The following is a 72089-nucleotide window of genomic DNA, read 5'->3' as shown; positions in this document are numbered from 1 at the left end:
CAGACAAGCTTTTTATTGTACCTTGTCCAATAGTGTGAGGAAGGTGTCAGAAGAGCTACCCCAGATATGGGAGCAATATTTTAGTTTTGGATATATTTGGGCTTTATGGAGAGTTGCTGCGGAGAAAAAAATGTTCAGCTTATTAAATAAGGCACTAGATGGGTTTGAATTCAACCACTAATATAAAAGATCAGCTACACCGATCATCTAATATAGATCTTGAATGAGAGTTCTGTAAGTGAGTACAGAAGAGCTGAAAGCCACGGAAAAGATTTGCTCATCAACTAGAATTCCGAGCTGCCACGAGAATAAAAGGTTTTGAGGCGAGTGTAGCCAAGTGCTTCTTGGAGGTAACGATAGCAACGGAGAAGATGTGGGAGTTCCAACTCAGGTCACAGGAGATGATGAGGCCAAGAACATAAATAGGCAAAGGAGCATTAAGCTGAAGCAGTCAAAAGTAAGAGGAGGTAGTTGTTGGCTTAACTGGCAAAAGACATAAAGAAATGCTGTCAGCCGTGGTTCTGTTGGTAGCACTCTCGCCTCTGAGACAGAAGCTTGTCAGTTCAAGCACAAAATCTAGGCTGACATTCTAGAGCAGTACTGAGGGAGTGCTGCACTGTTGGATGTGCCGTGCCGTCTTTCAGATGAAACGTTAAACTGAGGCCCCGTCTGCGCTCTCAGGTGGACATAAGATCCCACGGCACTGTTTCGAAGAATAATAGTGGAGTTCTCCCTGGTGCCCTGGCAAATTTTATCCCTCAATCAACATCACTAAAAAAAGATCATCTGGTCATTATCACATTGCTGTTTGTGACAGCTTGTTGTGCCACATTTCCTACATTACAACAGTGACTACACTTCAAAAGAAGTACTTCATTGGCTGTAAAGTGCTTTGGGACGTCCTGCCTCATTTTCCTCCTCCAACTCCAGGGTTATAGGGATAGTGCGGGAGGGTGGAGTTGAGGTTGAAGATCAGCCATGATCTTATTGAATGGCAGAGCAGGCTCGAAGGGCAAAGGCCTACTCCTCTTATTTCTTCTGTTCTTATGGAACCACTATAACTGCATCTCTCACTGCTGGTTTCAACATTCCAACTCTGATTTTGAACCCCTTTAGACCGTGCTTACAACTCTCACATTTTAGGTTTTCACTGAACATCTTAGAAGTTTTGAGACAGCCCATTCTTACAGATGAGGTACAGGGAATGGGAGGAGACGCGTGTGGAGTATAAACACCAGCACAGACTAGCTGGGCCGAATGGCCTGTTTCTGTGTTATATATTTTATGTAATTTTTTGTATTTTTATGTAATATTTACAAGAGACAGCAGAACAAGAGGCATGATTTAAGCAAATATGGCGCACGGGATCAAAAAGAAAGGAAAGGGGATGAACAACGACCCTTTAATAAACTAAAATGTCATAAATTATTTCACTGGTGCAGATACAAGGATCAGAAGAGTGAAGTAATCAGTTGGAGCAGAGATTGGGAGTGAAGAATATCCCGGTTATCTGACTTAAAAGGGTAAATGTTGCTTGGTCTCCTGCCCTCACAGTCCTGTGATTTTCCAGTATTTGCTGACTGTGTCAAGAGTGTCGGCTTGTTGCAAGATTTAACCTATGGAAGATGCACGAGGTATCCATGGGAGCTTAGCTGGGCTACAGACATAGAAACATAGAAACATAAAAGATAGGAGCAGGAGTAGGCCATTCGGCCCCTCGAACCTGCTCTGCCATTTAATGAGATCATGGCTGATCATTCAAATTCAGTACCCTGTCCCTGCTTTCTCCCCATATCCCTTGGTCCCTTTAGCCTTAAGAAATATATCTAACTCCTTCTTGAATATATTTAATGAATTGGCCTCAACTGCCTTTTGTGGTAGAGAATTCCACAGGTTCACCACTCTCTGGGTGAAGAAATTCCTCCTCATCTCTGTCCTAAATGGCTTACCCCTTAGCTTTAGACTGTGACCCCTGGTTCTGGACTTCCCCGCCATCGGGAGCATCCTTCCTGCATCTAGTCTGTCTAGTCCTGTTAGAATTTTATAAGTTTCAATGAGATCCCCTCTCATTCTTCTAAACTCTAGTGAATATAAGCCCAATCGACCCAATCTCTCCTCATACTTCATTCCTGCCATCCCAGGTATCAGTCTGGTGCATCTTCGCTGCACTCCCTCCATGGCAAGAACATCCTTCCTCAGATAAGGCGACCAAAACTGCACACAATACTCGAGGTGTGGTCTCACCAAGGCCCTGTACAACTGCAGCAAGACATCCTTGTTCCTGTACTCGAATCCTCTCGCTATGAAGGCCAACATACCATTTGCCTTCTTAACCACCTGCTGCACCTGCATGCTTACCTTCAGTGACTGGTGCACAAGGACACCCAGGTCTTGTTGCACTTCCCCTTCTCCCAAGCTATTGCCATTCAGATAATAATCTGTCTTCCTGTTTTTGCCACCAAAGTGGATAACCTCGCATTTATCCACATTGGGCAGATGCATGGCAGATGCAGTATAATCACCCAACCTGTCCAAATCATACTGGAGTTTCTCGGCATCCTCCTCACAGCACACACGCCCACCCAGCTTTGTGTCGTCTGCAAACTTGGCGATATTACATCTAGCTTCCTTGCCTAGATCATCATTAATATATATTGTGAATAGCTGGGGTCCTAGCACCGATCCCTGCGGTACCCCACTAGTCACTGCCTGCCACTCGGAAAAAGACCCGTTTATTCCAATTCTTTGCTTCCTGTCTGCCAGCCAGTTCTCTATCCAAGTCAATACCTTACCCCCAATCCAATGTGCTTTAACTTTACACGCTAATCTCTTTTGCGGGACCTTATCGAAAGCCTTCTGAAAGTCCAAATACACCACATCCACTGGTTCTCCCTTATCTATTCTATCAGTTACATCCTCAAAAATTCCAGTAGATTAGTCAAACACGATTTAACTTTTCTAAATCCATGTTGACTTTGTCCAATCCCGTCACTGTTTTCCAAGTGCTCTGCTATTACAACTTTTATAATGGACTCTAGCATTTTCCCCTCTACCGATGTCAGGCTTACTGGTCTATAATTCCCCGTTTTCTCTCTACCACCTTTTTTGAATAGTGGGGTAACATTAGCTACCCTCCAACCCATGGGAACTGTTCCGGAGTCTATAGAATTTTGGAAGATGACCAGCAATGCATCTACTATTTCTAGGGCCACTTCCTTAAGTACCCTAGGATGTAGATTATCAGGCCCTGGGGATTTATTGGCCTTCAATCCCATCAATTTCCTTAACACCATTTCCCTACAAATACTGATTTCATCCAGTTCCTCCCTCTCATTAGACCCTGATGTAAGAAAAAGGAGACCTACCATCAAGTAACTTTAAAGTAAGCTTTAAGTAACTTATAAACACACTATATACACAAGAGAGGTCTTTACCATGCCTCTGGTAGAAGCCTCTTACAATACTGAACAGACCAGTATTTATACCAGTCCAACAGGAAGTGACATATGACAGGAAGTGAGGTATGTACACAGTTCATAGTTCATAGTTCACAGGAAGTGATGACATAACTTCCCGGAAGTTATCATTTTTATCACATTCTTCCCCCCTGCTGGATTAGGAGGCTGTGGTCTACCTTTTGGACCGCAGCCGCCGAACAAGGAAGAGTCGCACCCGTTTGGATTCCCGTCGTAGAGGGTCGCTGGTCCGCTTACATGCGGTTGGCCATTGGTCAGAGTCTGTGTGGCCTGGATTGCCCTGTGAAGGGTCGGGGAGATCATGGCTTTGAGTACGAGCCCCAATAGGTTCAAAGTCGGACTGCCTCTGTTCAGAGGGAGGTGCAGAGCTGGTCTGTGGCAGATCAGTACTTTCATGCGCGGTACTGGGAGGGTCGCAACCTTGAGCACGGGGTTCTACCGGCACCAAGCTAGTTGGTGTCCGATCAGGATCCTGGAGAGGGGTACCCGATAGGTCCCAAGAGTTTCCTGGTGAAATGCCATCACCCGATGTCCCACTAGGTCCTGGTGGGCAGGGAGCCAGATCCCGTAATGATACGGTAGATTCTCGGCCGTCAGAATATCGTATGTTTGCATAGGTGGGGTTGGCATCGGTTAGTTCGACCTCGTCTACAAGAGGGTCATTTTTAGACGTCCGAACGTATCTTCAGAGTAATACAGGTCCAGGAGTAGTTAGCCATGACGGGAGTGATGTCCCATGAGATGAGCGACGCTGGAATCCAAAAAACCGCTCATGAGGTGTAGTATTTGTGGCTGTAGAAAGCAGGGACCGTATAGAGTGCAATGCATCCGGAAGCACTGTTTCCCATTGCTGGTCTGGTAGGCCCTGAGATCTTAAAGCGAGACGTACGGAATTCCAGATGATACCGTTATACCTCTCTACCTGCCCATTTCCGATGGGATGGTATGGTGTTGTTTTGCTTGTAGCAATTCCCCGTTCTGAGAGGTAGTCCTTGAGTTCCCTTGACATAAAGGATGGACCCCGATCTGAGTGAATATAAGCCGGCATGCCACAGAGAGAAAATACCTGCTCAAGGCAGCAGATTACTGTGGACGCCAGCATATTGGAGCAGGGGAAGGCAAACGGAAAACGTGAATATTCGTCGATCATGGTGAGCAAATATGTGTTCCGAGTTGAAGAGGGCACTGGGCCCTTAAAATCGATGCTAAGTCGTTGCATCGGTTGGGTTGCATGTATGAGTATACCATCTGAGGGGCGGAAGAACTGAGGTTTTAATTCCGCACAAAGCCGGCATTCTGAGCATATTTTCTTTACATCTCCAGTGGAAAAAGGGAGATTCCGTGATCGTACGAAATGTAGCATGCGCGTAACGCCAGGATGACACAAACCATTGTGGACATCCATGAGAGTGGAGGATGACATAATGGAGCAGAATGCCCGTGTGAGGGTGTCCGGGGCCACATTCTCCTTGCCAGGCCGATAGAGAATGGTATAACCAAAAGAGGCCAGTTCCATCCTCCAAAGTTGTATTTTATTATTCTTAATTTTGGTTCGTTTTCGATTATCGAGCATGAAGGTGACTGATCGTTGGTCCGTGATCAATGTAAAGTGCTGGCGAGCTAGAAAATGGTTCCACTTCCGTACTGCCTCTGATGGCTGTGGCTTCTTTCTCAACCGGAGGATAATGTAGCTCGGCACCTTGTAAGGTCCTGGACATAAATGCTACAGGACGACCTTCCTGATTCAGAGTAGCCGAGATCGCCACCTCCGAGGCATCACATTCAACCACGAAAGGGAGATTCTCATCAATGGAGTGAAGAGCCGCTTTCTCCAACTGTTTTTTGAGAAGGTTAAAGGCTGCAACAGCCGCTGTTCCCATTGGAAATGATCTAGCATGCAGCAAGGGTTGGATTTTGTCCGAAAAATGAGGAATCCATTTAGCATAGTATGCAAACAGACCGAGAGCCCGACGTAAAGAAGCCGGATTCTTAGGTGACGGGAGCTCTTGGAGCGGGCGAAGTCTTTCTGGGTCTAGCTTAATGATACCATTGCCTACGCAGTAGCCAAGGATGTTGATGGTCGGTTGCGACTCAACAGATTTGGATTCATTCAGGGTCAAATTACGGCGATGGAGGGCATCCCGAAATTTTTGGAGGTTGGAGTCGTGTTCCTGTTGATCGTGACCTGCAATGGTAATGTTATCAAGATAGGGAAAAGTGTCCCTTAGGTTTTCCTGCTTAACCAGGCCATCCATTGCCCGTTGAAAGACAGCCACTCCATTAGTAACCCCGAATGGGAGGCGACGAAATTGGTACAACCGCCCATTAGCCTCAAAGGCTGTGTACTGCTTATCTGAGACCTTCAAGGGTAACTGATGATAGGCACTTTTTAAATCGTAAGTTGAGAACACTTTGTATTCAGCCAGTTTATTAACCATATCATCAATGCGTGGCAATGGGTAGGCGTCCAAGTCGGTATATTGATTGATGGTTTGCGAATAATCGATGCATAGTCACTGTTTGTGAGGTTTTAGAGGGTTCTTGACAATGACGACTTGAGCCCGCCAGGGCGACGAACATGGTTCAATGATATCCTCTGCTAGAAGTCGAGAGATTTCAGCCGCAATAAAAGATTGGTCTTCCTGATTAAAGCGCCGCGATTTCATTATTATCGGTTGGCATTGAGGCGGAATACTGGCAAATAATGAGGGTTCATCAAGTGAAGCTGCTGATAATGCACAAAATGGTAATTTAGACGGTATATTAGAAATAGTAAGTCCGGGTTTGGATCCACCAAACTCAATGGTGAGTTTCTTATGCTGTTTTTGGAAGTCCAGCCCTAAGAGGAGATCACTACATAAGTCCTTGAGCACCGAAAGTCGGGTGGAGGGATACATACGACCATGAAGTGTCATATCAACAACACAAAAGCCGGAGATTCTGGTATTAAGTGATGACTGGGCCATCGCAATTGCCTGGTTCGATGGGAAGACATGTAGTTTCAATTTCGCAACAATCTGTTCCTTAATGAAACTATCAGTACTTCCTGAGTCAATTAAGGCATCTAAGGTATGCCCTTTAATTGAAATTTTTGTGGCTGCATGAGACAGGTTCTGTGGGCAAGCAGCTGTAATTGGTGTCGTTGCACAGAGAGTGGCTAAAACTCTCGGTGTGCTTCTTCGGGAGAGAGCTCGAGAGGAAGCTTGATAGGTCCTAGCTGGAGCATCTTGATAGGCCCTAATTGGGGCAGTTCGGTAGGCCTTAGCTGGATTGGCCCTCGTAGAGGCCCTTGATAGGCAAACTTTAGCAAAGTGTCCTTTTTTCCCGCAATAACTGCAGATTGCATTGCGAGCAAGGCAGGTTTTCCTAGGGTGAAAAGCATCTCCACAAAAGAAGCATTCCTTCCTAGATTGCCAAGAGGCTGCTAAAGTGGGGTCATCCTCCTCTTCTTCATCAGAATTATCAGAATTAGATTCCCCCATGATAGGGTTCACCTGAGACCGCTTGAATTGTCTGGTTGCAGCTACAGCAGCAGATCGAGATCTGGGCAGCTGATAGAGGTCTGCATTTCTCTTTGCCAAATCCAGTGAACAAGCTAGGTCAAAAGCTTTTTGTAGCTCAAGTGTTTTACTTTCTAGTAGACGCTGGCGTATAAATGGAGAGGCAATCCCGCAGATGAAAGCATCACGAATCATTTCTTGGCGGTACAGCTCAGCTGAGGCTGCCTGAAAGTTACAATCTACGCTAAGCCTGCGAAGTTCTTGCAGGAATTCGTCAATTGATTCCCCTGGCCCTTGTCGGGCTGTGGCCAGTAGATGTCTAGCATAGACCTCATTTGGGGTCTTCGCATACAGTTTCTTAAGTGCCCGAATCACCTCTTCGTAATTATCCCATTCATCAACATATTCGAACACTTTTGGGGTCACATAATTGACAAGTATCTTCAATTTAGCAGGAGCATCCGCTTTACATTCATCCAGAAAATTCTCAAAAGTACGATACCAATGCTTCCATACCCTGCCAGCTGCTGGTGTATTCGGGTCCAAGTCCAGACGAATAGGTCTAAGGATTTTCTCCATGATGGGTGGTTCCCTGGATCCTTAACTTCCGAGTTTGTCTGAAGGTCTAGTATTTGTCAGTGTAAATATTAAGTTAATTAAATTGATGTAAGAAAAAGGAGACTTACCATCAAGTAACTTTAAAGTAAGCTTTAAGTAACTTATAAACACACTATATACACAAGAGAGGTCTTTACCATGCCTCTGGTAGAAGCCTCTTACAATACTGAACAGACCAGTATTTATACCAGTCCAACAGGAAGTGACATATGACAGGAAGTGAGGTATGTACACAGTTCATAGTTCATAGTTCATAGTTCACAGGAAGTGATGACATAACTTCCCAGAAGTTATCATTTTTATCACAGACCCTATGTTCCCTGACATCTCTGGGAGGTTATTTGTGTCCTCCTTTGTGAAGACAGAACCAAAGTATGTATTTATTTGGTCTGCCATTTCTTTGTTCCCCATTATAAATTCCCCTGATTCTGATTGCAAGGGACCTATGCTTGACTTCACCAATCTTTTTCTCTTCACATATCTATAGAAGCTTTTACAGTCAGTTTTTATGTTCCCTGCAAGCTTACTCTCATACTCTATTTCCCCCCTCTTAATTAATCCCTTTGTCCTCCTTTGCTGAATCTTAAACTGCTCCCAATCCTCAGGTTTGCTGCTTTTTCTGGCCAATTTAAATGTCCTCTCCTTGGATCTTATGCTATCCCTAATTTCCCTTGTTAGCCATGGTTGAGTCGCCTTCTTTGTTTTATTTTTATGCCAAACAGGGATGAACAAATTTTGTAGTTCATCCCTGCGATCTTTAAATGTATGTCATTGCCTATCCACTGTCAACCCTTTAAGCAATGTTCCCTAATCCATCCTAGCCAACTCGCACCTCATACCATCGTAGTTTCCTTTATTTAAATTCAGGATCCTAGTCTCTGAGTCAAATACTTCACTCTCCATCTTAATGAAGAATTCGATCATATTATGATCGCTTCGCCCCAAGGGGCCTCGCACAACAAAATTGCTAATTAATCCTTTCTCATTACATAATACCCAGTCTAAGATGGCCCGATATCTAGTTGGTTCCTCGACATATTGGTCCAGGAAACCATCCCGTATACACTCCAGGAATTCCTCCTCCACAGTATTGTTACTAATTTGGTTAGCCCAATCTATATGTAGATTAAAGTCACCCATGATAACCGCTGTGCCCTTGTTGCACGCATCTCTAATTTCCTGTTTAATGCCATCCCCAACCTCAGCATTACTGTTTGGAGGTCTGTATACAACTCCCACTAACGTTTTCTGCCCATTGGTATTTCTCAGTTCTACTCATACAGATTCCACATCATCAGAGCTAATATCCTTCCTTACTATTGTGTTAATCTCCTTTTTAACCAGCAATGCTACCCCACCTCCTTTTCCTTTTTGCCTGTCTTTCCTGAATATTGAATACCCCTGGATGTTGAATTCCCAGTCTTGGTCACCCTGGAGCCATGTCTCCGTAATCCCAATTATAACATAGGGGTCGTCTGATTTGTGTTGTTGTAAGTGCTCTGCTATTATAAAATCTCCATTTTATGATCTGCGGACAAGTTTTATGTCAATCTGAAGGCTTCGTGGTTATTTGAGTGAGTAGATTTTTTAAATATTTGACTTGCATAAGCATGAGGCTTTAGAGTTGTGACACCTCTGAAGCCACACTTTTTCAGGAGTGATGCTATGGACACACGCTAAATGTAAAATGTATATATGGATTATTGAAGGTCAACTAACACTGGAACAGAAGAATACTCTATGCAGTGTAGAAACACACTCACATATTGCAACACACCCAAGTAATACATTAAAAGAGGGTCCATTGTTTGATCTGGGAGTTATTTTGGCAAGGCTTGCCTCCTAGTCAAAAACAGCTTACTGTGAAATTCCAGTTAAACACTGTAGCGTTGGCGTTTGGGAAAGTTTGGGATGCAGGACACATTTTCCAGTTTCACAATAATCTCATTTCAATTTGCTTTTATAATTTTCTATTTAGTGGCGAGCACAATATATAATGTGTCATATCCTTATTGCACACTCCATGCATAAAAAGCATGGAATAGGAAAGACCATTCAGCCTATCTAATGTTCTTCCTCCAGAAAACCATGCACAACTTATACTGTCCCTAACTCTCTCTGATTTAGTTAATCTCCTCAAGGATATCAACAGCTAAGATAATATAATGTAATGTAATATAACATAATCTAATACAATATAATGTAATTTAAATAATATAATTATATAATATGATTAATATAATATAACAATGTAATATAATGCAACATAATATAATGTAATGTCATTCAAATAATATATTAGGCCGTAATTTGCGGCCCCTACGGGTGCGTACGAGGTGTGTACACGCCCGTAAGGACCGCGTAAGTTCCAGGTTTAGGCATGCGCTGTGCATGCACTAAAACCCAGAACTTGTGAACTGTCAAAAATCATCCGCATCCCCAGGAAAAGGGCATTCTGCCCAGCAAATGCCCGTGAAATTCTTACGCCTGGCATAAGAGTTTAAAAAAACAGAAAAATAACATTTCATCAATAATTTATACATTTAAAAACCTGTGAAATAAGGTAAGTTTATTTTTAGCCCCTTTAAAACATTTACATTTATTTTTCAAAAAATTAAATTTTTGTTTTAAGTATTTAATTAAATGGCATTTTAATCAATTTTCAATGTGATTTTTAAAAAATTTATTTGAAATGTAGAGGTATTTTTTGGATTTCCCATTCACAGTTATGGGGTTTCCGTACATACGGAATCCCTGATAAGCATGAATGGGGATTCCCTGCTTTAATTCATTGGAGCGGCCCATGTGATCCCAGGGGCGCTTGAGATCCGCCTCTGGTACGTGGACCTCTACCCGCAGGTACCCGGGAAGGCCCAGGACCGCGAGTCTCCATACCTTCCGAACCACTAGGTAGGTACGGATTTTATTTGCGCATTTCCCTGCGGGAAGACTCCGATCGCAAATTCAGGGCCAATATAATTAATATACAAGACACAAGTCAGGAGCGTGCTGGAATACTCTCCACGTGCCTGGATAAGTGATGCTCCAACAACACAAAGAAGCTCAACACCATCCAGGACAAAGCAACCAGTTTGATTGACACCCCATTCACCACTTTTTAAATGTTCACTCCCTCCACCAGCGGTGTACTGTGGCTGCAATGTGTACCATCGACAAGCAACTCGCCAAGGCTTCTTCAACAGCACCTCCCATACCCGCGACCTCTACCACCTAGAAGGACAAGGGCAGCAGGCACATGGGAACACCACCACCTCCACGTTCCCCTCCAAGTCACACACCATCCAAAAGAGCTGAATTCTACAGGTGAGGTGAGAGTGACTGCCTTTACATCAAGGCAGCATTTGACCGAATGTGGCATCAAGGAGCCTTTGTAAAATTGAAGTCAATGGGAATCAGGGGGAAAACTCTCTACTAGCTGGAGTCATACCTAGCTCAAAGGAAGATGGTTGTGGTTGTTGGAGGCCAACCATCTCAGGCCCAGGACATCACTGGAGGCGTTCCTTAGGGCAGTGTCCTAGACCCAACTACCTTCAGCTATTTTAACAAATGACCTTCCCTCCATCATAAGGTCAGAAGTGGGGATGTTCGCTGATGATTGCACAGTGTTCAGTTCCATTTGCAACTCCTCAGATAATAAAGCTATCCGTGCCCGCATGCAAGACCTGGACAAGATTCAGGCTTGGGCCGAAAAGTGGCAAGCAATCTTCCCTCTAATTTTTATATTAAATGTGCGGTCCCTTTAACTGGCTACGCAGCCCATTCAAAGTTTTGTGCATGCATGGTTTCTTCAATGTAAAAGCCGCTGAGCGGCCTGCGCAAGACCTCCAGACCGCTGCGCGCCGCATGGGTTAGCGGGAACGTTGGTGGCAAGTAACTTCCGCGCCACGTAAGTGCCAGGCAATGTCTATCTCCAACAAGAGAGAGTCTAGCCATCTTCCCATGACATTCAACAGCATTATTATCATCGAATCCCCCAACATCAACATCCTGGGGGTTACCATTGACCAGAAACTTAACTAGGCCAGCTGTATATATACTGTGGCTACAAGAGCAAGTCAGAGGCTGGGTATTCTGCAGCAAGTGACTCACCTTCTGACTCCCAAAGCCTTTCCATCATCTACAAGGCACAAGTCAGGAGTGTGATGGAATACTCTCCACTTGCCAGGATGAGTGCACCTCCAACAACACTCAAGAAACTCAACAAGATCCAGGACAAAGCAGCCCGCTTGATTGGCACCCCATCCACTACCTTAAACATTCACTCCCTCCACCACCGGTGCACCGTGGCTGCAGTGTGTACCATCTACAAGATGCACTGCAGCAACTCGCCAAGGCTCCTTCAACAGCACCTCCCAAAACTGCGACCTCTACCACCTAGAAGGACAAGGGCAGCAGGCACATGGGAACACCACCATCACCTCCAAACTTTCCTCCAAGTCACCATCCTGACTTAGAAGTATATCACCATTCCTTCATCGCCGCTGGGTCAAAATCCTGGAACTCCCTCTCTAACAGCAGTGTGGGAGTACCTTCACCACACGGACTGCAGCAGTTCAAGAAGGCAGCTCACCACCGCCTTCTCAAGGGCAACTAGGGATGGGCAATAAATGCTGGCCTTGCCAGTGACGCTTACTTCCCATGAATGAATGAAAAAAGATAACACACAGAGGTCATGCCTGTAGTGTATGTACCCGTCTACCTTTAAGAGAACTATTGTATGTAACCGTTCACCTTTAAGAGAACTATTTTAGGTGTGGCACTACTTTGTTTGGCTTCTGTATACTGTAATACCGACGGTGACCACACCAGTATATAAGTGTTGTGTCAGGATTTATTGGGCAGATTCGCCCTGACCTTCGAATAGTAAAGTCCTGTTTTAAGTTACTCTGGTAGTCTGTGTATTAATTAACTAAACAACCCACAGACTTTACAGTGGCGACGAGTCCGATCGTACCCTGCGGCAACAATACTTCCGAAGCAGTTAACGAGCGTCGAGAAGAGGCAACCGTCCTCGTCATTCTGCTGGGAGAAAACTCGAGTCTGCAGAGCTGGAAAGGAGGAAGAATTCAGAGACAAAGACTTCCATCAGCAACAGGCACTGACTGTCCCTTCTGCCACGGTGAGGAGTGAGCCGATCAGCACGAGAAGCAAGGCGGCCACGGTGACTGAGAGTAAGGGAAAGTAAAAAGAATAACCGGAGGATAAGGGCGGTGCACTCGACCACAGTCGAGGGGGAAAGGAGCCGGACAGAAGTCGGGTCCAGAGGCGCTGAGACTGGGGCAGCGTGGAGCAAGGAAGCCGCGGTACAGACAGGCTGGGGACGCAACGGCGTCGTGAGACAGCTAGACCGTGACCGGCGAAAAAGGCCGGGCAGCGACCGAAGCCACGAAGCGCTGCGACCGGGAGCGTAGGCGCGGGAAGATATAAAAACTCAGCCGCAGCCGGGGAGGGAAGCACCGGACTGCGAGAGGGCTGGGAGGCGCGATTGGGAGCCGAGCGAGCGGGAGAGGCAGAGCCGACCAAGGGAGACTGAGCGAGAGCCAGTCCAGCGGCTGAAACTGTTCGCCGTCAACGGGGTGTACCCAGCGCCGGTAGAGCCGAGCGAGCGGGAGAGAGACAGAGCCCGAGCAAGGGAGACTGAGCGAGAGCCAGTCCAGCGGCTGAAACTGTTCTCCGTCAACGGGGTGTACCCAGCGCCGGTAGAGCCGAGCGAGCGGGAGAGAGACAGAGCCCGAGCAAGGGGAACTGAGCGAGAGCCAGCCCAGCGGCTGAAACTGTTCGCCGTCAACGGGGTGTACCCAGCGCCGGTTGCCCTGCCGAGAAAAGGGAAAGCACTGAAGCCGACGCGCAGGCTGTGAACCTGAAAGCCAGCGGCCGTCGCCCGTGGGGAAAGTGTACCCCTCCCGCCAGGGAAGAAACGCGGGAAGCCGCCATTAGGCGGGGAAGAAGACAGAAGCGGGAAACCGCCATTGAAGTGGGCGGGGAGAGAAGATAAGCGCGGGAAACCGCCATTTTCGCGGGAACCGCCATCTTGAAAAAAAAAAATTTAAAGAAATAATTCATGGTGTTTATCAGGAAGAGAGGAAGATGCCTAAGCGTGGTAACATCAACGATTTTAATTCCGAGGTAGAAGACTGGGCCACGTATGTGGAACGCATTGCGATCTATTGTGAGGCCAATAAAATAGAAGAAGATGACAAAGCTATAACCTTGCTAAACTCGATGGGCGCGAAGACATACGGGCTCTTGAAGCATCTACTATCACCAGCTAAACCGGCGGATCAGACTTTCGATGATATTGTGGCTGTTCTGAAGGATCACTTGAACCCCACACCGTTGATGTTGGCGGAACGATTCAAATTCTATGCGAGAACGCAACGGAAAGACGAAAGCAACGCAGAATATTTGGTCGAACTGCGTAGACTAGCGAAATACTGCCAGTTTGGAGGGAATCTGACAGAGGCATTGCGAGACAAGTTCGTGTGCGGATTGGCAAAGGAAGGAACGCAAAAGCGACTACTCGAAGAGAACGACCTTACACTTGACAGGGCTGTCCTTATTGCAGCATCGCACGAAGCCGCAGCGAAGGGAACTGCGGAAATGCAGCTAAAGACAGTGGCACTCAGTGTGGATCAAATTACCTCGACAACAACAAAATGTTATCGTTGTGGGAAGACAACACACGACCAGAACCAATGCTGGTTTAAGAACCAGGAATGTAGGAAATGTGGCAAACTGGGTCACATAGCTAAGGTATGCCGGTCAGGGAAGAAGACCAACAACCAAAGGACCAACAACCAAAGGAAGCCATCACAGGAAAAGTACAACAAGGTACACAAGGTGGCTGAGAAGAGTTCAGACGAACAGAATTCGGACTCAGACCCAAACGGCCAGGAGCTGGGTAGTGTGAGTAAGGAAGCTGACCTACAAACTATCTGGGTCATGCTAAAAATAGCTGGAGTCCAAGTGAAAATGGAGTTGGACACTGGATCAGCTCTATCAGTCATAAATCGAAGGGATTACCACCAGCTATTCTCAGATATACCCTTAAGAGATACCAAGTTCGTATTGCAGACATACACGGGGCATAAAGTATACCCCATGGGAAAGATAAGAGTCAAGGTGAGAGATAGGGGTAAAGAACACCCAAGAATGAACTTATACGTACTACCTGAGGGAGGACCACCACTTCTAGGACGGGAGTGGATCAAGAAAATAGACATGGAATGGCACTATCTAAAAGCCATAACGAGTGAGGACTCGGTGCAGACAATCAGCTCAGATTCTGAATCGGATGACGATAAGACCAACCCAAATGTGAAAGACAAGGCTAAAATGGACTTGCCGACTAAGGTTGGAAAAACGAAGGCATGCAGAAAGGCTTATGCTCCAGAGAAGAACAAAGTTTCAGAACAGATCTCCACCGAACAACGACAACATAGTTTGACAGAGAATTCTGAGTCTGTTCAGTTTAAGGACATATCCATGACGGAAGAACACCGAGCTCGGACTCAACTTTATTTCAAATTACGACAACAATTAGAACAATTGAGTTACCGTCTCGTACAAGAGATGAAAACAATGAAAAAGTTCTATGACACCGAATGGGAGAATCTGGAAAGACAACAGAAGCAGCTAGCTCAAGCAGAGAGCGACCACAGAGCCATCATGACCAATCACCGATCACATCTCCCTTATAATGTTCAGGAGTTAGAATATTTGCAGAAAGAAGCAAATGAAGAGGAATCTTCAGGAAGCCAGGATTTTATTCCAGTTCTTCTCTACGACTCCTTACAAGCAGAGTTTGAGAAGTTGAAGGAACAGTATGAACAGGCCCAGGCTACAATCCTGGAGGGCGTTAACTCGGCAACCTCCGAAAAGCTAGTTTCAGTGGAAGCATATGAGCAACTAAAGGTTGAACATGAGCAAGAAGTCCAAAGGCTGCAGGAAATTCTTGATGAGCTCAAGGCCAGGACAGACTCATCGGTAGAAGTTCCATCCATAGATGAGAAATTAGAGGTGAAAGACATGGCAGAACATGAAAGACAAGATGTCCAAGAACTCATAAAAATATTGAAGGAAACCCAAGACAAATATGAGGCGGCAATGTCCGAGGTTCAACAACTTGAAGAACAGATTCAACTGGGAATTCTTTCAGTGGAAGAAAAGGCAACTGTAAGAAACACAGAGACTGTAAGAATGGCCCCTGAACATGAGCTAGAGAGCATCAAGGCGCAACTTCTCCGAGCGCTTAAAGCCAAAGTACAAGAGGAAAAAAAGGTGAAAGCATTGGAGGAAAAGGTAGATGAAATGGAGAAGACTCTGATCCACAGGGTCCCCGTGGAAGAGTTAACGGTCAGCCAACTCCTTCATATGCTGAGAGACAAGACTCTGCAATGGGAACCATTTGAACACGAGCTTCAATCTTCAAAGGGAAGGGGTTCGGAGCTCTCAAAAGTATGGGGAATAGTTGAGGTTGCAACACAGATTTTACGGGGCTGCCGAAAGTACGCTGAATCACGTCAATGTGAACTACAGAATGTTGAAACAGCTGCTCCAGTAGAAGGATTGAATAGCCCGATCAATCAATCCCCGATGGAAGGGGAAGTATTGGAATCACAAATGAGGTCATTAGTGAAGGATTGGCAGGAAACCCAGGAAGAGCGGGATGAATATGAACGCATGAAGAAGTCTCTTCAGGAAAGATGTCTAGGGAGGGAACAACAGTCGGCTAACGTCCAGTTGGGTAAGGAAGAAGTAGCAGGCCCTCTCGCTAGACTAGCTCAGGACGACACCGAATATTACCATGACCTGTTGAGTGACACGGAATATTACGATGACTTGGTCTGCCCAGCTTGTGATGAAAACTCCCAAAGTGCAGAAATCAGGATGAAGCACTTAAAGTCTAAGGAACATAGGGAGATGGTGGTGCTACAGCTGGCAGCGGATAAGGGAGCCCCGAGAGTCTCCAAGAAGCAGAAAAGAAAAAGACGAAGCAGAAGACGATAACCATCTAAATCACTATCACTTCTATCAGATCATGCACGTCGGCCCTACGAAGGGGGCCAAATCAGTTGGAAAGTAGGAAAAATTACCAAGGCAGTCCAGCTGTTTGTAAAAGTCAGCACTGCTGGTTCAGCAGGACGGAAGTTCAAGCTGTTAAGCCAAGGGAAAGACTATTGGATGAGTCACGCTAGAAATGTGAACCGGCTACACCACAGAGATGTTGTTCGGACCGAGTCAAGACCAGAGACTGAATCTGTGAACTGTTCCCGCAGAGACTGAATCTGTGAACTGTTTCCTGCAGAGACTATATCTGTGAATTGTTTTACATGAAGTTGATTATATGTTATGTTTAATGGGGAATAAGTATGTTGTAAGCTAAAAAGGGAGGATTGTAGTGTATGTACCCATCTACCTTTAAGAGAACTATTGTATGTAACCGTTCACCTTTAAGAGAACTATTTTAGGTGTGGCACTACTTTGTTTGGCTTCTGTATACTGTAATACCGACGGTGACCACACCAATATATAAGTGTTGTGTCAGGATTTATTGGGCAGATTCGCCCTGACCTTCGAATAGTAAAGTCCTGTTTTAAGTTACTCTGGTAGTCTGTGTATTAATTAACTAAACAACCCACAGACTTTACAATGCCCTTGGCGCAAGAGTGGTCACATCACAGGAAAGGACAAGACGCAGGAGGCAGTAGGGTGCCACCTCTTGCAGAGTCCACCTCCTTTTACTCACATCCTTTGTCACAGTGACCTTCAGGCACGGATGTGAGGGGGCTTGTCTGTTATTTGTTTGATGTTTGCTATTCTTGAAACGTTGGTGTTGTTATTTATTGAAATGTATATTTATGAATGATTGCATTATAATTGATTTTGTTTCTATTGCACTTAAGTTATAGTCTGAAGTCATTTTAAACTGTTAAAATGGTTGACGTTAATAAATTTAAACATTTCATAGTAGCAAATAGCTAGTTAACTCAATTTGTATTTAAAGTCTTGCTCTAAGCAACTCATGTTTATACAATGTTAACAATAACTATCTCAAAAGGCTTGCAATGCTTATTTGGTGTCAGAATAATTTCACTGTTTCACTTTCAATCTTGCCTGTTCTTTTGTGTGTCTTCCTGGGGGAGGGGGAGAGAGGAGCCATCTTGCCACTCTCATCACTGTCCAAATGCATGAGCCACCAGCTACATTCTAGCCGCCCTGCCCGCTGCAGCCATGACTTCCTTGGGTGGGCCATGAAGCATGGCCCCAGCGACGTCCGTGTTGGGATCCTCCATGTCGTCCATTTCCACCAGAATCTTGTCTGTTGGGTTAAGAGTCAGTCCCTCCCACAGGGCAAAGTTGTGCAATGCACAACAGACCACCACAATCCTTGCCACTTTCACAGTTGAGGACTGCTAAGTCCCCCTACTCTGTCCAGGCACTGGAAGCACGGTTTCAGCACCTCGATTGTCCACTCCATCACTTGGCGAGTGCACACATGTGCACGGTTGTAACTTTCCTGTGCTTCACTATTGGTCCTGTGGTAGGGTGTCATCAGCCACGGCTTCAGTGGGCAGCCCTCGTCGACTAATATCCATCAAGATTCTGGATGCAATCTACTGAGGGCATCATGTAAGCCTTGGGTGCCAGAGGATGAATGCATCATGAGCACTTCCCCAGTGATCTGCATTGACATTCAGAATCCATAGTTAGGCATCATGAAGAATCATCACATTTAATGAATGAAAGCTCTTCCTGTTGATGTATGTGATGAGCGTATCATTCGGTGCCTTCAATGGGTTATGTGTTCCATCGACGGCTCCAAGCACTTTGGGGAAGCCAGCGATCCTATGGAATGCGATGGAGCTCTCCCTTTACTGCACTGGGGACATGTCAAAGTTGATGAACTCGGAAGCCATACGGAATATGGTATCTGTAACCTGGTGAATGCAGACCCTCACAGCGTTCTAGGTGACGTTGCACATGTCACCGGTGCCTGACTGAAATGTCCCGCATGCATAAAATTTGAGTGCTGTGGTTACCTTTATGACCACTGACAAGGCAGTGCGGCACTTTGAACGTGGTTGAAGGTCCTCCTTTAACACATCACAGAGGCGGCCGATTGTCTCTTCACTGAAGCGTAGTCTCCTCACACACAACTCCTCTGACATTACACACAAAGCATAAAATAGTGGGGTCACAAGTGGAAAAGGCATGTTTCTCCCTTAGAGACTTCCTCTTTAAGCAATTGCAGTACATGTGAAAAAAAATTTTTAAGTCAGATGCGTGAGAACAAAATTGTTACAAAGTCGCATTGATGTGAACAACATTTTTAAAAAAGCATAGAAATGTTATTTTAAAATGTCATGTAAATGTGAACAATATTTTAAAAAGTCATATAAATGTGAAATAAAATTGAAAAATCTGATAGCTGTGTCTCACAGCCGTTTTAAGTGAGATTATTCCATGTAAGAATCTCCTTCCGGTATAATCGTTCCTTCATTAAGTATTCGCAAATGTCAAACAGGCTCCTTGCGCCCACTCACACAAGCCCTAAAATTTTCTAGCAATACTACTTCATTAGAAGTGGGCAATTAGCCCAAGTTCTTGCCACTATGTTGTTTTCTATGTTACTTTCAATGTCGGAGACTTCAACAGCGCACCATGACCTCAATAGTAGGCAAAATGCTAGAATATTATTAGGGACGTGGTAGCAGGGCACTTAGAAAATTGTAATATGATTAGGCAGAGTCAACATGGTTTTATGAAAAGGAAATCATGTTTGACAAATCTGTTAGAGTTTTTTGAAGATGTAACTAGTAGGATGGATAAGGGAGAACCAGTGGATGTAGTGTATTTGGATTTTCAAAAAGCATTTGATAAGGTGCCACACAAGAGGTTTACACAAAATTAGCACTCATGGGATTGAGGTAATATATTAGCATGGATTGGTTAATGGACAGAAAACAGAGAGCAGGAAAAATGGGACTTTTTCGGGTTGGCAGGCTGTAACTAGTGGGGAACTGCAAGGATCAGTGCTTGGGCCTCAGCTATTTACAATCTATATTAATGACTTGGATGAAGGAACTGAGTGTAATGTATCCATGTTTGCTGATGATACAAATTAGGTGGGAAAGTAAGCTGTGAGGAGAATGTAAAGAGGCTGCCGAGAGATATAGAAAGGTTGATGAGTGGGCAAGAACATGGCAAATGGAATACAATGTGGGGAAGTGTGAAGTTATCCACTTTGGTAGGAAAAACAAAAAAGCAGAATATTTTTTGAATGATGAGAGACTGGGAAATGTTTGCATTCACAGGGACCTGGGTGTCCTTGTACATGAATCACAGAAAGTTAACATGCAGGTACAGCAAGCAATCAAGAAAGCAAATGGTATGTTAGCTTTTGTTACAAAGGGATTAGAGTATAAGGGTAAAGAAGTCTTACTACAATTATACAGGACATTGGTGAGGCCACACCTGGAGTACTGTGTACAGTTCTGGTCTCCTTACCTAAGGAAAGACATCCTTGCCTTAGAGGGAGTGCAGCGAAGGTTCACTAGACTGGTTCCTGGGATGGGGGGATTGTCCTATGAGGAGAGATTGAGTAGACTAGGCCTATATTCCCTAGAGTTTAGAAGAATGAGAGGTGATCCAATTGAAACATATAAAATTCTTAAGGGGCTTGACAGGGTTAATGCTGGGAAAATGTTTCCCCTGGCTGGGGAATCTAGAACATGAGGTCACAGTCTCAGAATCAGGGGTAGTCCATTTAGGACTGAAATGAGGAGAAATGTCTTCACTCAAAGGGTTATGAATCTTTGGAATTCTCTACCCCAGAGAGTTGTGGATGCTCAGTCGTTGAGTATATTCAAGACAGAGTTCGATAAATTTTTGGGAACTAAGGGATATGGGGATAGTGCGGGAAGGTGGAGTTGAGGGAGAAGATCAGCCATGATCTCGTTGAACGGCGGAGCAGGCTCGAAGGGCCAAATTTCAATTTCTTATGTTCTTATGGTAAAGTGTAAAATGACTGACAGCAACTTCTGGATTTCCACGTTTATGTTAGACCATGCAAAAATTTCCCAGTGATCCCTGAAAGTAATCAAACAAAAACTTCATGCCAATCAAACACTACAATCAATATTATTCTACCCTGTGTGTTTGTATTCTGCGGATCCCTACAAGACTGCACTACATAGCATTTGCTCATGTATTGCTGCAGTTCTAGTAGAGGAGCATCTTCTCAACCAGTTCTGCAGTGCAAGCTGTCCAATCCTGCTGCTGTACAAACCATTATGTTTTTATGGTGCAACTAATTCTGCAGCAGCTGCATAATATTGGACGTCCTGAGGTCATGAAAGGTGATATATAAGTGCAAGTCTTTCTTTCTAAATAATCATCACGTTTGTTCCTGCTTACTGCTTCCATTACATTACCTCTGACTGATGTGAGACTCTTGAGTCTTCTGGATTTGATTGAATATGGGCGCCAAGTTAGCTCTGACTGACATTGGCACGACCATAACATTAAATGAGGCAGTGCACTGGTCTCTGGAGGCAAAGGACATCATCTGACACTTCCTTGTTCTGGAGGCGTATCACCAGCTGCAGTACCACTCGCTGCCAATGCAATTGGCCTTCGCCACAGTGCTGGATGCCAAGGCTTTGTTCTGGCTGTGGGTGGGTTGATCTCCCAGTGATCACAACTCTTGAACAACTGCATATGCACCAGTTGTTCTACACCCTCTCCAATATGCAGAACTTCCACAATATAAATAATATAATATCAATGGTGCCTTGTGTTTTTACATCACATACAATTTACAGCACAGAAACAGGTCATTCGGCCCAACTGGTTTATGCTGGTGTTTATGCTCCACACGAGCCTCTTCATCTAACCCCATCAGCATAACCTTTATGTGGTTATCTAGCTTCCCCTTAAATGCATTTATGCTATTCACTTCAACCAATCCTTGTAGTTCCACATTCTCACCACTCACTGGGTAAAGAAGTTGTTCCTGAATTCCTTATTGGATTTATTAGTGACTATCTTATATTGATGACCAATAGTCCCTGTAAGCTGCGTGGGTGGGTGTGCACCCATCTGTGATGGTACCGTGCAGACCGCTCACAAGCTGACTCGTTGATACTGCGCATGCGTGGCTACGCTGCAAATTTAAAGGTACCGCGCATTTAAATAAACGGCCGCATACCCACGGTAATATTTAGAGGGAGCATTCTTTATGACCCCTAGTTTTGGACTCCCCCACAAGTGGAAACATCTCCCTGCGAAAGAAAGTTTGCATTTATATAGCATCTTTCACGACCACTGGACGTACCAAAGCACTTTACAGCCAATGAAGTACTTTTTGAAGTGTAGCCACAATAGCAATGTGATAATGAACAGATAATCTGTTTTCAGTGATGTTGATTGAGGGATAAATATTGCCCAGAACTCCCCTGCTCTTCTTCGAAATGGTGCCATTGGATCTTTTACATCCACATGAGGGCAGGCGGGGCCTCGGTTTAACGTCTCATCTGAAAGACGGCACCTCCAGCTGTGCAGCACTCCCTCAGTACTGCACTGGGAGTGTTAGCCTAGATTGTGTGCTCAAGTGTCTGGAGTGGGCCTTGAACCCACAACCCTGTGATTCAGAGGCGGGGGTGCTACCCACTGAGCCATGGCTGACACTAAGACCTCTAGCAGGTCACCCCTCAGCCTTTGCTTTTCAAGAGGAAAGAGTGCCAGCCTGTTCAGTTTTTCTTGATAGGTATAACCTCTCAGTTCTGGTATCATCCTTGTAAAGTAAGGGATCATACTGTCTTTATTTTGATTTACATCATGATGGAGTCATTGGACATTTTTGTTTTGTTCAAACTATGCTATTTTTCCAATGTGATTTTGCCAAACTGTGCCCCTGCGGGAGATATACTTCTTCATAAAGAAGTGCAGTTGAGACTGACCAACAGAATCAACAGCCAGTAGGGTTATGAAATAGGAAAGTAGCCTAATGCCTATGTTTTTTATTTTGATAGATTATTTTTAGTCAATCAAAAACCTAAGTATAAATATACACAATACATGTCACCTGATTCTATGCCTTGTTATCATTTATTAGCTTTTGTTTTCACATGGTGTAATACAATATATACATGCATGGTAAACTATCAGGCAATGAATCTCATTGATGCTCTAATGACAAGTTGATACCCGTCATTATTATTAAGCATCATGGATGTGGAGCCTGCTGACAATTTATGAAACAGGAGACAACACATACTGGAACGTGAGCCTAAAATCAAAATGAAAAATGCCACCCACAAATGAAAGAGCACAAAATCTATGAAACAAAAGACATTTCACGCCTGGAATCTAACCTTTCAGATTTATAAAGGTGATTTAAAAACCACTCGAGTTTCACTCTTGCATCCGAATGAACACCTAGATTCAATTACAGCATTGTAGCTCACTGCCAGCCATTAGGATTCTCCAGAAAAAATCCCAATCATAAGTGCTGTCAATATTATCAACTTCTGTTTAACAGCACTTGTGATTTTATCATATTAAAAGGTATAGTAGAATGTAAATGCAATTTGTGAAAGTTGTAATACAATTTATTATAATATTGTTACCCGTCTATCAATTACCATTATTCAGTCGTCATTTGAGGAGAACCATAAGTGACATTTCCCTTCCTATGCCAGCCGTGGCTCAATGGTAGCACTCTCGCTGCGGAGTCAGAAGGTTGTGGGTTCAAGTCCCACTCCAGAGACTTAAGCACATAATCTAGGCTGACACTCCAGTGCAGTACTGAGGGAGTGCTGCACTGTCAGAGGTGTTGTCTTTCAGATGAGATGTTAAACCGAGGCCCCGCCTGCTCTCAGGTGGATGTAAAAAATCCCATGGCACTATTTGAAAAACGGGAGTTCTCCCCGGTGTCCTGGCCAATATTTATCCCTCAACCAACAGCACCAAAAAGAATGATCTGGTCATTATCACATTGCTGTTTGTGGGAGCTTGCTGTGTGCAAATTGGCTGCCGCGTTTCCTAGATTACAATAGTGACTACTCTTCAAAAGTACATCATTGGCTGTAAAATGCTTTGGAACATCCTGAGGTTGTGAAACAGGCTGTATAAATGTAAGAGTTTCTTTCTTTCTATAACTATTACAACATTTTAAGTTTTTCTCTGCCTCTTTCAAGTAAATCAATGTTAACACTAGATTTCCTTTTTTTGGGGGGGGGGGTAAATTTAGGTTTAATGCTTCTCATTGTTCAAACAATTTTCACATACCACAAATCAGTCAGGAAATCCATTCTTTGATAGGCACCCATGGCACAAATAATAATAATAATTCAACTTTATTGTCATTGTACAAGTACATGAACAACGAAATGAGATCTTGCAAGCTCCCATGAGTCCAGTACAAATAACATTAAACGTAAATAGCACCATCCTGGGAGAAGCAAAGCCACTGCGTCTGTGCACGCCGCCATTCCATTTCCACCATTCTTCAGCCCAACGCCCGGGCCTGCTCACCAGCTGCCCCTCCCAGGGCTCCTTCCATGACCTTCTCACCAGGGCTCCTTCTGTGACCTTCTCACCAACCACCCCTCCTCAGGGCTCCTTCTGTGACCTTCTCACCAACCGCCCCTCCTCAGGGCTCCTTCTGTGACCTTCTCACCAACCACCCCTCCTCAGGGCTCCTTCTGTGACGTTCTCACCAACCGCCCCTCCTCGGGGCTCCTTCTGTGACCTTCTTACCAACCGCCCCTCCTCAGGGCTCCTTCTGTGACCTTCACACACCTGGTCTTCCCTGATGGTCACCCCTCCAGGTACTAACCAGGCATGAGCTCTGCTTAGCTTCCAAGCCTTGCCAGTGACCCTGTCCATAGTCCCAGGTTGACATTCACTCAGAAGCCACAAGGATAGCTAACATGACAGAAAAGGAAATTCTCACTGGTGCAGTATGATGTGCCTCAATAATTCCGAGACTCGATGTTAGCGAAACAAAACAAGGCTTTTATTAACTTAGAAGGTAACACGCAGTGGAGAGAGGTATCTTCCATCTGGAGGTCTGCAGTACTGGATATGAGGCCAGACTGAGCTTGCTTACATAGGGGCCAGGTATGGGCGGAGCCCTACACACAATACATTACAATATACAATACAATGGTGAGGAGACGGAACTGAGGTAAGGGAACTGAAACCTGAAACCAACCACAGTCACAGGCAGTGATGAATGGAATATTTCATCACACAGTACATGATAAGATTATGCTTTGTTGAGGTTGTTTAAGGCGTAGTGTTGAGACAGTGTAGTGGGAGCCCAAGTGCCAGACCAAATTGATTTTAATTGCTGTGGCTCTGTCAGTGAAATTTTGGTCCAGGTCAGTGCTTGGGACTTGTATTAAAAAATATATAATGTTTATGACTAGAACAAATGTCATGAATGGGACTTGCTGGTGATAGCGTTATGAATCAAATTTCACAGAAAAAATGGACACTAAAACAGAACAGATGAATAGGTTGTTCTGTAAAGTATGGGAAAAGTCTGCTCTCCTTCTAACATCCAAAGTTTAGATCCCATCTATGTGACTGGACCCAAAAAATAAATGGTTCTTTCCTCTTATGAAACAAATGTACACAGTAAATAAATAGGAGACATCAATGACTTGTATGTGCCAGCTTTGGACTATGGTCAGACTCCACAGGTACTGACTTTTACTGGCTTCTGAAACCTTATGAACCACCTATTTCTGCCAATGTAGTACTAGTTGCTGCTCAGTACCCATGAGCACTGAGGGTTCTCCTGGTACTGTGGCCCTCCTTGATTAAGCGTGTGGGCAAAACTGTGGCAGATGGACTTCAATGTGGGAAGTGTGAGGTCATCCATATTGGTCGCAAGAAAGCTAGAACTAAATAGTGTGAAGCTGGGAACTGTGGAGGAGCAGAGAGATTTAGGGGTCCAAGTACAGAAATCACTAAAAGCTAGTGGACAAATACAAAAAATAATTGAAAAGGCTAATGGAATGTTGGTCTTTATCTCAAGAGGGCTGGAATACAAAGGGGTAAAAGTTATGTTACAGCTGTACAGTGCTCTGGTTAGACCCCATCTGGAGTACGCCGTTCATTTCTGGGCACCGCACCTCAGGAAGGATATATTGGACTAGGAGGAAGTGCAGATTTATCAGAATGATACATAGAATCAGAGAACAGTACAGCACCAAAGGAGGCCATTTGGCCCGTTGAGTCTGCGCCAGTTCTTTCGAAGAGAGTGGAGAAGAGAGAGTCTAGGACAAGGAGACAAGCTTAAAATCAGAGCCAGTCTATTCAGGATCGACATTAGAAAACATATCTTCACGCAAAGGGTGAAAGAAATGTGGAGCTCTCTCCCGCAGAAAACAGATGCTAACTCAATTAATATTTAGTCTGAGATCGATAGACTTTTGCTAGACAAGGGTATAAAAGGAATTGGGGCCAAGGCAGGTGGATGGAGTCAAGATACAGATCAGCCATGATCTCATTGAATGGCAAAACAGGCTAGAGGGGCTGAATGGCCTACTCCTGTTCCTATGTTCCTAAATAAGAAATTTGCTTACATCAGGAGAAAAATAAAGGAAAATGTGCATCTTCCATTTGCCCACATTTCTTATGTGGCCTATACACAATACAATCCTAGGTCAGGAAGGTACCATTTAAAGTGTTGCACACTCCAACTGCCCTTTTGAACACTCATTATATAGAAGCTGGACTACACGCTTCTTGCAAGATGAGGTGGCGGTTGAGGAACAGAAAACAAATATTCAGGCTTCCAACTTAAGGTGTCCCTCGGGTGTCAGTCTGTCTCTCAGTAGGGTCAGCAACCGTGGATGTAGCTGTTGGCCCTGATCTTAACAGCCATTCACCACTCCCTCAAAAGCATTTCTTCGCAGGCCCTGTGGATTACCACATAATGAAGGCATTGTGGATAACTGCCATTGACATACGTAGAGTTTTTTGTGGTCAGATTCAAAAGGAACATTGAATGTAAACTTTCTCCGTGTAGCCCATAGGGTTGATATGAATCCTGGTAACCACAAGTGCCATCTTCAATACCTTGCATTGAGAGAATCTGGCAAAGCTCTGGAACTTCGCCAGCTGATCCCCCCCCTTGCCACAATCCAAGCGATTAAGGTGTTGCTTCTTGCTGATAGGAAATTCTTGACCTCTGAACTGCTCACCACTGTGCGGTCATAACTTATGCACGAAGTGCAGTGGAACCCCATTTTAGCTGCACTTCCAAACCAGAACAGGAAGAGGCAAGGAAATTTGTGGCCAAAGTATTCAACACTTGCTTGATATGTGTACAATGCAAGCTGCCCATTATGGCAGATGTTCCCTGGGTGGCGTGGAAGGGAATAGGGTGGAAGCTTTTTTAAAAATTCGTTCATGGGATTTGGGCGTCGCTGGCAAGGCCAGCATTTATTACCCATCCCTAATTGCCCCTGAGAAGGTGGTGGTGAGCTGCCTTCTTGAACCGCTGCAGTCCTTGTGGTGACGGTACCCCCACAGTGCTGTTAGGGAGGGAGTTCCAGGATTTTGACCCAGCGACGATGAAGGATCGGCGATATACTTCCAAGTCAGGATGGTGTGTGACTTGGAGGGGAACTTGGAGGTGGTGGTGTTCCCATGTGTCTGCTGCCCTTGTCCTTCTAGGTGGTAGAGGTCACAGATTTGGGAGGTGCTTCCAAAGGAACCTTGGCGAGTTGCTGCAGTGCATCTTGTAGATGGTACACACTGCAGCCACGGTATGCCGGTGGTGGAGGGAGTGAAAGTTTAAGGTGGTGGATGGGGTGCCAATCAAGCGGGCTGCTTTGTCCTGGGTGGTGTTGAGCTTCTTGAGTGTTGTTGGAGCTGCACTCATCCAGGCAAGTAGAGAGTATTCCATCGCACTCCTTACTTGTGCCTTGTAGATGGTGGAAAGGCTTTGGGGAGTCAGGAGGTGAGACACTCGCTGCAGAATACCTAGCCTCTGCCGTATTCTTGTTGCCACGGTATTTATGTGGCTGGTCCAGTTAAGTTTCTGGTCAATGGTAACCCCCAGGATGTTGATGATGGGGGATTCAGCGATGGTAATGCTGTTGAATGTTAAGGGGCGGTGGTTAGACTCTCACTTGTTGGAGAAAGTCATTGCCTGGCACTTGTGTGGCGCGAATGTGACCTGCCACTTATCAGCCCAAGCCTGAATGTTGTCAAGGTCTTGTTGCATGCGGGCATGGACTGCTACAGTAGCAGCGGCGACAAGATAAAGAGCGGCCTGAGAGCGAACCTGAATTAAATCAGCGGCAGCAGCGAGAGGATAAAGAGCGGCCCGAGAGTGGACCTGAATTAAAACAGTGGCGAGAGGATAAAGAGCGGCCCGAGAGTGGACCTGAATTAAAGCAGCGGCAGCGGCGAGAGGATAAAGAGCGGCCCGAGAGTGGACCTAAATTAAAGCAGCGGCAGGGGGTTAAAGAGCGGCCCGAGAGTGGACCTGAATTAAAACAGCGGCGAGAGGATAAAGAGCGGCCCGAGAGTGGACCTGAATTAAAGCAGTGGCGAGAGGATAAAGAACGGCCCGAGAGCGGACCTGAATTAAAGCAGCGGCAGCAGCGAGAGGATAAAGAGCGGCCTGAGAGTGGAGCTGAATTAAAGCAGCGGCAGCAGCGAGAGGATAAAGAGCGGCCCGAGAGTGGACCTGAATTAAAGCAGCGGCGAGAGGATAAAGAGCGGCCCGAGAGTGGTCCTGAATTAAAGCAGCGGCAGGGGGATAAAGAGCGGCCCAAGAGCGGACCTGAATTAAAGCAGCGGCAGCACGAGGCTCTGAATCAAAAACATCAAAAAGTGATGTCACAGGAGAGCATGTAGGTGATTGGTTGGTGAGTATTACAGCTCTTTTTGCTCTCTAAGTTAGGGAAGGGGGTTAAATTAAGAGCTGAGAAACTGTAACTTGCTAGTACTTATTAAATTAATAGATTAAACTAAATAAAATAATCAAACAATAAACCTAAAATATCGATTGAATAAAATCTTTAACTAATTAATTAATAAATAAAACAAGGTTAGAGATGGCAGGGCAGGTGGTGTGTCATAACTGCAGCATGTGGGAATTTGTGGAGAGCATCGCGATCCCGAGCAACCACATCTGCAGTAAGTGTCTGCAACACGAGGAACTTTGGCTCAGAATTGTTGAGTTGGAGTACGAGCTGCAGACATTGCGATGCATCAGGGAGGGGAAGAGTTAACTGGACACTTTGTTCCAGGAGGCAGTCACATCCTTTAAGTCATCCTTGGTTCTGAGGGACTGCCTAAGAAGAAGGAGACAACCTTTAGGTTAAGTAGTACTTTAGAGTTCATCAGTGGTCAGGGACAGGAGGGTGTGACTGCGAGTCAGGAAGGTATGGGGACCCAGGATGTAGTGATGGAGGAGCCTCAGCCCTGGACCTTGTCCAATAGGTATGAGGTACTTTCTACCTGTATGGATGAGGAGAAGGACTGCAGGAAGGATGGGCAAACTGACCATGGCACCGAGGTACAGGGGCCATCCAAGTGGGGAGGGGGGGGAGAAGGAAGGAATGTGGGAGTAGTATTGAACATTATAGTCAGGGGGATAGATACTGTTCTCTGCAGCCGCGAAAGAGAGTCCCGAAGACTGTGCTTCCTGCCTGGTGCCAGGGTTAAGGATATCTCCTCACGGCTGGAGAAGAACTTGGAGTGGGAGGGGGAGGATCCAGTTGTCGTGGTCCATGTAGGAACCAACGACCTAGGTAGAACTAAGAATGAGGTTCTGCTGAGGGAGTTTGAGGAGCTAGGGTCTAAATTAATAAGCAGCACCACAAGGGTAATAATCTCTGAATTACTACATGAGGCAAACACAAATTGGCATAGGGTCCAGCAGATCAGAGAGTTAAATGTGTGGCTCAAAGAGTGGTGTGGGGAAAAAGGGGTTTCAATTCATGGGGCACTAGCACCAGTACTGGGGAAAGAGGGAGCTGTTCCATCAGGACGGGCTCCAGCGTCCTGTCAAGTTGAATAACTAGGGCTTTAGATAGGGTTTTAAACTAAAAAAGGGGGGGAGGGGTTAGATGAGGGGAAATTTAGAAATCGAAAGAGAAAGGTCGGGGCAATAGAGCAGTGTAGCGATTTGGGTAAAAATAAGCAGAGTGTGACAGGAAGGGACAGAGAGTTTAATGGTAGCAGTGCAGCAGAGAATAAGATCAAAGCAGGGAATAATGGTAAAAAATTTAAATTAAAGGCACTTTATCTGAATGCATGAAGCATTCGTAACAAGATGGACGAACTAGTGGCACAAATAGGGTTTGATCTAATAGCCATTGCAGAGACATGGTTGCAAGGTGGCCAAGGTTGGGAACTAAATGTTCCAGGGTACTTGATGTTTCGAAAAGACAGGCAGAATGGAAAATGAGGGAGAGTAGCCCTGATAATAAAGGATGACATAAGGACAGCAGTGAGAAAGGATCTCTGCTCGGAAGATCAGGAAGTAGAATCAGTATGGGTGGAGATAAGGAATAACAAGGGGCAGAAAACACTGGTAGGAGTAGTACATAGGCCCCTTAACAGTAGCTATGCCGTTGGACAGAATATTAATCAAGAAATAGTAGGAGCTTGCAACAAAGGCATGGATAGATTGGTTAATGGACAGAAAACAGAGAGTAGTGATAAACTGATCTTTTTCAGGTTGGCAGGCTGTAACTAATGGGGTGCCACAAGGATCAGTGTTGGGGCCTCAGCTATTTACAATCTATATTAATGACCTAGGTGAAGGGACCGAGTGTAATGCATCCAAGTTTGCTGATGATACAAAGGTAGGTGGGACAGTAAGCTGTGAGGAGAACACAGAGTCTGCAATGGGATATAGATAGACTAAGTGAGTGGGCAGTAAGGTGGCAGATGGAGTATAATATAGGAAAATGTGAGGTTATTCACTTTGGTAGGAAGAATAGAAAAACATAATTTTTTTTAAATGGTGAGATTTGGGTGTCCTCGTGCAAGAAACACAGAAAGTTAGCATGCAGGTCCAGCAAGCAATAAGAAAGGCAAATGGCATGTTGGCCTTTATTGCAAGGGGGTTGGAATATAAGAGTAAGGAAGTCTTGCTACAATTGTACAGGGCCTTGGTGAGGCCACAACTGGAGTACTGTGCACAGTTTTGGTCTCCTTATCTAAGGAAGGATATACTTGCCTTGGAGGCGGTGCAACAAAGGTTCACTAGATTGATTCCTGGGACGAGAGGGCTGTCCTATGAGGAGAGATTGTGTGGAATGGGCCTATACTCTCTGGAGTTTGGAAGAACGAGAGGTGATCTCATTGAAACATCCAAGATTCTGAAGGGGTTTGACAGGGTAGATGCTGAGAGGTTGTTTCCCCTGGCTGCAGTGTCTAGAACTAGGGGACATAGTTTCAGGATAAGGGGTAGGCCATTTAAGACTGAGATGAGGAGGAATTTCTTCACTCAGAGGGTTGTGAATCTTTGGAATTCTCTGCCCCAGAGGGCTGTGAATGCTGAGTCTGACAGATAGATTTTTGGACTCTAGGGGAAATCAAGAGGTATGGAGATCAGGTGGGAAAGTGGAGTTGAGGTCGATGATCAGCCATGATCTTACTGAATGGTGGAGCAGGCTCAAAGGGCCGTATGCCCTACTCTTGCTCTTACTTATGTTCTTATGAGGAGTTGCGAATGGCACTGAACACTGTGCAGTCATCAGCAAACATCCCCATTTTTGACCTTATGATGGAGGAAAGGTCATTGATGAAGCAGCTGAAGATGGTTGGGCCTAGGACACTGCTCTGAGGAACTCCTGCAGCAATGTCCTGGGGCTGTGATGATTGATCACCAACCACCACCTTCAGCCAGTGGAGTTTTCCCCACCCCAATTCCCAATGACTTCAGTTTTACTAGGGCTCCTTGAAGCCATACTTGGTCAAATGCAGCCTTGATGTCAAGGGCAGTCGCTCTCACCTCTGGAATTCAGCTCCTTTGTCCACATTTGGACCAAGGTTGTAATGAGGTTGGGAGCAGAGTGGTCCTGGCAGAACCCGAACTGGGCATGTGAGCAGGTTATTAGTAAGTGCCACTTAATAGCACTGTCGACGCCACCTCCCATCACTTTGCTGCGGATTGAGAGTAGACTGATGGGGTGGTAATTGGCCAGATTGGATTTGTCCTGCTTTTTGTGGACAGGACATACCTGGGCAGTTTTCCACATTGTCAGATAGATGCCAGTGTTGTAGTGGAACAGCTTGGCTGCAGGCACAGCTAGTTCTGGAGCATAAGTCTTCAGCACGATAGCTGGAATGTCATCAGGTCTCTCAGCCTTTGCTGTATCCAGTGTGCTCAGTCGTTTGATATCATGTGGAGTGAATCAAATTGGCTGAAGGCTGGCTTTTGTGATGGGAGGGACCTCAGGAGGAGGCCGATATGGATCATCCACTCAGCCCTTCTGGCTGAAGATGGTTACAAACGCTTCAGCCTTGTCTTTTGCACTCACCTGCTAAGCTCCACCAGCATTGAGGATGGGGATATTCATGGAGTCACCTCCTCCTGTTAATTGTTTAATAGTTCACCACCATTCACAACTGGATGTGGCAGGATTGCAGAGCTTTGATCTGATCCATTGATTGTGGGATTGCTTTGCCTCATCTATACTATGCTGCTTCTGCTTTTTAGCATGCATGAAATACTGTGTTGCAGCTTCCCCAGGTTGGCACCTCTTGGGTATGCCTGCTGCTGCTCCAGGTATGCCCTTCTACTCCTTGAACCAGGGTTGGTCATCTGGTTTAATGGTAGGGAGGGATATGCTGGGCCAGGAGGTTAGATTGTGGTGGAATACAATTCTGCTGCTGCTGATGGCCCACAGCACCTCATGGATGCCCAGTTTTAAGCTGCTGGAGCGGTTCTGAATCAATCCCATTTAGCATGAGGGTTATGCCACACACGGAGGGTGTCCTCAGTGTGAATAAGGGACTTTGTCTCCCCACTGACTGGTAGATTGGTGAGGACTAGGTCAAGAAGGTTTTTCCCCTTGTGTTGGCTCAGCTATGTTCTTCAAGACTTGGCCAGCTCAGTTTGAGTCAAGTCTCTTCTACTTGAAGAGCCCCCACATGTTGGCTAGTTATCTTGCAGCCTCTTGTAAAGTGAAGGTAGGTCCCTCCAAAAGCATGTTGAGGGGTTTATTACAGGCTCAAGGATAGTGAGGAGTTCAGACAAAAACCAGAGTGCACAGTATTTGTTGCACCCTCAAAGTCATCATAATGATGCATCACTACAAGGGAATTCCCTACCTCCTCTTTTTCGTGCAAACAAGTAGCAGCAGCTACCACTAACAAACATTGGCAGGACAAGTGGCCGAGTACCCAGTAATAAGTAATGCATGGAACAAGATGCAATTGCAAATACCAGAAAAACCACAATCTCCCCATAAAATCAACTGGAGCCAGGTGGCTGAATTCCAATATGCCCATTCAATAAAGGCAAGGTGTCTATTGCAGTCAGCTTTGCCTGAAGTCAATTAAACATGGGACCTAATTTGCCTTTATATACACACTTGAATGCAGTCGTGTACCTGCAGCACAGCCTCCCAAAATTACAATACAAATGCAGTGCAGTGAATTGGGCATGCAAGGCAATGTGCCCACTTACACTGCAGCTGCCATCAGCAAAGCACTATGCCAATGGTGGAGAAGTATTGTTCCATCAGCTGTTAACACTAAGCAAAGAACATTGTCTCAACAGCTAGTGGTAAATTCCAGTGCATCCATGGGTTTAAGCAATCATTAAGTGACCAAGGTAGTGAAGAAAATCTGAAGCACCATTGTGTCAGTTCCCACATACTAGCCAAATTACAGCACCAGAAACTCAGGACAGAATGCCTTTCAAAATTTAAACTCATCAGCAAATAACAAGGTTCAAGTTATCAGATCATAGCACCAATGCAGATTCTTGTACTCCTTCACACTTTAACCCATAAATGAAGCATGTGGTCATCAACTTTTCAGCTTTCCTATCAAGACTCTTGAGAATAGTAGTTCTTCAGACCTGGAATAATTGCATCAAGTTTAAAACTACAGGTAACAGGCATAGTTGTACTGACCCAGGATAAACAATACAAGAACCACGAATAGAATACAAAGACTAGTTTGTTTTTTTCCACTTTTTTATTTCAGATGACAAGCTCTCGCACTAGATTTTAAAAAGCTGGTGAATACTGGCAAATTACTTCTCCCACAGAATTATACCACATGTTCCCAAGACAGTATAAATATGGTTTAATCTAACATTAATACAACATTGCATCAAATTACATAATTAAATGATCAAGTATCAACTTATGCAATCAAAAGGCATACAAAATATTAGACATCAGTCTGCATAGTTTAAGCAGAAACTCAAATCACACTTCTGACAAGTTGGTAAAACTCCAATAGTACATCAAACGAAAGATTACAAGTTTCAGAAAGTTACTGTACAATATGAATTTAGCTACAACAAAGCATTTCTACTTTTTAAAAAATTACTTGGTATTTAACAGGCAAACCCCAATATACATTTCCTGCACAAGACAAAGGCAACATACTAATATTAAATAGCCCCCCTCCCCAATCCTTGTTTTAGACCCTCCCTAAATATCAATTGAGTGCCAGTGTTTTCTTGTAAGGCTTTATTTTGAAAACTAAACCCATGTGTGCTTCTGTACACTATGAGCATTGCAATGTTCACAGTCCAACAGTTCGGACACAAGACTGCATAGTGTTTGTGGGTGGGGGGTGGGAGGAAGAATTAATGGTATGCCACATGATTTATAACAATTATTAAATGCATTGCAAGCCTTTTTGAAAATGCAATAGACATCAGCAGAACAAAGAGGGCATTCAAATGTACTATAACGACTTTAGTCAGTCAGTGATAAGTTTAAAAAAGAAACCAAGGCGTACTGCTGTGCAGCAACTAGTTCCAGTACGACTGTGGGAGGGCATGTAGAGTGTTGGTGTACAGTGAGCAGCCAGCCACGTTAAATCTTTTGACGCTAGCACACAGGACACTCATCTGAAGGAGCTGTGCACAAGATTCATGTAGCAATGTCCCATCCAGGCAAACTTTCAAAGAGATACCAAAAAGCTGATGGTAGTTTTGCAATGCACAAAGTGACTCAAGACAGGAAGCAGAGGAGGGGGGGAAAAAAGTGTTAAAGATTCCAGCTTCTCTCACGTGGAACCCAGTTTAAAAAAAAAAAAATCTGGCAGCAATTTAGTGCTTAATTTAGCCATTATATCTCTACTTTGCATCTGTAAACAGCAAGGGTGCACTTTATGGTATACACATGCTGTATTTCACAGCTGTTAAGACAGTTAACATGGAAAGAGTCTATACTCTGAAACCAATTGGGGAGGGAACCCTCATTCTAGTTTAGAAACATACAGCAGCAACTTTTTAGCTCACAAAAAGTGGATCTGAAGGTAAGAGAAACTCAGGGTTTAAAACAAAACACCATCTCCATCTCCCAACTCTCACAGAAGCACCAGTTGACATTACAAGCACATCTAAAATGTTACATTCCCCAGCTGAACTAGCCAAGTTGGCCATCTCCTCTGCCTTCAGATGAATTAGGTGATCGAGCCTCAGACATTACTGGATGCAGCAATTATTCCGATGACCATTGGAATCTTTAAAGCGCAGACGCATTTTGGGACGGTATTTCTCCAGGTACAGGAGCTGCTTGCTATTGAAAGCTCCACGTCGTTTTCTGTAATATAAAAGACAAGGTTTAAAAGTGCTCCCGTGCAATTTGTACCTGCCCTGAACAGTTTCAAGATTCCCCCCATAAAATTGACCCAAATACTGCCTTCTCTTACCTGAAGCCAGAATCCTTCAATTGCTTATCCTCATTCCCAATATAAATATGCTTATCCTCATTCCCCAATACAAATAATCCAGTTACTTGTCGCATATCAGTTACTCAGCCAGTTTGTTTTAATGGTCTTCAGTTTTGAAAGCAGCTAGTTCAAACACAGATACTGATGTGTGATGACGTGGGTAGTCGATTGATGCACAGCATGTGTTACAGCATTAGAGTTTAAACATACAAGATTGCCAATTCAAAAGCCAAATTTGCAAGTAAGGAATACAGCTCCTTTCAAGATGGAATTGCTCTAATGGTTATAGTCTTTGATGCCAATGTTCAGCTCTAGTCACAATTTAGAAAGGGTACAGGGGAATAAAAATCCAAGAGTGAAGATGAGAAGGGTAAATTTTATAATCTAGAAAGGAGGCAGTTGAGACCTCAAAAAGAAATAAGTGGTATATTTACTTCAAAGTGCATCAATTAAATGGGGGGGAAAAAGAGAAGGATATGTTGATTGGGTAGGATGAGAAGTAAATAGAGCGAGTGTAAGCTTGTGTGGAGCATAGACACAAATGGTCTGTTTGTGCAATAAATTATATGTAAATGGCACTAAAGAACTTAAAATTAGAAGTGATTAAGCATTTGAAGTAACCCAAGAAAATTAATAGAAGTAAAAACATTTGAATTTATTCAAAACACAATTAGATGCCATATGAACATCAATGTACTAAAGGCACACGATTCCTTCTTTTGAAGAGTCTTCAATCTCAGCTAGCAATTAGCTAACAAATTTGTGAATTTAGTTCAATAAAACAGGCTAAGCTGCATATATATAGCACAAGTCAGATTCAGTTAAATAGGTTTGCCAAGCAGAAAGATTGCTGGCTGAGGGGCATATTAAGTCGATTTCAAGTATACAATAGTGGCCTGGATTTTGCAGCAGTTAACAGCGGCGAAACTGTCAGCGTTTGCTGTCATTACTTCTGTGAAACTGACAGCAACTTCTGGAGTCCGCACAAACTGTTGTCAATCATTTCCTGATCCTCGACAGGCTGCGCTGTGGAATTCCCCAGAGCTTGCAATCAATTCAAATCACACCAAACTGAAAAACTCTGCTTTATGCTGGAATATCACTGTTAAAACCCTGAAAGTTAAGCCTTGTTGAGGTGTAACTGGGCTTTTAACAGCATACTGACTGTTGAACTGATCAGGGCCTGAAAAACTAATTTTATTTGTGGAATGTCAAATGTTTTCCATTATGATAAAAATTCTATGGTTTAATATAATTTTTTAAAGTTTGGTATTTCACCTTCTACCTTAATCTCATGTGTATGTCCCAATCTTTATTTTGCTCTCTCAAATGATTAATTAATTGAGTGAAGGAAAATCAGTGCATTTAACTTCCTGGTTTGCTGTCTGAGTATTCTGGTGATTGGCTGCTTAAGCCAGCTTGATGACATCACTGTTGCTGGACACTGGCGATCCCCTAGACTTGGCACCAGAATCAAATTATCAGGAGGTGAAATTCATACCAGAGCTCGCTAGATCTTTGTGGGCAGCAGCAAGCTTGTGTTTTGAGTTAATGTGGCAATAGGGAGATCAATTGTCTGCTCATGACAATAAAAATCCTTACCCAAAAAATGACCGTCAGGTTCATGAGCTATAGCTTAAGTTTAGTTCCTAGATATTTTATTTCATTTTAACATGAAACTAAAAAAACAAGCTTTTTTGGGACAATTCTTTTGAATTTTAGGTACTTAAACATTCCTAGTTCTTGGGGTTATAATGCAAGTCCCTATATCTGCACACAACACACTGATTTGGCAGGAGTGTATAAAGGTCACAATACAAACTTCACTTACTGTCGAATGAACTGAACAGCATCTTCGTACTTCATTCCACATTCGATCAGCGCCAAGGCCACCAGAACTGGAGCTCTGTTGAGAAGAAAATAGTTTCAGGCAAGATCACTTTCATCTCCTGAAAAATCTAGACAAGTTGCATCCATCATGGTCCCCTAGTCAGTCAGTTGTGCCCTGTGGATTTGATTAGTCTGTACAAAAAAAAAAAATCACAGGATCAAAAACTGGTCTGTTTTAAGCCCATCGGATCAGTCCCCAGTAATCAGGTACTAAATGATGCTAACAGCCCACCTACTCCCTCCCAGGACTGCACGGTCTAGTGGGAATTGACGACATGGTTTGCAGCTTCCTCCTCCACTAATCAGTTGCTTGTTTATTTGAGGGGCTGTTTTCTCTGGAAAGGAGGCCTGTCTCAGCCTCCTACCTTTGCTGCTGCCTCAAATTCACTGTACAGCATTTTTGTGGCCCAAAGCCTTACATCTGTCTCCTTGACAGCAGGCACTAGAAAGTAATGAGAGAAGTTAGCTAGATCAAACTGAATTTAAAATGAATGCATTTTATTTGAGCGCGCAAAGTTTTGAGGGGTTTTGAATAAGATTCTCACAGCGAGCAAAGTTTGAGGTGTTCTAAATGAGTCAAGGTGTAAACCCTAAAAGTGAAATGCTGAGATCTCAATTTTTGATAAGCTCTGCAGTCAAGTTGCAAGTATTTTAGCAATTTGGTTTGGGTTCTATACTCCTTCCTGACTTGGGGCCACACCAGCGCCCCAGGTTTGCCCTGCTCTACAGTTTCTCACCCTGCACACATTGCAGGACATCTCAGACACTGAGCATCGGTTAGGGCCATGGTCCCAGATGTACTGCAACACTGAGTTCCCACCTCAGACCCCCAGCCTCCATTGTAACCAAGTCAGGGAGGAATTGGGGGAGGGAGGAATTGGGGGAGGGAGGAGGTGGAGAAAGAGAGACAGCAGGGGGCAACAAAAATGCAGTGAGACATAAGCAAAGGATAGACTTTAAAAAAAAGTTAGAGGACAGGAAGGAGGCAAGAGAATAAAGACAGTTACAGGAATTTTCTGCTTATGGGCAGTGCAATTAAGTATCAATTAGTGAATGTGAAACTGTGGCACTAAAGTGCAATAGCACTAGCTGGGCCAGGGCATCAACCCTGGTGAAGACAGACCAGATGTAGAGCACTACATCTCCATTTCTCCATGCAAGCTATTCCTACCACGAGGTTGCCAATGTAACCCAGTTTGTTCCTGTGATTGAACTTAAAGGCCTTTTCAGCTGGCAGTAGAAAGCTGTAAAAAGGAACATATTAACTCATTACAGGAAGCTTTGGTTTATCCGGAGGTTAACTGTCCGGAATGCTCAAGCCACCAGCAAAAATCAGGAGCCGTTGATAGTTTTTTTTTCCTTTTCGTTGCTTTTTTCCCCCCACCAGTCAGGCTCTGCAAGGTCTCGCTGAAGCTGCTGCTAAGCTACAGACACTTGCAAGGTACAGCCAACTGTTTTAGAAGCTGTTGCTAAGCAACAGGGTTTGTTGCCAGATACGGTGCTCAAAATCTCCATGTTTCAACATTAGCACTGGTTTGTCCGGCAGTTTTGATGGGACGGCAACAGCTCGGTCCCATCGGTGCCGGATAGCACAAAGTTTCCTGTACTTGGTCTACTTCTACAGTAGAAGGCAAATTCCTAATGGTGTCCAGGTAAAACCAGGCCACATAAAACTTGTGTCTGATTCAATCCCAGCTGAGCTTCAAACCCCACATCCTATACATCAATTGTCAACCCCAAAACCCTCAGATTATTTTGTTACCTTTAGACTTGATTTTAATATCTTGCTTGCTCCATAAAATCAGTGTTGGGGAAAAACTCAGCTGTCTGTATCTCAGCCTCACTCTAGCCCATCCACAGCAACCCTCAACATGCCAAATTTAAAAAAGTCACCATCTTCAAATGTTCTAACCACCCTTCCATCCTCTGGCTTTGTATCCTCTCCTCCAATTGGAGAACCTTCAGCTGCCTCAGTTCCGCTCGAACTCTCCCTAAACCGCACTAGCTCTCCCACTTCTCAACTTTAAAAACCTTCAAGATCCATCTTTCCAACCAAACTTTTGCATACCTCCAATTATGGCTCAGCAACCATTCCTTTATTCCAGTACCTTTTCCCTCCCTCCTGTAGAAAAATGTAAACAAATGTATAGAGAATTTAATGTAAACATTTTTCTACATTAAATTCTCTATACAAACAAGTTGTTGGACTACACCATGGTAGAAGTTAATTATGCACAAGTGCTGGTCTCAACTAAGCACATTTACACTAATGTGCCTGTTTCACAGCCATAGTTCAAGTAGCGTGCAAGAAAAATCCAGAGAATGCAGGAATAGTACGCACCGTCCAAGTCCTGCCACACAATGGACAGCAATGCAACAGCCAGGATCTTCTCGGAACTTGGCTCTCAAAAGGCAAAGCCAATCATCCACAATCTGATTGGAAGGTGGAGCACCATCATCAAATGGCCAATCCTGTTAGAAAGACAAAGTTCCTATTGTGTTTTCATGCACCAATTCACCATTTTACATCAACACAACCCTCACCCAAACAGGAAAATCTGTGCCAAACCTTTCCCCGATGCCTTTAATGGAACGCCATGATCAAATGTAGTCAAATCTTTGTTAATTTTCACAATGCTGCATGTGAAGTGACAGATTCTGTACATTATAGACTATTAACTGACAAAAGGTGTCCATTCCAAGACCTTGCATGCAAGAATTCCCTTTCCAGTGCATCTTCCACAGCCAATTTCTTACCAAGAATCTTTGTTTGTTTGTCCCCAAACTGTTATCTTATCCCTATTAAAGAATGCATTTAAAAATTGTGAATTTTATGCTCAAGGTAAGGAATGTTCCTAATGGAAAATGCAACACTTTCCCCTGTTTTAGGCACCCGTCAAGCATCTTCAGGTCAGAGAACGCACAGATTATATGCAGAGTAAATCTCCAGCTGCAATAGCCTTAGGCTCAAGGGCACGAGTGGGACGTGTCATTTAAAACCAGGCATTAGTGTGCACTAATTCAGCATTTGTGTAGGAATTGGACTGAAACTGCCTGAACTCACTTCAGGTAGGACCTTTATAGCAGAACAGGAGTGCATCAGTCTGATCTGCATTCAAGTGCAAACACCAGAGGTGGGGCAGCAAACTAATCCATCAGGCCAGTTACCAACTACAATGCAAAGGTCTTTCAACTCTACTCCAGGCTTGAGATGATCACAAGCAGTGATCAATGCCAGTTTGGACAAAAAAAGATGGTTCACACGGTGGAACTGTTCCCATGTTAGATTGGTGCAGTCGATAAGAACAGTTCTGGACAAGAATGATGTACAAGAGTGCAAAAGATAAGTGACAGCCCAAAAATAACAGGCAGTTCACAGAATCTGATGTTATACATTAATATACAAGCCTGTGCTTAAACAGGTCACAGTAAATAATTTACCAGAGAAAAGTATCAACCTTGAATTGGGGCTGCCAGCTGTAGCTACATGAACCAATACATACTGTTTAGGGTAGCCCGATATAACTTTCAATCAAGACTAGGATTTTACTCAGGTCTCAAACACGACCTAAATGGACTATTTTGCATTTGATTGGTCAGGAAAGGTTAAAAAGCTAAACAATTTTTTGTACTTACCAAAAACTGAATGCCTTCTTTTTCAACTGGAGATCTATCATAGGTTGCTTCACATACTCTAACTACTGTGGTAACACTGTACTTCTTCAACTCCTGAAAAATCAGGTAATATGGTAAGTAGGCAACAAGTACACAATGTTTTAGTATTTGCACTTTTATCTAAAGTCTTGAGATTTAGGGCACAAACTGGATTTGGGAACTATACCCTAGAAGAATCATAGAATAGTACAACACAGGAGGCCGTTCAGCCCATCGTGTCTACGCTGGCTCTTCAAGAGTAATCCAGTTAGTCCCACTCCCCTGCTCTTGCCCCATACCCCTGCAATTTTTTCTCCTTCAAGTATTTCTCTGATTCCCTTTTGAAGACCATCTCCACCACCCTCAGGCAGTGCATTCCAAATCCTAACCACTCGTTGCATAAACAGTTTTCCTCATCTCACCTCTGGTTCTTTTGCCAATCACCTTAAATCTGCACCCTCTGGTTATCGACCCTTCAGCCATAAAGTTCTTTATTTGCTCTATCTAAACCCTTCATGATTTTGAACACCTATCAAATTGCCTTAGTCTTCTCTGCTCTCAGGAGAGCATCCCCAGTCTATCCACATAACTGTAATCAAGTCTAGAATTTAAGCTTTCAAACTTGTTTATCCTTTAGATAGTCATCAGACCTAGGGAGACAACATGCTCCCTGGCCTAGCCATTTCATTTCAGTTCACATTTTAGATAGACACTTGAATTGCATTAATACACAATGTGTTACTGAACAAATGTTTGCCCCATTTGTCTCTTCTCCATCCCCTGCCCCAGGCACCCTTTCAACAGTTAAATTTGGCATTAGTCATAAATGTTTGCACCTATTGTGTTGTAGAAAACTTTAGACCCACTGTTTATAGTAAAAGTAAACAAGACAAACTGAATCAGACTCAAAACATGAAGATTGTTTAATTAGATGACCAGGAGAGGTACAAAGGCCTTATGAAAATAATAATCTGAAAATTAGCAAGAAGGTGCCAATTAACATGCAGGTACTTGGGGCAAGGGAAAGATTTACTAAAAAAAGCTTTAAAAAGGTAGTCAGCTGCACAACCAAGTAGAACTATCGGGTCCAGAGGGGTTTAATCAAACGCTATTTAAAGTTTTTAGTACAAATTAGTGAGCTAAATCACAGGTTTCAAATTTCTGCCCAAAGTAGCCTAAAAATGCAGAGCCCAGACATGAGTAATGTAGGCTCTATAAAAAGATATTTCACAGCTAGCTTCTTTTACCAGTCATCAGCATTTATCATTGGGCTCAGGTTTCAGGGAAGCCTTTATCCACTCTTCCACCTGGCTTTTGACAGCCGGCTGCTGCAGAGCCCCAGCTGCCCAACCCAGAGTGAGAAAATGCAATCAGAAGCAGTCAACTGCAAGTGGTATTCTGCAGTTAGCAAGTGTTCAACTGCCAAGAAACCTGCACCAAGTCCCCCCACAAACACTTGCTTCAACCAGCTGTGGCAGAGGCCAATTTGAACAAAAGGATCGCAGCAGGCAAAATGGACACAAACAAAAAAAAAAAAAAACCAGGTGAACAGATGGAAGGAGAGCATGTGCACAGGGGAAGGGAACGGGCCAGAGTGCTATGAGCACATTGGGTTTTGATATTTTACTGGTTTGATTTGTTAACGAGTATGTTTCTGTAGGAGACTTTTGGCAAGATGTATGGTTTCTGCTTTGGTTAGCAAAGCCTCAGAAGCTAGAAGGGGGTCCTTGATGGAGATCTGACACAGGAGCAGTTAGGACTATGGCCACAGATGTCATGCAACACTGACAATTCCAGCCTCAAACCACCCCACATTGTAACCAAGTTAGGTTGGTCCTCTGTGGGACCAGTGTGGGAGAAGTGCGACAGAAGGGACAACAAAAATGCAGAAGGGAGACAAACATGGATATACTTAAATAAAAGTTAGATGACAGGTAGGAGGAAAAAATAAATTGAAGAGTGCCAGTTACAGGAGTTTTTGCCAATGAGCAGCACCACTGGATATAAACTACCTGATGTGAAACTGTGGCACTAAAGTATCATTGGCAAATTCCTAATGTGTCCAGGTAAAATTTTTTAATATCTTACTTGCTCCATAAAACCAGTGTTGAAAAACTCAGCTGTCTATCAGCCTCACTCTAGCCCCATCTGCCACAACCCTCAACATGCTGCATTAAAATGGTCACTCATCTTCAAATGTTCTAACCATCCTCCGGCGTTGTGTCCTCTCCTTCTGTCCAACTGGAGACAACCTTCAGCTGCCGCAGCTCTGGAACTCTCCCTAAACCGCACTAGCCCAGCCACTTCGACTTTAAAAACCGTCAAGACCCATCTTTTCAACCAAACTTTTGCTCAACTCAGATTATGGCTCAGCAACCATTCCTTTATTCCAGTACCTTACCTTTTTCCTCCCCCTCTAGAACATGTAGACATTTTTCTACATTAAATGTTCTGTACAAATGCAAGTTGTTGGACTAGTGGTAGAAATTAACTATGCAGAATTACTGGTCTCAACTGGAGACCAGTAAATGTCAAATGTTTTTTAACCCCTTTAAAGTGGGCTCTCACCTCTATGAACTTATTTAAGGTTGCATTGGTAGGGTTGTGTGTGATCAGGAATCTCATGTTCTTGTAGGTAATTTCCACAGGCGCTGGGCGATTCATTCGAGCCATTTTCTTATAAAAAATGCACAAATCTTAAAAAGTGAAAAAGAACTGTCCCGCAAAAAGCTGAAAATAAAAGGTTCAGTTGTTGTGTCAAATTCCACTGACAACGGAGTGTTTACATGTACGAAGGCTTTTGATGAAGCTCTTGACAAGCAGCAAATCTTCAATCCAGTAATACTGTGACCAACAAACAGCCCACTTGGTTACCCCATCCAGATACGGTCTCCGATGAATCAAGTCCTCTATTACTCCCAGCTGCTGGTAATCTGCTCTCGAGGGGTTTCTTAAGTGGAATAGCAATAGACTTCTACAGTTCACTTGTCTGCATAGATGTCGTGCTGTGCTTGGCAGTAGTCTCCACTGCCCTTCAGAAACTCCATAAATGTGTGACCTAGAACACCACAGAACTGCTGCAATAAAGAACAGAAGTATTAAATGGAACATCTTCTGGAACATTGTGCTCTTCACTATTACATTGCTTTCTCTTTGCCAGAGGTGAAAATTGTTCAGTTAAAAAAAGCAAAGACCGGTGAGCCAGATGCCTTAAAAATGCATCAACTTGCAACTAAAAAAGTCAAGAGCTCAGGAGCTGCAAGCCAAACACTGGCATTGGAGACACTGGACTGACTGCCATATGCCAGCATCTGCTCAGGCTACCAGGAAAAATGATGGATGGTCAGTGATAATTCCAGTACCAGAAATAGTGAAAATATATATATTTTTTAGTTGCTGTATTTACTTGAGACTCTTGCTTATTGCAGTTTTCTGTCACCAGCCTCAAACATACACCATTACCACCTGTGGCTTTCCAGTATCCCAGGATTCCACAAGCAAGAATTAACAAGATTTCAAATTGCAAACCCATGAACTGTCATTCCCCATAAAAAAAATAGGTTTAGTTTTCAATTTTCAGGAGCATATATTTTCAATTTAATGTAGCACATTTGAATTCCATGCAAGTGGCCAGCCATAACCCGCACACAAAGTAACAGTGTTTGTTCCTCTGGCAACGAGATGCTGGAATATGGATTAGTAGGCAGGCAGGAATCAATGGAATGCAACTCTGCATATACAATCTGTGTAGTTTAGACACTGCCATTACAAAGTTTATTTCCTTCCAATCTACTTTCCTATTTAAAATCTTCATTGTGTAGTGACAAGGGAAGAAATTCAGACAAAAATTGTATCTAGAAACAGCATCTTATGGGTAGTGGAGCAATAACTGGATCTAACTAGTTTTCCAGAAGAGCTATGCATCACCTAGAATAAGAAACAGTCCATGTACAGGATGTATTTAGCCTCAACAGTTCTAACATTTCTCAGTATTTGCACCATGTTTGTTAATGCAAGCCTGATTGCAAAGGTCAGCACTGCTAAAGCTACACGGAATTTAATTCTCACTGGACATCAATACAGCACTTCCCAGTTACATCACATCAAGACTAAAAAAGCATTTTAAAAACTCAAAGCACCATTCAGAAAAAAAGTGCTTCATATGCAATGAAGTACTTACACAATAACAAAGGCAAATGTTGCCAAATAACAGCGAGCTGGATAACCAATAAACTTTAGTGGCATTGGTGGAGGGAGAAATAATGGCCAGTATACCAAAATGAATGATGTTCTTTGAATAGTACCGAGGTATTTCAATTCCTACTTGAACCACCAGAGGCAAATGGCACCTCTGTTCACTGTCTCATTTGATAAATGGATGGCAGTTCCAGCATACCCCACGTACTACAGGCTAGCACAACTAGAATAGGCTAACTGGCTGCTTTCTGGACTAGAAATAGAAACTTACAAGACTGTTAGGGAAGCCATGTAATTCAAAAGTCACTAATAAAATGGTGACTCGAGCACTGGGTACACTTTGGACAGACAGAAAAGGAGGCAATGTAGCTACATAGGTCAGTGACACCAGATAGGCAAGTGTCATTGTTCCTGCAGGAGATTGAAAGCTGCACAATGAACTACAACCTTAGCTCAGTGGTAGCACTGTCACCTTGGTGTCAGAAGCTACAGATTCAAGTTCCACGTCACAGACTGAGCACAAAATCTAGGTTGACACGCCCAGTGCAGTAGAGGTTTTTTCTGATGAGACATTAAACCGAGGCCCTGACTGCCCTTTCAGGTGGATGTAAAAGATCTCATGGTGCTAGTCAAAGAGCAGGGACGTTCTCCTCAGTGTCCTGGCCAACATTTATCACTTGAGCATCACTAAAAAAGAGATGATCTGGTTATCACATTGCTGTTTGTTGAGACCTTGCTGTGCGCAAAGTGGCAGCCGCTTTTCCTACATTATAACAGTGACAACACTTACAGTATTTTACTGCCTGTAAAGCACTTTGGGATGCCCTGAGGTTGTGAAAGGCACTATATAAATACAAGGCTTTCTTTTCACTCTGGTTAGACACGGCCAATACACAAATTATGCTACAGACCACCAGGGCATAGGAAGAAATTTTGCTCTATGGAGATAGGAAGAGTACAAGGGACCAGGAAAGTGATTTAATGGTTGACTAATATAAATTGGGAAATCCAAATGGAAGGCATGGCTGCTTCATGACCCAGTGTGCCAGAGCGGAGGTCGTGCTCGTATCAAACTTGTCTTTATATAAATGGCCAAGACTATGTACAGAAGCTGCAGTACCCGAGGCCAGTGAGCAAACGCAACATGATTGAGATTCAAATACAGGTCGAGTGTCCTGAATCTGGCAACCTCGGGACCGAGGCAGAGCCAGTTTTCGCATTTTTCTGGACTTTGGAATGTGTTTCTGATGTCTTAAGCCTGGAAATATAACCTGGGCTTGGGAGTTTCCAGACTTCAGACATCAGAAACACATTCGAGTCCAGAAATGCCTGGGCCCGGGTTGCAGTTTGATGGTGTCCGGAATCCAATACATTTTACAGATTCCGGACGACCCTGCCACCAATCGTCCAGGAGTCCAGAACTCCAGATTTTGGACACTCAACTTGTACTAAATACTAGGAGCCAACTATTAACTTTAAAAGAGCTAATGTCATAGAAATGTTAGAAATTAGCAAACTGATTGAGTCAGGCTGCTCAACAAGAACAAGTGGATCACCTTTGAAAGTATAATGGTGAGCATAATGCATAAATACATATCTAAAACACTCATTAAAACAGATGCAACTAAAATTTAAAAAAATAGCCTCTAAATGCTGCAGGGAGAAAGTGGATAGGGTCCAATGGTGAATATAACATACAAAAAGAGCAAGGCAGCAAGAGGCAAGATAGTTGCAAAAAGGCTCAAAACAAGTACACAATAAACACCCTGAAGTACTTCCTCCAAGTAGTCATAAGAAAGGTCTGAATAACATGCTCTCCCCAGGCAAAGGTATGACTTTGAAACAAGCAAGCTGAAAGTCAGATAGGCCTACGGGGCTCAAACAGTAGGGCGTAGATTTGAAAGTCATTGAGGGAGTACACTGGAGAGGTACCAATAGATTGCAATCAGGCCAACATGGAGCCTGTATTTAAACAGGTCGACAAATCAGACAAGCAACTGACTTCAATCCTGTGCAAAATAATGGATTCAGGTGTAAATTAGATTTTCTAAATTTAGAAGCCAGGAAGATTGGTCTGAATCTATGTTAACTGCTGTTTACGCTCAAAGTGACACCCCAATATGATGCACTAGACTTCAAGATATTTGACCACTTTCCACATTAAATTAAGCTCTAACTTGTGGGGGGTTTCAGGCAAATCTTGGGCATAGATAAGGTATTGGCTGAAGGATAAAATATAAACTCACTTGCACTTGACTACAGACATTTAGGGAAGCATTTAGCTTTACTTCAGATTAGCTCCAACACAATTGCTGAACAGCATGTACAAAATGGGCATCATTTTCACCAGAGGTAGAATCCTGTAAATTTCAGAAGATTCTCACTGGGTTCACCATTCTGTAACAGCAGCATAGGCCCTACATTTCTGTTGTGCCAGAAGCAATGCATATTTATCCAAACCAAATCGAAGGGATGGTTGCAACTTTACAAATAGAAGTGAAAATAAAGCTCAATTTACCCAAAGATACAATAGGGGAATAAAAAGTCACCAGCTTATACAACAGCTAAACAAATCTTACAACTGACAGGATAAGGTGATGGCTACTGTATCAATAATTAAATGTTTAAGCTGCAACTGCAATCTTTTCCAGTCTGTTAAACAACATAATGTGTTCAGTACACCCTAATTACCACTGGTATCCCATTTTGAGTTGAGCAGCAGAGTACTCATCAGTGATGCAACCCACCCTATGAAATGCCCATTTACAACTATGATGAATGGCTGGAAAGTCATTTTGCTCACTCAGCATAATTAAATTGCCCATGGTCAATTGAATATATTTAAAACATTTTTGCAGGCATTTGGATGAGCCTAAAGTGTAGGTCACAATAATAGAAATAGGAACATATGGTGGTACTGGACAAGCATGGGGTGCAGATAAATAAAATTAAGAGCTGCAGCCACGTGGGTCTGGAGGCAAAGGGCACAATAAGATATATGCAATGTCTACACAATACAAGTTACACTGGCACTTGGATGAGATGGCAGGGCAGCATAGCAGGAGATAGAATATAAATATAATAAATATATAAGCAAAAGGAGGTGGAGGAGAACTTTGAGCATGGAAGTGATGGTGCTGGGATGCAGATAGCCAGCTGCCAATGTGTGCATGTGGTGAGGGAATTGGAAGATTAGGAAATGCTGGCTGCATAGGGGCTGCCAACTGAGACAACAGGCTGTGGAAACAATATTTCAGTGAGCGAATGGTCAATCTATGGAACAGACTCCCTAGGGACAGTGGAAGCACTGTGTATTGATTAATTCAAATGCAAGTTAGACAGATTTCTTTCAGAAAATAACATTTTGGGATAGAGTAATTTGAGACATGACATGTGGCAAGTGTAGCATGCTTGGGAGGAGAAAGGTGGCTTTGGACCTATAGCTCCCAAAGCTTTCCACCACTATCATGGAACTATCAGGATGGTAGAAGGACAACTAGATGGACCTTGATCTTTTTTCATCTAGCAATTTCTGTGTTCATATGAGCATGGTGGAGGGGGTGGGAAGAAAAGCAGTGAGCAGGCTCCAGGACAGTGAGCATCTCGAACATGCAGGGTGGGCCCAAAGGCCTCCAGCCAAAACAGTAATTAGCAGTAGTGGCAGGATGAGTCAGACCAGGAGCAGGCAGTAAAAACTGAAGTGGAACAAAAATCAGCAAATGTTGGAATCTCAGCAATGTAGGTAGAGTCTCTAGAGAGAAGTGGTTGGTTTAAACACACTGGTACTGGCCAAACCCCCATCCATGCCTTTGTTACCTCCGGACTTGAATATTCCAACGCTCTCCTGGCTAGCCGCCCACCATGCACCTCCCGGAAATTTGAACTCTCCCACATCCTCGTCCCTCTGATGCCCGTTAAGTCTTGTCCACCCATCACCCTTGTGCTCACTGACCTACACTGGCTCCCAGTCTCAATGCCTCGATTTTATCATTTTTATCCCCGTGTTCAAATCCTTCTATTCCCCCCTCCCTAACTAACCTCCTCCAACCTCCAGAGATCTCTGCTCCTCCAATTTATCATCACTCCACTATTGGCAGCCGTGCCTTCAGCTGTCTAGGCCCCAAGCTCTGGAATTCCCTCCCTAAATCGCTCCGCCTCTACCTCGCTCTTCAAGACACTCAAAACCTAGCTCTGACTAGGCTATTGGTTACCTGTTCTAATGTCTCCTTAGGTGGCTTGGTCTCAAGTTTTGTTTTCATGCTCCTGTGAAGTAGCTTAAAACATTTTACTACATTAAAGGCGCTATATAAATAGAAGTTGTTAGCATTTCAGGCCTATCCCAACACCAGAACTCTTATTACAGATGAAGGATTCTCTACTGTGGCAGACAGGGCTCTTGACAGAGTCTGCCCCATTCCCTGCACTTAAGCCCTCACCTGTTACCAGACCATACTGTGGGAAGGAGTGGACATCATGTATGCAATTCTTTTTACTGAGTTAATCTGGAGACAGTACTGGCAACTACTAGAATCAAGCACAGCTCTGGTTTAAAATCAACATGAATCAAATCAAGAGGATTAGGGGGTGTCGGCACTATTTTTTTTTTTTAAATCCCAGACTTTACAAGGGGACTCTACCCAATGTCTAATCAGAAACTTGAAAGGTCATAGTAGAGATGCTCACAATCAATTATGCAAATCCATATTCCTAATGCTATGTCTATATCAAGTCACTTTGCGTCACTTCCCACTTTGAAACCACGAGCTCAAACATAACCTTCATGTATAAATATTTCTTGGCAGTTGAGTCACAGGGGAATTCAAAAAGGTAGGTCTTGGCCAGAGATCTGACAGTACAGTCTCTACCAGCCTGATCGGGCAGTACAAGATTCCAAATACCAGTCCTTATTAAAGCTAACTAACCTGGTTTCCCTAATTTAGGACATTCATACAGGAGCCACTTTTAGAACAAGCCTCAGAAGACCATTGCTGCCTTAAGGTTTGTCTCCTGCCCCCTTCCCCACCACCCACAAGTACTGGGGTGAAATTGGGACAGAACAATAACCCATTTTACATCTCAGCCTATTTTCTTTTCCATTAACTTCCAGTGTATAAAATGAGCTGCCGATTCACAAACACCCATTTTGCACTACCACCCAAGACCAATTCTACCACCACTGAATCCTTGTTGCATTACATTTCCACATGGATTCACTTCAACAGTATGCATCAGCAGCTGATGTTATCAGAGGTGTATCACAACCAAGCCTGATTCTGTCAGCAGGTACAGATGCCCATATCCAACAGCAGCAGTTACATATCCATCAAGAAGCCTTCCTTTACTAACCTAGGGTTAGGAAGCCAATTGCAGCACCAGTTGAAAATCAGCCAGCAGGCTCAGGATGGATCTGGAGATCTTCCTGGTTTTGATGGTTCAGCCATCAAAATCAGCCTCACCCCTACAAATCCTCCTTTCTCACTCTGCCCCTCTTTCCAAATTACATTTAATGCTTGCACCATGGATACCAGTACCTCACCCAAACAACCACTCAAGAATAGACACCAGCCCCCACCTTCCTAGTCTATATGGCTCAACACAACAGCATTCATCACCTAAACCTTTAGGGCAACAACCCAACAGAATAAAACAGATTATGCTTTTAGGTGTCTGATATTTGCCAAATTTCCAACTGGACAAAACTGTAACTGTAATTAGGAGGTTGCATGCATATTCTAATCCTAAACCTATGTTAGTTTGAAAATCTTGCATAGTGCAGTGTGGCAACAGAAACGACAGGAAAAAGTTTAGAACTGGAGGATAAAGATGGTTCAGTTGCAGCATTTAACAGCACAGTAGTTTTAAATAGTTTTAAAACATTCATGCCCAAGATGCAGATTTGTGGCATGCTCAATTTTTGTCACCAGTTCAAAAAACAAAATGTTCCAATGACGCAGGACCAGCAGAAGAATATATCTTAGAATTCAAACAGATGGAAAGATTCAGATCAGTAGGAAGTTATGATTTGCCATCTGTGGCAGAGATTAACCCTTACAACTCCATAGATAAATTCACTCATCCTGCACACAGCTGCAGGTTCCCTCAAGCCTGTAGCTGTCATTACTACAGAATCAGTGTACATTTCACATGCAAAGCTGCTTTGACAAAAATAGTTACAACTCCACAAAAACTCATTTCCTAAAAGTGACCCAAGTGATTCATTTGAAACTAGTGCAATATTGGTCGATATGTCTAGAAGAATCTTGCAGCTAAACTTAAAAGGAATCTTCCTTTCTGGCTCTCAGACAATTATAAAAGAGCACCAGCTGGCATAAGCCACAATAGACAGCCAGCATAATACCATGACTTGAGAGCAACAGGTGCACAGACTTGAGCAGATTTTATTTTCTTACAGCAGCTAAATTCAAAAAGCTTTTAAAACTGTCAAATAGACTCACTCGACATCACTTACCGAGTCTCTCAAACTAGTTCAGGAAATAAAGCACCGTTGCAATGTTAATCAAAACGATCCAGTTCAAACTAAGCTAGTGAGGGCCTGAGGGGTCAATTCTAAAATCTCCACTCAAGGAGCTTAGCTAGAGACTAACAGACATTAACTGCATATTTAATCTCACTGCCGCCATATGATTTTACATGTTGTGCGAGTCTGAAGCTTGCGGTTGGGGTTTATCGCCAAACGCTGAATCCTTCACTTCCACAACCTGCAACCCTCATCCTAAACTTTCAAGGCAGCAGAGAAAAGTAGCCACTCCCTAAAGAACGAACTTGCATTCGTAAAGTGCCTTTCACGACCTCGGGACATCCCAAAGCACTTTACAACCAATGAAGCACCTTTTGAAGTGTAGTCACTGTTGTAATGTAGGAAACACGGCAGCCAATTTGCACACAGCAAGCTCCCACAAACAGCAATGTGATAATGGCCAAAGGAAAACAGGCAAGTCTCTGATCCACACTGTTGGGGGCGGGGGGAGAATCCCCAGTGACCAATATTAAAATCTCCACTGTGGTTAATATAGGGGAAGGCGGCAGCCAATCTGCCCACAGCAAGATCACAGACAGTAAGGCGACCAAAGGAAAACAGATGGAGTCTCTGGCCCACAATGGTGGTACGATGGAGAGGGGATCCTGACGGGCTGAGCGCGGCTCCCACCCTGGGATCTTACTGTGCCTTTGGGGGTTTGCTGCCCCGCTGCGGACACCCACAGCTTGCCGGGTGACCGAGGTGGACAAGGCATGGCCGGCTGACCGGGGAGAGGAGGCTCACAGTTACTGGAGAGAAAAATGATGGAAGCTCAGCTCCTCACCGCTCAGTCAGTCGAAGGGGCGAGGCCGGGTCGAGCGAGCGAGTGAGAGTGAGAGGCGAAGCAGGCCAGGCGCCACCCCCAACCAGCCACGTTATTAAACGGCGGAGGAGCCATTTTTGTGGCCGGGGAGAGCGGAGGAGCCCTGCGCGCTCTCTTTCCATCCACCCAGTGTGACCGGAGCTTGTGGGCGGTCAGAGAGAGAGAGAGAGAACGCAACACCCCGGGAGCGGGGGAGGAGAACCACCCAACAAACCCCCACCCCCCGGCAAACAATTCGATGGAGCCGGAGCGGGCGGCGCTCCCACGCCACCAGAGCCGGGGACCTATCTCTCCCCCGGACTGACGCAGCAGCGGCGCGGCCCCTTTTTGAGGAGCGGGACGACCGTTCACTGTCCTCGAGCCCGGGCAGAAATGCGCGCGCCCCCCACCTCCCCAGGACACGACAGCGAGCGCGCGGCCGCTCACTTACAGGGATGTGCTTACTCATTGAAGAATGAGTCTCGCTCAGGCGCTCCGCTCCACGCTGCCCAGGTCCCGGTGGCTTTTTTCTGGTGGAAGCTTTCGCTCGCTTGCTGGCTCCTTTTTCTCTCCCCCCACCCCCTTTTATAGATGTGTGTGTCTGCACGTCTGGTTCCCGGCTCCGGCGTCGACGTCCGCCCCCCCTCGCCGCCAGTCCGCCTTCTTATAACCTCCCAGCCCACTGACGTCAGCTTCACGTCACCCGGCCGGCCGCTCCGCCAATCACAGGAGAGGCAGCCGGCGCGAGCCGGTTAGCGCGAGTTGGTCTGAGCCGGGCTGGGATCGCCTGTCTCGCGGGAGGGGTGGAGGGGGGTGGTGTTGTGGGGTGCGATGCTGCTCAACAATGCGAAGCTAATTCCTTTTTATTTTGTGTGTGTGAGGAATATAAAAAGAGTGGGTTTGCAAAAATAAATCAATGCAGAATTATCCATGCATACGCACAAAGCTGATTATCTCCAAATGTCACTTCCTTTTTTTTGCTGCGGTCTGTAAGGTTATAAATAAATGCCCTAATATAATTTTGGATTGCAAGATGGAAAATGCACTTAAACGGGGTGTCGTCCCCACACCCCGCCCCTCTCTAGATCGTGCATGAACATCTTTAGCAACAATGGGCGTGATAATGTGTGCTTGCAAGGCGATGGACTGGGGGAATGTTGTCAGACCACATTTTGACAGGGTGGGGACAGACAGCATTTGCGCGTTCTCAGGTGACATACAAAACCGTGCGATCCAGAGAGCTGTCAAGGGAAATTGGAATTCCTACCGAGAACGGCGTGTAAAATATGATGAGGACCAGGACTTAATAAAAATATAAGTATCTACTATTAAGAACGAGGTAACAGGGCACTTAGAAAATAATTATAGGATTGGGCTGAGTCAACACGGATTTATGAAAGGGAAATAACAACAGAAAATGCTGGAAAAACTCAGCAGGTCAGGCAACATCCGTGGAGAGAAATTTGAGTTGACGTTTTGGGTCGAACCCTTCTTCAAAACTGGAAAGAAAAGAAACTAGATCGAAGGCAGGGCTGCGATCGGACAAAAGAATAAAAGAAACAAAAGGAGTAAAAGATTAGAAGCTAGACGAGGTGGTAATAGGCTGAGATTAGGTGTAAAGTGTACTGGCAGGGCAAAAGATAGCTGCCAGGTGTGAGAGAGAAACAAAAGGAAAGGGGGGGTGGTGGTGGAAAGGAGTGGAACAGTTACAAGAGAAAATGAAATGGGGGCCGAGCTTATGATCTGAAATTGTTGAACTCGATATTGAGTCCGGAAGGCTGCAGAGTGCCTAATCGGAAGATGAGGTGCTGTTCCTCGAGTTTACGTTGAGCTTCCATGGAACAATACAAGAGGCCAAGGACGGTGAGGTCCGAGTGGGAATGGAGCGGTGAATTAAAATGACAGGCGACCGGAAGCTCGGGGTCACCCTTACGGACTGAACGGAGGTGTTCCGCAAAGCGGTCACCCAATCTGCATTTGGTCTCCCCAATGTAGAGGAGACCGCATCGTGAGCAGCGAATACAGTATACTAGATTGCGAGAAGTACAAGTAAATCGCTGTTTCACCTGGAAGGGGTGTTTGGGGCCCTGGACAGTGGGAAGGGGGGAGGTATAGGGGCAGGTGTTACATCTCCTCCGCTTGCATGGGAAGGTGCCAGGCGAAGGGGAAGGGCTGTTTTGCTATCGTACTTTATGAAAGGGAAATTGTGTTTGACGAATCTGTTAGAGTTTTTTGAGGTTGTAACTAGCAGAATAGATAAAGGGGAACCAATGGATGTGGTGTATTTGGATTTTCAGAAGGCATTCGATAAGGTACCACACACAAGAGGTTATTAAACAAAATTAGGACTCATGGAATTGGAGGTAATATATTAGCAGGGATTGAGGATTGGTTAACGGATGGAAAACAGAGAGTAGGAATAAACGGGTTATTTTCGGGTTGGCAGGCTGTAGGATCAGTGCTTGGGCCTCAGCTATTCACAATCTATACATCAATGATTTGGATGAGGGGACCAAATGTAATATATCCAAGTTTGCTGATGATACAGAGCTTGTGAGTTGTGAGGAGGATGCAAGGAGGCTTCAAGGGGATATAGACAAGCTAAGTGAGTGGGCAAGAACATGGCAAATGGAGTATAATGTGGAGAAATGTGAAGTTATCCACTTTGGTAGGAAAAATAGTAAAACAGTATTTTTAAATGGTGAGAGATTGGGAAATGTTGATGTTCAGAGGGACCTGCTGAGACCACACCAGGAGTATTGTGTACAGTTTTGGTCTCCTTATCTAAGGAAGGATATACTTGCCATAGAGGGAGTGCAATGAAGGTTTACCAGACTGATTCCTGGGATGGGGAGATTGTCCTATGAGGAGAGATTGAGTAGACTAGTCCTATATTCTCTAGAGTTTAGAAGAATGAGAGGTGATCTCAGTGAAACATACAACATTCTTACAGGGCTTGACAGGGTAGATGCAGGGAGGATGTTTCCCCTGGCGGGGGAGTCTAGAACCAGGGGGCACAGTCTTAGAATAAGGGGTTGCCCATTTAGGACTGAGGTGAGGAGAATTCTTCACTCAGAGGGTGATGAATCTTTGGAATTCTCTACCCCAGAGAGCTGTGGAGGTTCAGTCATTGAGGATATTCAAGACAGAGATTGATAGATTTTTGGATATTAAGGGAATCAAGGGATATGGGGATAGTGCAGTTGAGGTAGATCAGCCATGATCTTATTGAATGGCGGAGCAAGCTAAAGGGGCTGAATGGCCGACTCCTGCTCCTATTTCTTATGTAAGTGATAGTTTATATGACTTTGAGGTTTCCATGGAAATCTGTGTGAATAGATAAATGTAAGAAGTCACACAACACCAGCTTATAGTCCAACAGTTTTATTTGAAATCACAAGCTTTCGGATCAGGTGAAGTGGAGAGATGCATAAAGACACAGCTTATATAGTCGGAGAATAATGCCAGATGATTACAGGTAATCTTTCTAACTGCCATTTATCACACCTCGGCACAGAGATAATCACAGCGAGCAAAGGTGTGAATGGTGTCCAAACAGGTTAGTCAGGAAAACATTACATCAAAGAACAATGAGGTGGGGTCACAAGGGGTCAAATGTGGCAGATGCTGGGGTCTGTATGAAAAACAAAAAAGACAAAAAAACATTTTTTTTTTTTTTTTTGCTGGAAATCACAGCAGGTCCGGCCGCATCTGTGTAGAGAGAACAAGCCAATGATGACTCGAGTCTGGGTGACCCTACGTCAGGTGGGGTTGCATGTAGCGTGACATGAACCCAAGATCGCGGTTGAGGCCGTCCTCATGAGTGCGGAACTTGGCTATCAGTTTCTGCTTGACGATTTTGCGTTGTCGTGTGTCTCGAAGGCCGCCTTGGAGAATGCTTACCCGAAGATCGGAGGCTGAATGTCCTTGACTGCTGAAGTGTTCCCCGACTGGGAGGGAACACTCCTGCCTGGCGATTGTTGCACGGTGTCCGTTCATCCGTTGTCGCAGTGTCTGCATGGTCTCGCCGATGTACCATGCTCCGGGGCATCCTTTCCTGCAATGTATGAGGTAGACAACGTTGGCCGAGTCACATGAATATGTACCATGTACCTGGTGGGTGGTGTCCTCACGTGTGATGATGGTATCTGCATTGATGATCTGGCATGTCTTGCAGAGGTTGCCGTGGCAGGGTTGTGTGGTGTCGTGGTTGCTGTTCTCCTGAAAGCTGGGTAATTTGCTGTGAACGATGGTCTGTTTGAGATTAGGCGGCTGTTTGAAGGTGAGTAGTGGAGGCGTTGGGATGGCCTTAGCGAGGTGTTCGTCGTCATCGATGACATGTTGAAGGCTGCGAAGAACATGGCGTAGTTTCTCCGCTCCGGGGAAGTACTGGATGACGAAGGGTACTCTGTTGGTTGTGTCTCACGTTTGTCTTCTGAGGAGGTGTATGCGATTTTTTGCTGTGGCCCGTCGGAACTGTCGATCGACGAGTCAAGCATCATATCCCGTTCTTACGAGGGCGTCTTTCAGCGTCTGTAGGTGTCCATCACGTTCCTCCTCGTCTGAGCAGATCCTGTGTATTTGCAGGGCTTGTCCATAGGGGATGGCTTCTTTAACGTGATTAGGGTGGAAGCTGGAGAAGTGGAGCATCCTGAGGTTGTCCATGGGCTTGCGGTAGAGTGAAGTGCTGAGGTGTCCGTCTTTGATGGAGATTCGTCTGTCCAAGAATGAAACCGATTCTGAGGAGTAGTCCATGGTGAGTTTGATGGTGGGATGGAACTTGTTGATGTTATCGTGTAGTCTTTTCAGTGATTCTTCGCCGTGGGTCCATAGGAAGAAAATGTCGTCGATGTATCTGGTGTATAGCGTTGGTTGGAGGTCCTGTGCAGTGAAGAAGTCTTGCTCGAACTTGTGCATGAAGATGTTGGTGTATTGGGGTGCGAATTTGGTCCCCATGGCTGTTCCGTGTGTTTGGGTGAAGAACTGGTTGTCGAAGGTGAAGACATTGTGGTCAAGGATGAAGCGGATGAGTTGTAGGATGGCATCTGGAGATTGGCTGTTGTTGGTGTTGAGTACTGAGGCTGTCGCAGCGATGCCGTCATCGTGGGGGATACTGGTGTAGAGTGCCGAGACGTCCATCGTGGCGCGGAGTGTTCCTGGTTCAATTGGTCCGTGGGTGCTGAGTTTCTGTAAGAAGTCTGTAGTGTCGCGACAGAAGCTGGGGGTTCCCTGTACGATGGGTTTCAGAATGCCCTCGACGTATCCAGAGAGGTTCTCACACAGGGTTCCGTTGCCTGATACGATAGGACGTCCGGGTGTGTTGGCTTTGTGTATCTTTGGGAGGGAGTAGAAGTCTCCCACGCGGGGAGTACGTGGGATGAGAGCGCGTAGGATGCTTTGAAGGTCTGGATCGAAGGTCTTGATCAGTCTGTTGAGTTGGCGGGTGTGTTCTTTGGTCGGATCTGCGGGTAACTGTCTGTAGTGTTCCTGGTTGTCCAGTTGTCGGTATGCTTCTTTGCAATAATCCGTTCTGTTCTGTATGACGATGGCTCTTCCTTTGTCTCCTGGTTTGATGACGATGTTGCGGTTGGTCTTGAGAGCGTGGATGGTGTTGCGTTGTGCTCGGGTGACATTCTGGACATTCTTGTGAGTGCGGTTGATGAATCTGGCGTTGAGGCATCTCCTGACAGCTTGAGCATACATGTCAAGCTTAGGGCAGCGACCCTCCGGAGAGCTCCAATTTGACCCGCTGAGGAGGAACGCGATGGACACCTACAGACGCTGAAAGGCACCCTCGTAAGAACGGGATATGACGCTCGACTCGTCGATTGACAGTTCCGATGGGCCACAGCAAAAAATCGCATACTCCTCCTCAGAAGACAAACGCGGGACACAACCAACAGAGTACCCTTCGTCGTCCAGTACTTCCCCGGAGCGGAGAAACTACGCCATGTTCTTCGCAGCCTTCAACATGTCATCGATGATGACGAACACCTCGCTAAGGCCATCCCCACGCCTCCACTACTCGCCTTCAAACAGCCGCCTAACCTCAAACAGACCATCGTTCGCAGCAAATTACCCAGCTTTCAGAACAGCGACCACGACACCACACAACCCTGCCACGGCAACCTCTGCAAGACATGCCAGATCATCAACACAGATACCATCATCACACGTGAGGACACCACCCACCAGGTACATGGTACATATTCATGTGACTCGGCCAACGTTGTCTACCTCATACGTTGCAGGAAAGGATGCCCCGGAGCACGGTACATCGGCGAGACCATGCAGACACTGCGACAACGGATGAACGGACACCGTGCAACAATCGCCAGGCAGGAGTGTTCCCTCCCAGTCGGGGAACACTTCAGCAGTCAAGGACATTCGGCCTCTGATCTTCGGGTAAGCATTCTCCAAGGCGGCCTTCGAGACACACGACAACGCAAAATCGTCGAGCAGAAACTGATAGCCAAGTTCCGCACTCATGAGGACGGCCTCAACCGCGATCTTGGGTTCATGTCACACTACATGTAACCCCACCTGACGTAGGGTCACCCAGACTCGAGTCGTCGTTGGCTTGTTCTCTCTACACAGATGCGGCCGGACCTGCTGTGATTTCCAGCAAAAAAAAAAATGTTTTTTTGTCTGTTTTTTGTTTTTCATACAGACCCCAGCCACATTTGACTCCTTGTGACCCCACCTCATTGTTCTTTGATGTAATGTTTTCCTGACTAACCTGTTTGGACACCATTCACACCTTTGATCGCTGTGATTATCTCTCTGCCGAGGTGTGATAAATGGCAGTTAGAAAGATTACCTGTAATCATCTGGCATTATTCTCTGACTATATAAGCTGTGTCTTTATGCATCTCTCCACTTCACCTGACGAAGGAACAGCGCTCCGAAAGCTTGTGATTTCAAATAAAACTGTTGGACTATAACCTGGTGTTGTGTGACTTCTTACATTTGTCCACCCCAGTCCAACTCCAGCATCTCCACACCATGAATAGATAAAGGCAGATGAGGAGAGAGTATTTTGTTAGAAGTATGTAGTGCAAAATGGATTTGATTCCCATAATACAGAGATCTATCACCAAATGTGCTTTTGCTATGGAGAGCTAAGCAAAAAGATCTTCCAAAAAGCAGTGAATGTTGCACATCATCCACAAAGTCAACAGTTTAGAAAGTATTTTGATGTAAAAAAACAGGTATATAAGAGACACCAGTGGATATGTAAGAGACACAGCGAGGCAGAGCAGAATATTGTGTTTTGATTGTTTATTTTTCAGATTTAAACCAATAAAATCCTAGATTGGAAACTTTTGAGGTTGATGTTTATCTCGATAACACAGATGAAACACCAAAAAAAGTAAAAAAAGTTAATCTCAGTTACATATTTGTCGACTGCAATTTGTAATAATTCTTTTTCTCAAATAAAAATGTTAATGTTCAATATATTATAAACTAATATTTCCTACATTACAACAGTGACTACACTTCAAAAAGTTCTTCATTGGCTGTAAAGCACTTTGGTACGTCTGGTGGTCGTGAAAGGCGCTATATAAATGCAAGTCTTTCTTAATACCAATTACAAATATATATTTCTCAAAACTACTTGTACCTAATTGAATATTAAAATTATACTTTCTTTTCTACTAGTTAACTTTCAAAGTAACATACATTGCTAGACGAAAAAAGACCAAAGTTCATCTAGTTCGCCTTCTACCATCCTGGTAGTCGCTTGATATAATGATAATGGAGTTGTTGACTAATCATAGCAATCAATCTCTATCAATTAGTCTACAACAAACCCAGACATGAGGCAAGGAAAACCCCCAGTGGTGGAGAGCTTTGGGTGCCATAGGTCCAAAGTCATGTGTTCCACCCAAGCATGCTACACTTACCACATTTTATTTCTCAAGTGACGGTCCGGTGCTGAGATCGCTCTCCTTGCTTCGGGCGGCCAGCTCTCGCCGCTCGCTCCCGTAACCGGAGCGAGGTGCTCGGCGAGTCAGGCAGAGGCAGCACAGCGCGGTGAGCAGCAGCAGCAGCCAAGCCGACCCGCTGGAGCACATCGGCCGGCAGCTCCTCAGCGGGAAGGAATTCCGACTGGGAGGAGGGGAGCCGAGCATGGTGGCCAGAGGCTGACCCGTGAAGAGGGAGAAGCAGGCTCCGGGCCGTGGAGCCGGCGACGGTGAAGAGGAGGCTGAATTGGAGCATTCACATCCCGACGATGTGTTCGGCGAGTCGGGCAGAGGAGCGCAGCGCAATGAGCAGCAGCAGCAGACTCACGACACACTGCAGCACGTCGGCCGGCAGCTCCATTTTGGGTAACTCGCAGTCCGGATGGGAGGAGGGGAGCCGGGCATGGTGGCCAGAGCGGGAGAAGCAGGCCACCACACGTGGAGCCGGCAACAGTGAGGAGGAGGCCGCGGTGAAGAGGAGGATGGAGCGGCTCCCACTGCCACGGGAAGCCATTGTATTGACTCTGAATGCGGCGCTGTATGTATAGCTGACGCGTCCCTATGGGGAACAAGCATTCCATTGTACTTGTTACATATGGCAAATAAATCTAATCTGAATCTGATCTGAATACTGCATCCCAAAATTTCCACTCATTAATGCATTGTAATGTGTGTTAGGAATAGCTTCTCTATATTATGTCCTTGAAGAAAACTAAGCACAGGCGGAGCGGAAGGGACTTCAGTATTGAGTTACTTCTCCATTATTTAAATAACCATAGTATTTCTCAATAAGTATAACGCTTGAAATCAGCAGGGTGCCGTAACTAAAATGTAACATTCAAAGATTGCATGGATGAACTACAGAATTTGTTCATCCCTGTTTGGCATAAAAATAAAACAAAAAAAGTGACTCAACCGTGGCTAACAAGGGAAATTAGGGATAACATAAGGTCCAAGGAGAGGACATATAAATTGGCCAGAAAAAGCAGTAAACCTGAGGATTGGGAGCAGTTTAGGATTCAGCAAAGGAGGACAAAGGGATTAATTAAAAGGGGTAAAATAGAGCATGAGAGTAAGCTTGCAGGGAACATAAAAACTGACTGTAAAAGCTTTTATAGATATGTGAAGAGAAAGAGATTGGTGAAGTCAAGCATAGGTCCCTTGCAGTCAGAATCAGGGGAATTTATAATGGGGAACAAAGAAATGGCAGACCAAAGGAGGACACAAATAACCTCTTAGAGATGTCGGGGAACATAGCGTCTAATGAGAGGGAGGAACTGAATGAAATCAGTATTTGTAGGGAAATGGTGTTAGGGAAATTGACGGGATTGAAGGCTGATAAATCCCCAGGGCCTGATAATCTACATCCTAGGGTACTTAAGGAAGTGGCCCTAGAAATAGTAGATGCATTGCTGGTCATCTTCCAAAATTCTATAGACTCTGGAACAGTTCCCATGGATTGGAGGGTAGCTAATGTTACCCCACTGTTCAAAAAAGGTGGTAGAGAGAAAATGGGGAATTGTAGACCGGTAAGCCTGACATCAGTAGTGGGGAAAATGCTGGAGTCCATTATAAAAGATGTAATAGCAGAGCACTTGGAAAACAGTGACAGGATCGGACAAAGTCAACATGGATTTACAAAAGGTAAATCATGCTTGACTAATCTACTGGAATTTTTTGAGGATGTAACTTGTAGAATAGATAAGGGAGAACCAGTGGATGTGGTGTATTTGGACTTTCAGAAGGCTTTTGATAAGGTCCCGCGTAAGAGATTAGCGTGTAAAGTTAAGGCACATCTGATTAGGGGCAAGGTACTGACGTGGATAGAGAACTGCTTGGCAGACAGGAAGCAAAGAGTTGGAATAAACGGGTCTTTTTCCGAGTGGCAGGCAGTGACTAGCGGGGTACCACAGGGATTGGTCCTAGGACCCCAGTTATTCACAATATATATTAATGATCTGGACGAGGAAACTAAATGTAATATCTCCAAGTTTGCAGATGACACAAAGCTGGGTGGGCATGTGTGCTGTGAGGAGGATGCCGAGAAACTCCAGCATGATTTGGACAGGTTGGGTGATTGGGCAGATGCATGGCAGATGCAGTATAATGTGGATAAATGCGAGGTTATCCACTTTGCTGGCAAAAACAGGAAGGCAGATTATTATCTGAATGGCAATAGATTGGGAGAAGGGGAAGTGCAACGAGATCTGGGTGTCCTTGTGCACCAGTCGTGAAGGTAAGCATGCAGGTGCAGCAGGCGGTTAAGAAGGCAAATGGTATGTTGGCCTTCATAGCGAGAGGGTTGGAGTACAGGAACAAGGATGTCTTGTTGCAGTTGTACAGGGCCTTGGTGAGACCACATCTTGAGTATTGTGTGCAGTTTTGGTCACCTTATCTGAGGAAGGATGTTCTTGCCATGGAGGGAGTGCAGCGAAGATTCACCAGACTGATACCTGGGATGGCAGGAATGACGTATGAGGAGAGATTGGGTCGATTGGGCTTATACTCGCTGGAGTTTAGAAGAATGAGAGGGGATCTCATTGAAACTTATAAAATTCTAACAGGACTGGACAGACTAGATGCAGGAAGGATGTTCCCGTTGGCGGGGGAGTCCAGAACCAGGGGTCACAGTTTAAAGATAAGGGGAAAGCCATTTAGGACAGAGATGAGGAGGAATTTCTTCACCCAGAGAGTGGTGAACCTGTGGAATTCTCTACCAAAGAAGGCAGTTGAGGCCAATTCATTAAATATATTCAAGAAGGAGTTAGATATATTTCTTAAGGCTAAAGGGATCAAGGGATATGGGGAGAAGGCAGGGACAGGGTACTGAGTTTGGATGATCAGCCATGATGTCATTGAATGGCAGAGCAGGCTCGAGGGGCCGAATGACCTACTCCTGCTCCTATCTTCTATGTTTCTATGGGGTCGATTTTCAGTGTGCCCTGGAGTCGGGATTGGAGGCATGCGAGGGGTTAAATTCCCAAATTCAGGGGTCCCGACACCTTCCCGCCCAAAAACCCGCCTCCATGTAAGTTTCAAAGGAGGCGGGTACCTGCCCCGCACTGGGACCCGCCGACCCGAGGCGGGAAGGGATTAGTGCCAATTAACTGCCTAATCCCTATTTTGAAGGATGTTGTGTGGGATTCCCGATGGCTCCAAACCACGCCAAGTTAGAGGAGTCGGGCCGTCGGGCTGAAGGACTTGGAGGGGTCGAGATGTCAGTGTTCAGGTGAGTGATGGGTGCATGAGTGCAAAGGTAAGTGTGTTTGGTGTGTCTAAAGTGTGTAAAAATGTTTAAATTACCTGTACTTACCTTTACAGCCTTCCTTCCTCTAGGTTTCGGGAGTCCATCATTCAGCCGGCACAGAAAGCAGAATGGCTGCGATCTGTCAAAAGTGACAGCCTGCAGCTTTCAGTGCCGGTGAGATTTCTAACTGAGTCTGCGTAGAAGGACTCAGGTTAGAAGTAAGACTGTCAGTGTTTGACAGCTTCAAACAGCTGTGAAACACTGATATTTCACCTGTCAACACGTCTTGACAGATGAAATTTCAGTCTGTGACGTCACCTGTTGCCGGGTGGCCCTTAATTGGCCTGCTGAGCGGCCTCAACAAGGTCAATCAAGTTAAAATCGTGTGGATTGGCCGCATCTCGATGGAGGCGGGACTAAAACCCGAAAGTTGTAGGCCCGCCTCCTTCCCGACTTCTGAATGAAAATCCAGCCCTATGTTTCTATGTAAGCTCAGTATACAAATTGAGAATATAATAGTTCCACACATTGACTCTTCATGGGCATTTATCCTTCAGTATTGTGGCGAGTTAAGAGGAATTAGTTTACAATGAAAGCAAACCCAGATTCATTCTCTTAAAGCACACTGGTTTAAGTGACGGAATAAGTCACTTGTGGGGAGACCAGAACTAGGGGTCAGAAATAAAAGACACTCACTAATAAATCCAGTAAGGAATTCAGGAGAAACTTCTTTACCCAAAGAGTGGTAAGAATGTGGAACTTGCTAAGCAATTTAAGGGAAAGCTAGATAAAGACTTAAAGGAGAAAGTAATAGAAGGTTATACTGATAAGGTGAGATTAAGTCGGTTGGGAAGTGGCTCATGTGGAGCATAAATGTCAGTATAGACCATTTGGGCCGAATGGCCTGTTTCTGTGCTGTAAATTCGATATAACGGAGAAAGATCTCAGATGGAGATCATTGTTCAGGTGTTAACTTTTATTTTAGAATATGGAACACTGCCTTGATGTGAACAGAACAAATTGTGGTTGCTCTCAACAGCATGAACTATTGAACTCACATTCATGAGCTGAAATAAAGATCGTAGTGCAAGCCTCTCTGTACAATGGAATCCTTTATATTAACCTACAAGTCTGAGAATACTTACTGATCTAATGGGATGCAGGAGCTTGCCGTATTCTGTAGGCTATTTCCTGCACTACTCTGGGAACATTCATCAAGAAAACATTAATTCTCAATCAGTGTTCTTAATGGTTTTCACTTTGTTCATTGCTGGTTACTGCACAGGGCGTATTAAGACTTACAACTCACAATGAAAATACTAATCACTTTTAAGAACGATAAAAGATTGACTTGCATTTATATAGCGCCTTTCACAACCTCAGGACATCCTTTTAAAGTGTCGTCACTATTGTAATGTAGGAAATGCAAGAGCCAGTTTGTGCACAGCAATGTCCCACAAACAGCAATGAGATAATGAACAAATAATCTGTTGTAATGATGTTGGTTGAGGGATGAACATTGGCCAGGACACTGGGGAAAACTTCTTCGAAGTAGTGTCATGGGATCTTTTATGCCCACCTGAGAAAGCAGATGAGGCTTCGTTTTAACATCTCATCTGAAAGACGGCACCTCTGACAGTGTAGCACTCACTCGGTACTGCACTGAAGTGTCAGCCTAGATATTATGCTCAGGTCTCTGGAGTGGGACTGCAAATCCCAACCTTCTGACTCGGAGGCAAGATTGCTACTCAGTGAGCCAAAGCTGACACATAAAGGTGTCACTTGCAGAAAAAAACTTTCTTAATGAAATCTGTGTTTTAGGAAAAGTGCAATTTAAGACTTGCAATTAAATTGTTCATATGAATATATAAAAAGAAGGATAAGAAACATTTTTAAAGCACATCGAGCCCTCTCCATTCAACTAACAGTGCAATCTTACAATCTGTTCATCCACTTCTTAGTAATTGGGAGCGGCAAAAAATGCAGGAAAAAATACAGGCAATTTGGAAAAAAAATCCAAGAGATTCTTCCTCGACTCCCTAAGACAATTAAGCAAAGATCCAAGAGACTGCAGTAGCCTATAATTCATCATAATCTCAACTAATTTGCAACTTACCCTCTATAACTCGAAACATCCTTTTTTAAAGGACTGTAGCAACCCCATTTTCAACAGGGTATTCCAAAGGGTAATGACTTTGAAAATAAATACTTGCTGGCATCTAATCTAACTATGCCTACAGATTTTATAGGCATAGCTTCTCATCCTCCCATTCCTATCCATTTCAAATAATCTATCTGCCTGGATTGTATCCAATCCTATCATCAGTTTAAAAAAGGCAATCATTTAGCCTTCCATTTCTCTACACTCCTAACTCTTGCAGCTTATCTTCATGACTGACTAAGAACTGTTAGATTTGGTACCATTCTGGTTGCCCTCCTCTACATCCTTTTCAGAGACTCAATATTCTTCACTACAGGTGAGGATCCAAACTGAACACAATAATCTGAAGTGCAGACATATTAAAGTCTTATGTAGCCTAAGTATAGTACTCTTTATTTTGTACTCAATGGTCCTAGCAATACAGTTTACTACAGGGTAGCTCTCTTGCCTTTGGGACAGAAGGTTGTGGGTTCTAGTCCCATTCCAGAGACTTGAGCACAAAATCTATGCTGAGACTCCAGTGCAGTAGTGAGGGAGTGCTGCGCTGTTGGAGATGTCATCTCTCGGATGAGACGTTAAGCCGGGTCCCCGCCTGCCTTTCTCAGGTGGATGTAAAAGATCCCATGACACTATTTTGAAGAAGAGCATGGGAGTTCTCCCTGGTGTCCTGACCAATATTTATGCCTCAATCAACCTCACTAAAAAACAGATTATCTGGTCATTATCAAATTGCTGTTTGTGGGATCATGCTGTGTGCAAATTGCTGCCGCATTTCCTACATTGCAACAGTGACTTCAAAAGTACTTCATTGGCTGTAAAGCACTTTGGGATGCTCTGAGTTTGTGAAGGGTGCTATATAAATACAAGTCTTTGGGGTGATTTTCGGCATCATGTTCAGATGCTAAAGAGCCTCCGAGGTGGCCAAGTTGGGGTCTTGAGCTGAAACGCCGGTTTAGTCTGCGTTTAGCGGAAGACATCATTTTGGTAAAGGAGTTGATGCCTCCGCTAGGAACGGCCGCCCGGAGGCTCTTTAAGGGCTCGATTGCCACTTAAAATGGCTGGTAGCGCTCATTAAGGAGGCTGCATATCATTTTGGTGGCTCGCGTTTGTCCTCTCTTTTCATTCGACCAAAAACAAAAAAAACAAGTTCACAAATACCCAATAACCCTTTTAACCAGCCCTCCACCAATCAAATTAAAATTTGGTCGTCCAGATTAATTATGCACTCCAGTCCCCGCGGCGCCCACCGGTCACGAAAAAGCTCGAGCGTGCCGGCGGACACCGCGTGCTCCATCTCTAGGGCCACCCGGGCGCGAACATGGCCACGGAAGAGGGGGAGGCAATCCGGTCGGACGACCCCCTCGCTCGCCCGCTGCCAGGACCAATTGATGGCTTTCTTGGCCAGGCCCAGGAGCAGGCCCACGAGGAGGTCCTCCGACCCGCCCGCTCCCCTCCGCACGGGGTGACCGTAGATCAGGAGCGTGGGACTGAAGTGCAACCAAAATTTGAGGAGCAGCCCCCTCAAAAAATGGAAGAGGGGCTGCAACCTCTCACACCCCGTGTAAACGTGAAAGACGGACTCCTCCAGACCGCAAAACAAACAGGCGGTCTGGGAGTCCGTAAACCTACTTAAAAATCTATTGCACGGAACTGCTCTGTGCAACACCCTCCAGGCCAAATCCCCGATAGAACAAGGGAGGACTCCCGCATAGAGAGCCCCCCATTGGGGACCTCCGCCTCCGTCCGGAGGTAAAACGGCACGCCACGGCGTGTCCGGACGGCAGGCGAAGATGGCAAAGTGGAAGGTGCTCGCGTTTGTCCTAACACCTTCTCTTAACATCGACCAGCTGGTTGGGTGTAAACAAGGCGTTGAGGTGGATTTCAAGCGCTACTTAAAGGGATACTCACCATTTCATGTTCACTTGCTGCTGGAGCTGTGAAGAGGACCTCGGAAACACATCAGGAGACATTCTGGGACACTTTGTCAAGACTTTACCAACACTCTTATCAACATTTATTCCGCAAATTCGCTGAGAACTTCACCTCAAAAGGGTAAGTGATGTTCTACTCCACCTTATTGGACACCTTATAGGAGTCACCAGGAGAAAGGAAGTGTTTGGTCATCAGCATCTTGCTAGGGGTCCCCCTTGGTCTGGACAAGGCATGGGAGGAGGACAGGAGAGCAGCACCAGCTGTTGCAGGAGCAAGGAACAGGAGGGCGAGGTGGCATCCTTCCCCTTGTGGGACATCCCTCCTCCTCTGGACCTCCTCCACCAGGACCTCCAGTGCCACATCCGAGAACCTGTGCGCCATCTCCCTTGACCCTGAGCCATCCTGCAAACGTCAGTGGATGTGGGTGCGAGGAGCCCACACATACTGCTCCATGAAAATTGTTTCTAATCAGCACTTGAGTGCTAAACCTGCAGGTTTCTGGTTTAGCACCTCCAGGCAAGTTCAAATTATGGTAATCAGCAATTACGACCAAAATTGTATGCTAAATTCAGACTTTCAAACAGGCGTGTCTTATTAGCACAGCACCCATTTAGCACCTGTTTTCAACTTTTGGCCAAAATTAACCCCCTTTCTTTCTTTTACAACAAAAATAGCCACAACTTGCAAGATATGACCCAAAACTCTATATGCGTTCTATATAACAGCCTCACACTGTGCCCTTTTAATGAGGATCAACTACTACCCTCAAGACTCCTTCCTGCTGTGTTTCCATTAACATGTACCCCTCCATAGTATAGACAGACATACCTGGAATTTCCTAACCCAAGTGCTTGACTCAGCCACATTAAATAGCACCTACCATGCAGGAGCCCAGTCACCAAACCCATCTAAATCAGCCTACAACCTATCAATTTTGTTCTGAATTACTAACCTCCTGCATATTTTTGTATCGTCTGCAAACACACACCCAGACTTACTGGAATAAAGTCAATGATTTGTGGCATTTAAAGGAAAAATGCATGAGTCTCAGAATTAGACTCCCAAAACACTGGCAAAAATCCTTGAATCCTAATTTGATATTCAGCAACGAAAGAAAAGAAGAAAGAAAGAACTTGCATTTATAGAGTGCCTTTCACCACCTCAGGACATCCCAAAGTGCTTTACAACCAATGAAGTACTTTTTTAAAGTGCAGTCACTATTGTAGCTCTTTTTGGCATAGATCATAAACAAATAGACTGTGACTTAACAAAAAACATTAAATGAAACTTAACAACTTAAATTAAAATTTGGTTGCCAGGGGTGATGATGCACTCCAGTCCCTCCAGTGCCTACCGGTCGCAGAAGGCCTCGAGTGTGCCGGCGGACACCACGTGCTCCATTTCCAGGGCCACCCAGGTGCGTAGGAAATGTGGCTGCCAATTTGCGCACAGCAAGGTCCCACAGACAGCAATAATGACCTGATCATCTGTTTTACTGATGTTGAGTGAGGGATAATCATTGGTCAGGATACCAAGGAGAACTCCCCTGCTCTTTTTCTAAATAATGCCATGGGATCTTTTACGTCCACCCGACAGGGCAGATGGGGTCTCGGTTTAATGTCTTGTTCAGAAAAACAGCACCTCCAACATTGCAGCACTCTCTCAGTACTTCCCTGAAGTGTCAGTCTAGATTGTGTGCTCAAGTGTCTGGAGTAATTGTAGACCAACATGCTTGAATTTACAAATTTGTTTCCCCAATAAACTGTACCTGAGCAAATGAAATAAGGAGAGAGGAACAAAGACATTAACATTCTTAAATGTAATTGGTATAAAATTAAATGGCACTTATTATGTAACATGTAAAAGGACCCTATCCAGTATTGAAGTATTCACATTTGCACATTTCAATTTTAATGGTGTATAGACTCAAAGTTAGAAACAAATGAACGGTGTACATCTGGAGATCAATTAGAGGAACATAGGAACAGGAAACATAGAAACATAGAAGATAGGAGCAGGAGTAGGCCATTCGGCCCCTTGAGCCTGCTCTGCCATTCAATGAGATCATGGCTGATCATCCAAACTCAGTACCCTGTCCCTGCCTTCTCCTCATATCCTTTGATTCCTTTAGCCTTAAGAAATATATCTAACTCCTTCTTGAATATATTTAATGAATTGGCCTCAACTGCCTTCTGTGGTAGAGAATTCCACAGGTTCACCACTCTCTGGGTGAAGAAATTCCTCCTCATCTCTGTCCTAAATGGCTTACCCCTTATCCTTAGACTGTGACCCCTGGTTCTGGACTCCCCCGCCATTGGGAACATCCTTCCTGCATCTAGTCTGTCCAGTCCTGTTAGAATTTTATAAATTTCAATGAGCTCCCCTCTCATTCTTCTAAACTCCAGCGAGTATAAGCCCAATCGACCCAATCTCTCCTCATACGTCATTCCTGCCATCCCAGGTATCAGTCTGGTGAATCTTCGCTGCACTCCCTCCATGGCAAGAACATCCTTCCTCGGATAAGGCGACCAAAACTGCACACAATACTCAAGGTGTGGTCTCACCAAGGCCCTGTACAACTGCAGCAAGACATCCTTGTTCCTGTACTCAAACCCTCTCGCTACGAAGGCCAACATACCATTTGCCTTCTTAACCGCCTGCTGCACCTGCATGCTTACCTTCAGCGACTGGTGCACAAGGACACCCAGGTCTCGTTGCACGTCCCCTTCTCTCAATCTATTGCCATCCAGATAATAATCTGCCTTCCTGTTTTTGCCACCAAAGTGGATAACCTCGCATTTATCCACATTATACTGCATCTGCCATGCATCTGCCCAATCACCCAACCTGTCCAAATCATACTGGAGTTTCTCGGCATCCTCCTCACAGCACACACGCCCACCCAGCTTTATGTTGTCTGCAAACTTGGAGATATGACATCTAGTTCCCTCGATTAGATCATTAATATATATTGTGAATAGCTGGGGTCCTAGCACCGATCCCTGCGGTACCCCACTAGTCACTGCCTGCCACTCGGAAAAAGACCCGTTTATTCCAACTCTTTGCTTCCTGTCTGCCAACCAGTTCTCTATCCAAGTTAGTACCTTGCCCCCAATCCCATGTGCCTTAACTTTAGACGCTAATCTCTTATGTGGGACCTTATCGAAAGCCTTCTGAAAGTCCAAATACACCACATCCACTGGTTCTCCCTTATCTATTTTACCAGTTACATCCTCAAAAAAATTCCAGTAGATTAGTCAAGCACGATTTACATTTTGTAAATCCATGTTGACTTTGTCCGATCCTGTCACTGTTTTCCAAGTGCTCTGCTATTACATCTTTTATAATGGACTCTAGCATTTTCCCCACTACCGATGTCAGGCTTACCGGTCTATAATTCCCCGTTTTCTCTCTACCACCTTTTTTGAACAGTGGGGTTACATTAGCTACCCTCCAATCCAAGGGAACTGTTCCAGAATCTATAGAATTTTGGAAGATGACCAGTAATGCATCTACTATTTCTAGGGCCACTAGGAGTAGGCCATTGGACAGCCCCGACATTTTCTCAACCTTCATTTTTGTTGTCCCACCCACTATTTGAAAAATCTAACCAGAATCTAATTCATGTACGGAGCAAAACTCTTGCCAGAGATTAATGCATTATAATTTGGGTCTGCCATCTCCATAGCACATTTATATAGCGTCTTTAATGTAGTAAAACATCCCAAGGTGCTTCACAGGAGTGTTATCAGACAAAATTTGACATCGAGCCACATAAGGTGATATTAGGACAGGTGACCAAAAGCTTGGCCAAAGAGGTAGGTTTTAAGGAGCGTCTTGAAGGAGGAGAGAGAGGTAGAGAAGCAGAAAGGTTTAGATAGAGAATTCTAGAGCTTAAGGCCTAGACAGCTGACGGCACAACCGCCAATGGTGGAGCGATGAAAATCAGGGTGTGCAAGAGGCCAGAATTGCAGGAGCACAGAGATCGTGGAGGGTTGTAGGGCTGGAGGAGGTTACAGAGATAGGGAGGGGCGAGACCCTGGAGGGATTTAAATCGGTAAGGCTTGTGGTATGACAGCACCATAATAAAGCACAGTATCATACAGACATACACACATGTACTCAAAGTTAGGGATACGTGTCCGCTGTGGCTCAGTGAGTAGCACTCTCACTT

The 72089-nt window shown here is 44.7% G+C and overlaps 2 protein-coding genes across 2 annotated transcripts; both read right to left on the bottom strand.

The window, feature by feature from the left end:
• Nucleotides 1–33792: 33792 nt before the first annotated feature.
• ptp4a1 (protein tyrosine phosphatase 4A1) lies at nt 33793–43762 on the bottom strand. The gene is made up of 5 exons (XM_085996537.1): nt 43640–43762; nt 41054–41146; nt 39759–39889; nt 37359–37433; nt 33793–35397 (listed from the first exon to the last, which is right to left on the bottom strand). Exons 1-5 carry the CDS (start codon nt 43742–43744, stop codon nt 35280–35282), a joined length of 522 nt encoding a protein of 173 aa, XP_085852663.1. The 5' UTR covers nt 43745–43762; the 3' UTR covers nt 33793–35279.
• LOC147112356 (uncharacterized) lies at nt 43665–68823 on the bottom strand. Its single transcript, XM_085998164.1, has 3 exons — nt 68796–68823; nt 53060–53268; nt 43665–44148 (listed from the first exon to the last, which is right to left on the bottom strand). The coding sequence occupies exons 1-3, from the start codon at nt 68821–68823 to the stop codon at nt 44053–44055; spliced, it is 333 nt and encodes a 110-aa protein (XP_085854290.1). The 3' UTR covers nt 43665–44052.
• Between the last annotated feature and the right edge of the window lie 3266 nt (nt 68824–72089).

This window comes from Somniosus microcephalus, chromosome 9, assembly GCF_052327205.1.
Source record: "Somniosus microcephalus isolate GS21.2 chromosome 9, FLI_Smic_1.0, whole genome shotgun sequence".
Lineage (NCBI taxonomy): Eukaryota > Metazoa > Chordata > Chondrichthyes > Squaliformes > Somniosidae > Somniosus > Somniosus microcephalus.
The sequence above is the reverse complement of the archived record's forward strand: the minus strand, read 5'-3'. Positions and strand labels throughout refer to the sequence as shown.

Bases quoted from the DNA above. Each gene is read 5' to 3' on its own strand.
- LOC147112356 (XM_085998164.1), bottom strand. From the start codon at position 68,823: ATGGGTTTGGTGACTGGGCTCCTGCATG. The intron at 53,269-68,795 runs GTAGGTGCTATT...GGTTATAAGAAG, and splicing joins GGTGACTGGGCTCCTGCATG to GCGGACTGGCGGCGAGGGGG. The intron at 44,149-53,059 runs GTAAGTGAGCGG...TCTTTATTGCAG, and splicing joins CAATGAGTAAGCACATCCCT to CAGTTCTGTGGTGTTCTAGG.
- ptp4a1 (XM_085996537.1), bottom strand. From the start codon at position 43,744: ATGGCTCGAATGAATCGCCCAGCGCCTGTGGAAATTACCTACAAGAAC. The intron at 41,147-43,639 runs GTGAGAGCCCAC...CTGATTTTTCAG, and splicing joins CCTTAAATAAGTTCATAGAG to GAGTTGAAGAAGTACAGTGT. The intron at 35,398-37,358 runs GTAAGTGAAGTT...TTTATATTACAG, and splicing joins GCTGTTCAGTTCATTCGACA to AAAACGACGTGGAGCTTTCA.